Source organism: Cupressus sempervirens, chromosome 7 (genome assembly GCF_028749045.1).
Source record: "Cupressus sempervirens isolate cs-2001-9-10 chromosome 7, ASM2874904v1, whole genome shotgun sequence".
NCBI classification, from domain to species: Eukaryota; Viridiplantae; Streptophyta; class Pinopsida; order Cupressales; family Cupressaceae; genus Cupressus; species Cupressus sempervirens.
This window is the reverse complement of record NC_143124.1, coordinates 78,933,879-79,005,967: the sequence shown is the minus strand read 5'-3', so window position 1 is coordinate 79,005,967 and position 72,089 is coordinate 78,933,879.

The window sequence follows — 72,089 nt, the reverse complement described above, 5'->3', positions numbered from 1 at the left end:
CTTCTTACTCATTCTGCCAATGCAATCATCCTTGTGGTGATCTATCCAAATAGAGTTCTTCAGCATTTCATGCTTTAATTCTTGACCACGGCTCTCTCTCTCACTATTCCCCTATATTCCATTCTCTTCTACACTACTTTCCATTAACTTATGTCTTCTTATATAGAAGTCTAACTTGCCTTTGTTGCTCAATTCTCCCTTTCTAATTTTAGGGTTTCAAGATGGATTAGGTAGGATACAATGTATCTACCCTATAGCTTGTTCTCTTCTAGAAACTTTGCGAGTTGTATCTTAAAAATGTTCTACATGGTGTTCTGTACCACCAGCTCATCGTTCTTATCTTCCTTTTAATTCACAAACTTCTAGATAACAACCTTGTCAGCTTAGATCTGGTGAATCTTTGATTTCCAAAATAATGGAGCAACTTGGCATTATTGAGTTACTGGTGCTCAGCACCTTTGTGTTACTCGACACCTGTACTTGCTTGGCACTTGGTTCAACTCAGCACTTGGTTCTGCTCGACACTTGGTTTTGCTTGGCACTTGGTTTTGCTTGGGACTTGGTTCTGCTCGGCACTTGGTTTTTCTCGGCACTTGGTTCTACTCGGCACTTGGTTTTGCTCGGCACTTGACTAGGAATTTTCTCGGCTCTTACTAACTTGCTCAACACTTTCTTTCTTGCCCATTCTTTGTATCTTATAGTATGTCATCAAATACACTTTTTCATCAATGGCTTAGCTGATCCTTGTACTTCATTACAACATCATAACTTCAGCCTTTCTCTAGGTGTTGTAGTTACATCTTATTGATTGCCTCCACCTTGACAATCAACTAATTGATAGTATTTGGATCATTAAAGCAATTTTCATCCCTGCAAGTAGCAAGTTTGACATTAGTGACAAAATAATGATTGAGGACATTCATTACCAGTTCCATTATTATTCCAACAACTTTTCTTATGATCATTGTAATCATTTCCAACAATCTCCCTCTTTGGCATTGATGGCAAACCAAACTGATCAAGTAATCAATTCAGTTACCACCAAGATTGTATAGTATACGTTAGCTTGCTGCATTTTCACTACTGATCACATATATCTCCCTCTTCCATATATATCTCCCTCTTTCTTTGCATTGATCAGTTTTTTGCATATTTCTCCCTCTTTGACATAAATGCCAAAGATGTAGCATCTTTATCATGCAAAATATAAGCCTTGGCTTCTTGTTGTCTTTCTCCCTCTATCACCATGCTTGTGATTGATTTGGAGTTTCTGTTCCTATTATCATCCTTTGCATCAACCTGTTAATATTTCAATGATTTATTCCTGTTGATGCAAGGCAGCTTCCTTGTTGTCTTAAACTGCTTGATTTAGGGGTATAACCCCCAGCTTGCCTCTAAGATATTCATAGGCATCCTTGGGAAACGGTTTGGTGAAGATATTTGTAGTTTGTTCCTTTGTGTGAATGTATTCCAATTTCACTTGTTTGTCTTCTACCAATTCTCTGACATAATGATACTTGATTGCTATATGCTTGGTTTTTGCATGCATGAATGGATTTTTAGATATATTTATAGCACTTGTATTATCACAATATAATATCACCGGTTTTGTTACTTCTTCTTTCATTCCATTCAATAGATGTGTGAGCCATACAATGTTTGTACAATTGACTACAACTACCACATATTCTGATTCTGCAGTGGATTGAGATATACATGTTTGTTTCTTGCTAGTGCAGGTGACCAACCTTTTGCTTAGAAATAATGCACCTCCACTTGTGTTTTTTCTGTCATCAATGTTTCCTCCCCAGTCTGCATCTGTATATGCATTGAGTTCAAATTTTCCATTCTTTTTGTAGTATAGACCAAAGTCATCAGTCCCTTTGAGATATCTCATTATTCTTTTTACTACTATAAGATGATTTTCTTTAGGATTAGCAGAGAACGTAGCCACTATTCCAACTGCTAATGCTATGTCTGGTCTACTATGTACAACATATTGTAATTTTTCAATCATGGATCTGTACATTGTTTGATTGACTTTAGCTGACTCATCATTTTTGGATAGCTTATTTCCTGTGGCCATTGGTGTACTGACTGGTTTGGATTCCTCCAATCCAAATGTTTTAAGAATTTCTTTGATGTACTTTGATTATGTAAAAAATATTCCATGTTTGAGTTGATATACTTGTAATCCAACAAAAAATTTGATTTTTCCAAACATAGACATTTCAAATTCATATTTCATTTTGTCAGCAAAGCCTTTGCAAAGTACTTCCTTACCTCCAAACACTATGTCATCCACAAAGATTTCAGATATAATAATGTCTTTACCTTCTTCTTCTTTGATGCACATGTTGTTGTTATCATCAGTTCTTTCAAATCCAATTTGCACTAGATACTTGTGAAGTCTCTCATACCATGCTCTAGGTGCTTGTTTCAAACCATAGAGTGCTTTATGTAACTTACACACCATATCCCTATTGTTTTCATCAACAAATCCTTTTGGTTGTTCAATGTAGAATTCTTCTTCTAGTATACCATTTAAGAAGGCATATTTTACATCCATCTGATAGACTTTAAAATCTTTATAGGCAGGATATGCAAGTAAAGTTCTTACTCCTTCCATTCTAGCAACAGGAGCGAATGTTTCTCCATAGTCCATTCCTTCTTCTTGAGCATAACCCTTGCATACTAATCTGGATTTGTTTCTAGTAATCTCACCATTCTCATCTAGTTTTTTTCTGAATACCAATTTGGTGCCAATCACATTCTTGTCAGTTGGTCTAGGAACCAAACTCTAGGTTTTATTTTTTCTTATTTGATCAATTTCTTCTTCCATGGCTTTATATCAGTCGCCATCTTGTAATGCACCATATATTGTCTTGGGTTCAGGTTTGCTAATCAGACATGATTCATGTCTTAGTTTGTTCCTTGCCATTGGTCTTGCATCTTTGTCACCCATTATTTGTTCAGTAGGGTGATGTCTTTTTACATATTTGGATAACCTTGGCTCTGTCCTTGTTTCCATGTTTGATCTTTTGGATTCAAGATTACTATGTACTTCATTTTTAGGTTGTTCATTATGTGTACTATCTTCAAAATCAGATTGTGCATTTTTTTCATTTTGTAACTCGGCTTTTGAATGTAACTCGACATTTACTAGTTGTGAATCAGCTGAAACTGACACTTGTTGATTTTCAATTTGATTGTCATCATCCTCATCAGCAGTCATTCCTTCATAAGAATACACAAAGGTTCTCTATTCTTCCATTTTCTTTGGTTCTTCAGCTTGGACTTTTGTGTGCTCATCAAAATTTACATTTTCACTTTCCACAATTTTGTTAGTGTTAATATTCAAACACTTATATGCCTTACTTTTTGTGGAGTAACCGAGAAATATGCCTTCATCACTTTTTGCATCAAATTTTCCATTTCTAACATTTTTAAGGATAAAACATTTGCAATCAAACACTTTGAAATGTTTTACATTTGGTGAGTAACCATACCATAATTCAAAAGGTGTTGTATTTATACCTTTCTTGACTTGTACTCGGTTCAGTGTATGAACAACTACGCTTACAGCTTCTCTCCAGTATTTTAGAGCAACATTTTTCCATCATTAATGTTTTGGCACAGTCAATTACAGACCTATTTCTTCTTTTAGCAATTCCATTCTGTGCGGGAGTTCTAGGTGTTGATGTCTGTCTTTTGATTTCATTGTCATTACAGAATATCTCGAATTCATTTGAATTAAATTCACCACCTCTATCTAATCTTAGGCATTTTAGGTTTTTTCCAGTTTCCTTTTCAACTCTAGCCACATACCACTTAAACATTTGAAAAGCATCAAATTTTTGTTTTAAGAACATAACAGTCATCATCCTGGAATAGTCATCAACAAATAACATTATGTATTTATCTCCTGTATAGCTTTGTATTTCCATTGGACCACATAAGTCAGTGTGAACTAACTCGAGTATCTCTTTAGATGTATAGTTTTTGCTTTTGAAACTTGATTTTGTCATCTTTCCTAGTTGACATTGCTTGCACATGATATTATCAGGCTTTTTCAGTTTTGGTAAACCTCTGACTTTCTTCATTTTACTGATGTTGACTAGATTGTCAAAGTTGACATGACATAATCTTCTATGCCATAACCATTCATCATCAAATTTTGCAAATAGACAAGAAGCATCATCCATATCAAGGTAAAACAAATTACTCTTTGTTTGATCTCCTTTTCCTATTAGTTTACCATCATTGTCATAGATTTTTGCAGTTTTGTTTTCAAATTCCACTTTACAACCTATATTGCCTAATTGTGAGACACTCAGTAAATTGTAGTTTAATCCTTCAACATAGTATGCATTGTCACATGAAATTTGGTCTGTGAGCTTAATGAAACCTTTTCCTCTAATTTGACATGGAGCATCATTACCAAATCTAACACTATTTCCATCATACTGAGTAAAGTTAACAAACTTACTTTTGTCTCCTGTCATGTGATGTGAGCATCCACTGTCTATGATCCATCTGTCATTCTTGTTTATACATGTCACTAGTGTTGTGGCTTCTTCTTCATCAGATTGGTCCTTCATGGCTACATAAACAACTTCATCATCATTGTCATTAGAATTTTCTTCAACTATATAACACTTCTTACCTTTTTCTTTGTAATCTCTCTTGTCATCATCTCTTCTGTGCTTGTATTTGTTGCCTTTCTTGGAATCCTTTTTCTGTAGACACCTTGCAGCAATATGACCTACTTCATTGCAATTAAAACAAATGATAGGCATCTTACCTTTGAACTTTCCTTTGCCCCTGTGAAATCTTCTAGTGAGCAATGCTTCCAATTGTTCCACATCTTCCTCATCAGTGCTACTATCACTAGATACATACTTCATTTTTCTTCCTTTCCTTGATTTCACCTATTCGGCATCTTTTAGTGATAGCTTGGCCTTAAAAGAAAATTCAATATTTTTAGGTTTGTAGTTGTCAAAGTTAGATAACTCAAATGCAGTGAGTCTACCTATTATACCTTCAAAGCTTAGATTATTTCCCGGTATACATCTTAGCTCTTGTATTGCTGATACTCTAATAGCATAGATAGGGAGCAAGGTTCTTAAGAACTTACTATTAATAGTATCCTCATCCAGTTGACCATTCAAGCAGCTTATTGCACTTACCACTTCCTTTATTCTTGCACCATACTGATCATCATTCTCATTTTCTTCCATTTTCATGTCATCAAATTTTCCTCCGAGACTTTCTCTTTTTGCTCTTTGTACATTCTGATCTCCTCCATAGATGTCTGATAGGGGTTTCCACATTTTGAATGCAGTGTCACACCCTTTGATATCATCAAATTTAGCATAGCTAAGTGTAGAGGCAATTTCCAGCATTGTCTGGTTGTGTTCTTGCTTGTTTTTCATGTCTTCTGCAGTAGGAGCACCTGTTGGATCTACATGTTCAGTGACAATTGAATTTTGGGCATAATCTCCTATGGATCCAAGATGTAGCTTCATCAAACTTTGCCATGCAACAAAGTTGTCTTTGTTGAGCTTGGGAACTTCTCTCTTTGCAATTTTGATCTTTTCTGCTAGTTGTCCCTTTAAACTGAATCAACAGTCAACTTTGATACCAATTGTTAGAATTTTTTAGAATAACTGAGAGGGGGGGGCAGGTGAATTAGTTATTCAAGGTCCATATTAATAACTTTTTACTACTTTTAATAAATCCATATACTTTTCATCCATCCAATACTTAAATCAGTCATATAAGAAAATTACTATAAATCAACATGCAAAGATAAAACATTCAAGATCAACACATGACACAATGATTTACGTGGAAACCCAATTTGGGAAAAACTACTAGTAACATCCTACTTGATTCTCACTCTTCTGAAGTGATGCCCTGTTAAAAGCCTGCCCTGTTAAAGGCATACAACACACTGTTAAATGTGACCTTGTTAGAGGATTTCACCAAACTATTAGGAATGGGCCTGATTAAAGGTCTTTAGAACATTCACTTGGAATGTCACCCTATTAAAGGATTTATCTAATGGTTGTTAAACCAACCTAAGTCCATAGGATTTATCTTACTGTTACAATTGCTAGAAAGTAACTGTAATGGTCTTTTGATCTGACATAAGTTACAACATACTTTGCAAATTTTAGATCACTCTTTTAGTTCAATCCTTATGCTTGGCTTCAATCACTTTAGCTCTGACTTGCTTGTCTCCCTCTCAAGCTTCATCTCCTTGAGTCTTCTTACTCATTCTGCCAATGCAATCATCCTTGTGGTTGTCTATCCAAGTAGAGTTCTTCAACATTTCATGCTTTAATGCTTGACCATGGCTCTCTCTCTCACTGTTCCCCTCTATTCCATTCTCTTCTACACTACTTTCCATTAACTTATGTCTTCTTATATAGAAGTCTAATTTGCCTTTTCCGCTCAATTCTCCCTTTCTAATTTTAGGGTTTCAAGATGGATTAGGTAGGATACAATGTATCTACCCTATAACTTGTTCTCTTCTAGAAACTTCACTAGTTGTATCTTAAAATGTTCTACATGGTGTTCTGTGCCACCAATTCATTGTTCTTATCTTCCTTTTAATTCACAAACTTCTAGATAACAACCTTGTCGGCTTAGATATGGTGAATCTTCAATTTCAAAATTAATGCAGCAACTTAGCATTATTGAGTTACTGGTTCTCAACACCTTTGTGTTACTTGACACCTGTACCTGCTCGGCACTTGGTTCAACTCGGCACTAGGTTTTGCTCGACACTTGGTTTTGCTTGGCACTTGGTTTTTCTTGGGAATTGGTTCTGCTCGGCACTTGGTTCTACTCGACACTTGGTTTTTCTCGGCACTTGGTTCTAGTCGACACTTGGTTTTGCTCAGCACTTGACTAGGAATTTTCTCGGCTCTTACTAACTTGCTCGACACTTTCTTTCTTGCCTATTCTTTGTATCTTATAGTATGTCATCAAATACACTTTTTCATCAATGGCTTAGCTGATCCTTATACTTCATTACAACATCATAACTTCAACCTTTCTCTAGGTGTTCTAGTTACATCTTATTGATTGCCTCCACCTTGACAATCAACTAATTGATAGTATTTGGATCATTAAAGCAATTGTCATCCCTGCAAGTAGCAAGTTTCACATCAATGACAAAATAATGATTGAGGACATTCATTACCAGTTCCATTATTACTCCAACAACTTTTCTTATGATCATTTCAATCATTTCCAACATTCTAGACTTCATTCAGCTTGGTAGAAAGCTTTTGAACTATTACATCCATGAGGGAAGGGGGAAAGTGCATACTGCATTGTGACGATCCATGCTAGCTAATTATGTCCAAGGCATCTACACACTAGAGGCATACTTTGCATACCTAACTGCCTACATACTCATATAAATAGGATCAAGACCCTTGAACTACTCACTCTAATGAATATGTAGTTTTGGTTTCTAATCATTTTTTATGTAGTTGTATTCTTGTAACCACTTCTGAGCTTTAGTCATGTAATACAACTTTTCGCCATCATACACCCACTAGGGAAAATTAGGTGGTTTTCTATAATTACAATCTTGTAATACCCTAGTGCAACCTTTATGTTGTAGTTTATACTTAATGTAAGGTTAACCTATATACATCCTAACTCACTCTTTATATAGTTTTTGATAAGGTAAACAGGTTTTAAGGGGTCCTGAAACCCATAAGTTTAACAACAAGAAAGGCTGAAAATAAGCGAAAAAATGCCCAGCCAAAACATAAGCCTTACAGCTGAAAATAAGCCCAAAGGCCCAGCCCAAAACAACTGCCCACTAAAAAGGCTAGAGAACCAACCAAAAAAACAGAGACCAGACAAAAAGCCAAAGCTAGGAGAAACAAAAACCAAAGGACAGAGACCCAACCTAGCAGACTACTTCTCCATCTCGATCATGGTCTGGGCAGCTTCGGTGCACTCTTGTTGCTCTTCTACCTTATGATCCTGGGCTTTCATCAAATCCTGCTCCATAGTGTTGTCCTTGGCTTTATCCACATCCAGCCTATCTTTGTCTCTATTCTGTTTATCATCTTCCTCCATCTGGTTCCTGTCTTTGAGATTTTCCAAGAGAGAGAGGATGTTGTCATTGATCGAAGCGAGGAGAGAGATCATTTGACTTGCCAGGTTGTGATTGTAGTTCTCAATATTTTTTACTCTCCTCTCCATCAGAGTCTCCCAGCTGTTCCAATTGCCTTGGCTTTCTGCACCTGTCTTGCTCTTGATATTTTCCATTTGGGAAACCCTATCTCTGACATCCTCAAGCTCATGGAAAAGCCATTTAATTGATCTAAAGTTGTCGATCATGCTATTGCGGGTATTGTTCAATAGATTCATGCCCGTTTCTCTTGCATTATCAGAAATAGCCACCATAGCCGGGTCAATTAGCTCATTGAGTCTAGGCTTCTCGAGGTCGTCCACCAGGAATTGGGGGTTCATCGCCTCTCTGTAGATTCCCATAGTGGCCGTTCTCACATTGAAGTTCTTCCAAGCCTTCCTTCTGTTATTAACTTGCACTTCCCCAACAATCTGTCCAGAGTTGTCATTTTCCTCCAAAGGAGGTTGAGGATGTATAGGGGAGAGGGGAATGGGCAGAGAATCCTTTCCCTTACTATTGGAGCGCTCCATGCTCTCTCCCTCCCTCTTCTGTATTTTTCTTAGTTTCTCCTCATCCAGCTCCTCCTTCGAAACCTTGTCAGAATCATCAGTATCCATTTCCTCCTCCACCTCAGCAGAGCCAGTTTTAGCTGGGGTATGACCTCTAGGGCTCTTTCTGCTAGGTAATTTGATAGAGGGGTAATCCTTCTTATGGCTTTTAGTCTTCTTACCTAAATGCTCAAAAACCTCATCAGAGCTGATGCTCTCGACATCGTCGAAATCTGAGGAAAAACTTGAGCTTCTCTTGTCAACATCCGCCCCCTGGATAGGGTTTTTGCTAATGGTTTGAGCATGGAAATTCTCATGAATCAGAAGTAGAAGACCCTCATGCAGTGCCAGGTTGATGGTAGCTTTCTTTTTAAAACTAGAAATGTCCTTGTTCATCGAGTTAAAAAGATAATACGGGAAGGAGATCTTACTACCATGGAAAAAATGATTCAGAATCACAAAATGGTGAGTCCTAACCCTATCAAACCTGGGGTCTAGGGTTATATATTCAATGACAGCATAGAGAACATACCTCCAGAGCTTCTTTATAGTATCCGTTACAAAAAACATCTCTTTCTTGCCCAGCTTGTTCAGCTCTTCAGTGTTTTTCACAAAATCCTTGATTGCATTAGAAGACATCTTCTTGTCTCTGAAGAATTTATGCCCCTCCAATGGAATCCCCGTGACTTCAGCAACCACATCCTCAGTAATTTGAAAGTAGACCCTGTTCACCTTAACCTTACCATTATTCCATGAATTCACCATGCTGTTAGTGATCTCAGGATCCGAGCCATGAAGTTTCTCGAAGAAATTAGTAACCCCACCCTTTTCCAGCTCTCTCCAAACTTTGGCCTTGTTCTTCCACTTCTGAACTTCCCCCACCGGCTCCTTTCTCCTCCTCTCACCCATCATGTTTACCTGATCAACTTCCACAATTCTCATGAACTTTGAACTGTGCAAGTTATTTGCATTCGAAAAAATGGTGATGTTTCTTTTATGATACCCGTGAATATACCCCTTTCTGAAAATAATGGTATCGTCCTTTCGAACATGTCAAAATGTCAGAGGAAACCCCTTTTGCTAGTGAAAATCACAATGCCAATAATGACACTTACCATTTATTAAGCAATCTTTATTATCCATAATTGCATTGGATTTGAGCCATCCTTCCCAAGATTTTATCTTGGTCGATGAGCAACTTTGCCTCCGCCAAAAAGTCTTTTCTGGCATGCTAGGTCAGATTATTGGTGGCGTTAACCCCTTTATTAGCAAACCAATCAGTGACTGGGTTTGCCTCTCTATAAACATGAGTGACGTGGACCTTATCAAACTTTGTGAGAGTGGCGCAAGTCTCAGCAATTATGTTCGCAATCGTCCACGAGGGAGGGGAAATACCATTAATGGTATTAATAATTTTTTTGGAGTCCCCCTCAAGCCAGAGTTTAGTAATCCCGGCTTCAAAAGCCAACTTGACCACCTTACTCATAGCTCTTGCTTCAGCCAAATGAATAGTCTAGATTCCCAGCGGGGAAGCAAAGGTAGCTATTCCCTCCCCATAGCTATTTCTTATGATTCCACTACAACCTGAAGGGCCTGGGTTACCCTTAGAAGCCCCATCAAAGTTGGCTTTTGATCAACCATCTAGGGGGAGAAGCCAGCTAGCATCCTACCTTTTGAGGTTCCTGTCTTTTTCTTTAGCTATCTTTCTATCCCCTTCTTCTTCTTCTTCCTGCTTCAGCACTTGGAGATTTTCCTTTATATTCTTCGAGACCTTCCTGCCAAGGATTATAGCCGGCTCCTCTCTGTCTCTAAATATTCTATTATTCCTTTCCTTCCAAATTCCCCAGTAAAAATGGGGTAAAATCTAGTCTGAGTGATCCTGCCAACCAGCAATCTTACAAAGACCTTTCCACTGATGGAAAAAATCCATGAGATTATCCGGTTTGCACCAGAGGGTTTCATTATCATGTGTGATGACATTCCACACCTCCCTGGCATAGTCACATAAGATGAAAATGTGATTTCCGGTCTCAGCCTGATTCTTACACAAGGGACATCTACTGGGCATAACATGTCCTCGCTTCATGAGATTGTCATGAGTAAGGATTTTGTTCTGAAGAGCCAGCCAGTAAAAAATGTTGATCTTTGGAGTGAGACCCAGAATCCAAGCCTCCGCCCAAGGGGCCTTCTCTTTTAAGCTCCAAAGGGAATTATAGCCTGAGGCAATAGAGTATCTTCCATTGGGATTATCCCTCTAGACCAGCTCATCCCCCAAATTGATAGGAATCATGGAATTGAGCATAAGCATTATAGGAGTCAAGTCCTCAGAGATGAGGGATAGGTCACTCCATTCCTGGCCATTCCAATAATCACAAACTTTGGACCCAATTTGATCAATACAAGCTTGCATCCATCTCTCAAAAATAGGGTTATTGGTAAGTGGATCTTGGGAAAGCCATCTATCTGACCAGAACTGGATGTCCTTCCCATTTCCCAATTTCCATGATATCCTGGCCTTAGCCAGGTCCCTGGCTTTCATGATCCCATTCCAAATGTTCGATCCTTTTGGGATATCTTCATTAAAAAGGGTGAAAAGAAGAGTGGGTCTTCTAAGGTACTTGTTTACCAGGGTGTCCCTCCATTCACCGGTGCTACTGAAGATCCGCCATATTTGTTTAGCTAGGAGAGCCTTATTGAGGTGAGTGATCTTTCTAATGCCCAGACCTCCGTACCTCATAGGGAGGCAAACCTTCTCCCAAGCAACAAGAGGATATCTTTTCTTCCCTTCATTACCATTCCAAAGGAAGTCTCTCTGGATTTTCTCCATTCTTTCAGCTATTTTCCCCGGAATTCCAAAGAGGCTCAGGGCATAGATTGGCAGATTTTGAAGAGAAGATTTGACTAAGAGGCATTTCCCCGCTTGACTAAGAGAGACCCCTTTCCAACCAGCCATCTTCCTATTGAATCTGTCCAAAATACCATTCCAAAAAGACTCCGGGGGTGAGGATCCCAAAGGAAGACCAAGATAGGTAGAGGGGAAAGAGCCTACCCCAAAACCCAGAATCCTGGCGATTTTTCTTTGTCTAAACTCAGAGGTGTTGATGAAAAAGAGCGAGCTTTTGTTCCAATTAATCAGCTGACCCATCCCACTGGAGTAAGTATCAAAAATCTTCTTCAGGTCTCTGGCCTCTTTGACAGAAGCTTCCCCCCCCAAGATAGTATCGTCAACAAATTGTTGATGAGTGAAGGGAATGCAATTAGAGGAGGGAAGGATCCCTTTGATACAAGCCTCACGCTTTCTACAGTCTATAATCCTTCCTAAGCATTCAACTAAAATGATGAACAAAATGGGCGAAAGGGGGTCTCCTTGTCTGAGGCCTCTAGAAGGTTTGAAAAAATTATAAGGGACTCCATTAACCAGAACAACCAAGGAGGAGGTGGACACCAGTTGAGAGATAATTTTGCAAACTTTACTGTCAAAGCCAAAAGTCGAGAGGACCTTCCCAAGGAGAGACCAGTCCACCCTGTCATAAGCTTTAGAAAGATCCAGTTTGAGAAACATACCTTCCCATTTGGATGCCTCAAGAGAGTGGATGACTTCGTGCACCATCTGGACAGAATCCAAAATTTGTCTCCCTGGAACAAAACCCGATTGATGCTGTGAGATTATCATGGGCAAGATCTTGAGCATTCTTAAAGTGAGAACTTTAGAGATGATCTTGTAGAGTGTGTTGCACAGACTAATAGGTCTAAAGTTGTCCAACGAGTCCGCCCCAGGGGATTTAGGAATGAGAACCACAAAAGTCGAGTTTAGCTCCTTGAGAATAGATTTGGCTCCAAAGAATTCCTGGACAGCCTGAACAACCTCTCCCATGATCATCGGCCAGAACCTTTGGAAGAAAAAAGTGGGAAAACCGTCTGGGCCTGAAGCCTTGTCAGCAGGCAGAGAAAAGAGAGCCTCTCTAACTTCTGAAGCATTAGGAATAGCACAGAGCTGTTTATTATGGATAGGTTGAATGAGCTGAGGGATACAGTGTAACAAATCCTCCTGGTCCAAATTGGAAAGCATTGGGTCCTCAGAGAGAAGGCTAGAGAAAAAGGAAACAGCTTCTTCTGAGATGGCAGATTCTTCAGTTAACAGCTCCTGCCCCTTTCTGATACCATAGATCCTATTACTAGCATAGTGCTTGAGGGTGGTTAGGTGAAAAAACTTAGTGTTTCGATCTCCTTCCTTTAGCCAGGTGATCCTCGATCTTTGCCTCCAAAATTTTTCTTCCTTATTAATAATGTTATGAATTTCAGACAGGGTCTTGAGCTCCAAAACCCTATTGGTCTCAGTGTAACCTTCCTTCTGAATGCAATCTTGGATAATAGTTAGATTGTCAAATAACTCTTTCTTTTCATGGAAGATGTGACCAAAATCAGACTTGTTCCAAATTTTAATCATCCTCTTCACATTGCTAAGTTTTCTGGTGACTCTGAACATGGCTGAGCCCTCCACCTCTATCCCCCACCATTTCTTGATATTATCCAGGCGATTAGTGTGAGAGGTCCACATTTTCTCAAACCTGAAAGGATGGTATCTCCTGTGTACTAGAGGGGAAACTAAAAGAGAAATGGAAGAGTGATCCGAACCAATTCTAGGAAGCAGAGATAGTCTGCAGCTGAAGGATTGAAGCCAGTCCGAAGATATAAGAGCTCTATCCAGCCTAACCTGAATGCAATCATGGCCTTTTCTCTTGTTTGACCAGGTAAAGGATCCGCCCTTAAGCTCTACGTCCATAAGGGCCAGATTATTTATGAAGTTAGAAAGATCCTGTTTACTTTCCCAATCCGGGGGCATACCTCCCTTTTTCTCTTTATCTTCTAGCGGTGTGTTAAAGTCTCCCATGATTATACCTTTCTTAATGTCACAATCTTGCACCATATTACCAACTTTGGTCCAGAAGTTTTTTCTATCTCTCTTATTATTGGGGGCGTAAATATTCACTAAAAACCAGGAATTATTGGTGTGTAAATGTTGAACTCTGCAGAAAATAATGTTATCTTCATCATACTCAGCTACTATATTGAAATAATTATCATTGAAAAGTAACAGCAGTCCTCCAGACGCTCCTTCAGAGTTAGAGGCTATGCCCTTCATGCTATTGTTGAACTTAATATTTTCCATCCTTTCCTTCTTCATTTTAGTTTCCTAGATTAGAAACACATCAGGCCTTTGGTCCCTTATCATATTTCTAATAACTTCTTGCTTGTGGATTCCATTGAGTCCACGAATATTCCAAGATAAGATCTTCATGATTTAACTACTGAACATGCTTCCTGGATGGTGCGCTGCGTACCATCCTTAATGTTTCTTCTGGCTTCCTCTTTCTTGATTTCATTCTTGTTTTTCCTTCCCACTAGGTTAGATTTGTGTCCGAGATCAGCCTTGGCCATGCTTCTAGTAGAAGGGGGAGATACCGAAGAAGGGTCCCTGCTATTCTTCTTCTTTCTACTCCTGACTTCTGTCCAGGGATTCTCTTCTCCCTCTAGTCCTTTGTCCAGCCAAGCATCAATTCTCGCCAAATCTCCCATTGTCGATGCAGACAGCCTCTCTATGATTCTATTTACTATTGAAGGGGGGGAACAACACACCGGGTTAGGGTTCTGGGACATGGGTTCCCCCTCCTTTAGTTCTTCCATGGAATTTGGGACAAAGGATAGTTTCAAGTCATCCTCCTGAGAATCTAGAGAGGGAAGAGTCATATTTTCACCTGTCTCGTCAGGTTTCTTCTCAGATTCCTTCACATTGGGGAGAGGTGTTGAATCATCTTTCACTCCTTTCTCTTCTCCCCCTCCTACGTTTCCAGTCGCCCGAGGAGGCCCTGATTCCTCTTGGGGCGCATTAGGAGCAGTATTTGTTTTTCCTTCTGCCTCTCCATTTGCCTTGACTTGCGATGCTTTTTTCCTCCATTCTTTTTTGGGATCTAGAGAATCTTTTATCCCCCCTTATGGACGAGCCTTTCCCACCGTACTCTTCCCTTTGAAAAGTGGGCATGATCCAGCCTTGTGGCCAGCCTTCTTACAATGGAAACAAGCAAAAGGCACACTTTCATAGTCAATCTTTTGAGATCTGTTTCCCAGACGAGATTGTAGTTCTAAAACTTGAGGCATGTCCTGGCCTTCGATGATTCCTACACAGATTCTTGCATAGTTCAATCTTTTCTTAGCTGCTGTGACAGGGTCAATGGAGAGGAGCTCTCCAAAGGTCCTGGCTATGCCATCAAAGACATCCTCATGCCAATATTCCAAAGGAAGTTTCGGAAGTCTTAACCAAATTGGAACCTGAGATTGGAAATCATTGTTCAAATCCAAGTTGGATGTCCATTTTTGCAATATTAGGTTGGATATGCCCAAAGACCAGTTCCCAGCACATAGTATACGAGAAAAATCTTCCGAGCAAGAGAACTCAAAAGACATGAAGCCTTTGGCCATAGCAGTCACATCTACATGCCCTTTAAGGTCCCATTTTCTCCTGGTAAATGTCCTCACTACATCAATATTAGGTCTTGGCCCTACAAATTTTCCTACCAGAGTGTTCGCCATGCTTAGGATATTGTGGTCAATAATTTCCCTAGGGATTTCCAGAGCAAAAATACCTTTCTCCTTATCAGATTTGTCAATGACTTTTGGGAAAGATGATTTACCTGATGGTTTTATCCCAAATAGATTCGACCAACATCCCCATGCCCCAGACAACCCACTGCCCACATGGAGGGGAGGGGGAATCTTGTCACCTGGATGGGGCAACATAACCCGTGGGTCCCCATCCTTTGAGGCATAGCTGATTGTTCATTTTATTGTACCTAATCTGATGATAGCTTGACATGAATTTGTAATCAACCTAGCCAATCAACAACTAGACCAATTGACTTATATACATCCCAACTCATTCCTTATATCTAGTTATGTTTAAAATCTTGTGGCCATGCTACCTATTTAGTGGGTTTTATTTTTTATATACATACACACACACACACACACACGCGCGTGCACACACACACACACACACACACACACGTATACATCGATCAAAAGGGCATGATAATGAAATCCTAGATCTTGGTGTAGGGGCCCTAGGTCCTAAATAAGGTGGTCAAACACTAGGTAGGATGGTATAGAAGGTGATCAACAAGTGTCTAAGTTGACACAAGATAGTTTAGATAGTCTCAAACATGCATTTAGGCAAGTTGTTTACATTTTGTAATAAGGTTATAGGCAAGTCAAAGGTTGGTCAATGACTAGTCAAACATTGTGAGTTGACCAAAAATCTCCCTTTTATGTTTTATAATATTTTTGTGTATTGTGGTATAGTTTTGAAGGCATGTGGAGTCTTTTAATTGAAGTTTGTGTAAAAGTTGTAAAAATTGCAAAAAATGCAATAAAAGTTGTCATGCAACTTTTCGCAATTTTTTTACAATCTCCAAGTGTAATAGCCAGATCATTATTTTGACCAAACATGGAAGGATGGAGTTGTAAGGTTAAGAGTTGTGACCTATAATTTGATTATCTTCAAGCTAGTCTAGGGTTGGAATAGTACTGTATGGATTTGGAATGAAATATCAATCCTTTTGGTGGGAAAATCCTCACTCTTGTTGATTTGGTCTTCATCCCACCATAACATATACATACATACATATATACATAAATAGAGGAAAGTCAAATCGGGAAGAAAATGAATGTTGGGAGGCATAGATGTTAATGATAGGAAGCACCAACCATCATGAACAACTATTGAATTTGATGGTTCTTGCTTTGTAATTTCTATGTTCATGATAGAAATTAGTAGTTACCTTCACACTATCGTTCATGATTTGAGAAACTATATACAGTCTACTATTATTTCTAATTGTTTGTTATCGAAGGAGATATATGATTACCTTTTATCTAAATGAAAAACATGATTGCAATTTTGGTCTGAATGTTATGAATGTGCAATAAGGAATCTATTGAGTCAAAGCAATAATGGAGGGAAGTGATATGAGAAACTTGGGAAGAGACTATTCATCTTCCACAATGAGTGGGAAGATACATTCACTAGGTTTCATATGATTCAATGGAATAATCTAAGGCAAGATGTAGCCCTAGTTTTTATTTTCAAAATTCAGGTCCTCCATTTATGATGTTGGAAAGTTGAAAATGGGCAATCATTGAAGTCACTTGATCTCATAAAGAAATATTGTCTAGAATCTTGAGAAAGATTATGGAGTTTTGGAACAATTCTTTGAAAAATAACATATAAATTCATTATTACTGGTGAGCCTAGTGTTGGAAAAATTTTAATTGTTGAAGGACTTGCTTAATGTATTATACAAGGAGTTATTCCTAAACTACTTGTAAACCAGAAATTTATCTCAGTAAATATGAATGCACTTATTGTTGGAACTAAATTCGATAGAGATTTTGAAATGATTGAAAATACTGTAAAAAAAATTTATAGCACTGAATGATCACATTTTTGCTTCTATTGCAGAGACTATCAAACCAATGGCCAAGTTTCTTAGTGAGAAGCAACATTTCAAATGGGATGAGCCAACATCTAAAGCATTCAAAGAGGTAAAAGAGGCTATTGCTAAAGCTCTAATGCTTTTTTTCCCTAATTTCAAAAAAGATTTTATAATGTACTACTATGCATCAAAACATACCATGTCAGGAATATTGCTTCAAAAGAATGACAAAGGAGAATAGATGCCTATCACTTTTATGAGTGTCCCATTGAAGAAACATGAGCTGAATTACTCATTGTCTGAAAAACAAGCCTTTCCTATTGTGAAAGTAGTGAAATACTTTGGGTACTATATTTTGCATTCACATTCTTTAGTTTATGTACCATCCACTATATTCAAGAGTATCTTCAAATAGTAGGATGTACCAATCAATAATCGAGCAACTTGGGTAGCAATAGTGCAAGAATTTGACCTAGATATGTAGCCAACTAAATTGGTTCAAGGGAAAGGACAGTGTAAACTTATTGCAAAAGTAGAAAAAGAAGAACCATATCCTAATTATTTTTTTGCTGGCTTGAAAGATGAATGGTTTTCTGACATAGCTGATTTCTTGACATATGGGAGATGCCTTGATCGTTTAAAAGGAAAGGACCAAAGGAGTCTTCAACTTAGAGTAGCCAAATTTGTGATTATTGATGATATCTTGCACAAAAAGGGCTTAGATTGTATGTTTTTGAGATGTTTTGATGCTGACCAATAGGAGAAAGTAATGAAAACCTTCCACTATAGGGCTTGTGGAGGACATTTTTCATTAATAGTGACAACCTTCAAAATCCTAAGAAGCAGATACTATTGGCTAGGCATGTTTAGGGCTGGCTACCATTGGGTGAGAAATTGTGAGAAATGTGAATTGTTTACTAGGAAACCACAATTAGCTGCTCTTCCTCTAAAACTTGTGATTATAGAAGAACCCTTTCAACATTGGGGATTGGATTTTATAGGGCCTAGTAATCCAAATTCAAGTCCAGGACATACACACATCCTTACTGCTACTGATTACTTTACTAAATGAGTTGAGGCAGTTCTTGTTAAAGCAACAACATCACAGGTAGTGTGTAAATTCTAGATAGAAAATATTTTGACCCATTTTGGTAGACCTAACAAAATAGTGACTGATAATGCACAAAAGCTTTCATCCTAAGAAATTGAATTGTATTGTTGTGATCATGGTATCTAGCTATCTCATGCTTTAGATTATTTCCCTCAAGGAAACAGATCGACAAACTCCACGAATAAAAATTTGGTGAATATTATGAAGAAGCTAGTAAATGAAAAGGGGAAAGACTAGCATAAGAAGTTATATGAAGTAGTTTGGGCTGATAGAAATTCTCCCAAAAGAGCCATTAGCATGACACCTTTTGAACTAGTGTATGGAGTTGATGCACAATTTTCCTTGCCTTTGGAACTGATTACCTTAAATTTACAAAAAACAATTGAAGATGAAGTATTTTAGTCCTGCATTGAAAAAAGAATACTCTATCTCTAGAAAATATAAGAAGAAAGAAGGGAATTGGTAGATCATATCACCAATCATCAAGCAAGGTCAAAATAATTTTTGATCAAAAAGAAAGGCTAAGAACATTCATGAAAGAAGATTAGGTACTACTATGGGAGAAGAGGAAGAAACCTAAAGGAGCTCACACCAAATTTGAAAGCTTATGGAAAGGCCCATTTGTAAAATCTAAGGAATTGGGTTCAAATGCCTTCAAGCTACAATATCTTAATGGAGATGATCTTCCCCTATCTTATAATAGGTAGGACCTCAAGTTATACCAATTTTGAGTCTGTTCTCTATCTCATTGTAAATACCATCTTTTTAGGTTTTGTTTTTTCCTTGTTCTGTTCTTTTATTTTTGTCTTTTTGAGTTGGTCTATAAAGCCAAAGATCCGGAGTTCATCTATGATCCTTCCAGTCTCATTCCCCAATTGGAGCCAATTGTTACCACATATATTTTTCTTATGTCCTAGGATGGTTCAGCCATGAGTCCTTTCTTAATCATGAAGTTGAACTTGAAGTTTCAATTAACTTCAAGTTCAAGTTCAAGCTCCCATCTATCTCTCATATGTTGAAGTTCACTTTCTTTCCCCAAGTCAGTCTTGGTGAAGTCAAAGTTGAAGTTGAAGCCTGATCAACCCAAACATCAACTTCAACTTCGATGTTGATTTTGTATACTAACACTATGTTTTCATGTAGGCTTTCAATCTTTGAATTAAAAAATACAATTGGTCCCAATAAAGACACTTCCCAAGGCATGTGATATAATGAACAAGAAAATTAATGTGGCACATGTTCTGATACAGTGAGATTTGGAAAAAAGGAAACTTTGTCATTTCATGATGACATGGAGCATTAATAGGCATGCAAATTTGATGGGCATTTATAACAAATTACTCAGATGGTCTCGTCTAATGTGTGACACATGAATAGTAATTATTAAATTTACTTGCCAAATATGTACTATGATTTCCTTTGTAAGTCATCCATTAAATGCATTCATTTTGTAATTTCATTACACATTCTAGCATTCATAAAATAAATTCTAGTGTCATTTGATAGGGAGAAGGAGTCGTAGGATATAGCTCTGTCAAAATATAAGTGCACCGCCATTACCCTTTACAATTTTATTTGTGCTTACTTTTGTTTTGTAATATTTCCATTTGTATATTTTAGACCCTATTACTCCATAGCAAGCCATGACGTTATTTTGTCCCAAGATGCCCAAATTTGCAAAGCCATATCTACTTAGCTCTTTGCCTAAAACTTGTGACACATTTTTGGTTAATAAGAATATAACCAATGTCATTGAAAGATCCAGAAACACCCAGTCAAGCCCCATTTATCAAAGGCTAGCTAATAGTGGGTTGCTTGTAGTCACCCCCATTCCTGCAACAATCACATGCCTAGAGCTAGTTATTGGGTGTGCAAACAATTATGACCCTAGAACAATTTGTATCAAGAAAATTTTAAGGGATGTAATAGTTAAGATTAATAGAACTAGTGTTTATTCAGCCCTTAGGATTCCTCACAAAGAACCCTATGAACCATGGATGTTTGAGGAAGCAAAACACCTATATGCTGAAAGAAAAAGTAGTTATGATAATAAAGTAGCTTAGTCTTGGCTTCTAAAACCAATAGAGGGAAATTCAAGGTTTCCAAAACCTTTAAGCATTGATCATTTCATAAAGGAAATTATAGACATTGTACTTCTATTGAAGAGAATTAAGGGAAATGAACATGCATTTCATTGAGAGTCTTGGATGTATTTCTTCATCCAAAAGATGGCTAAAGGAAATAAGTTCATTGATTGGGCTGACTTGATTGCTAAGAATTTGAATAAGGGTTTGGTGATTGTCAACAAATTTGGTCCATTTTTCTTGTCCTCCTATTTGATTTATATCTTAGCAACATCTAAAGAGTGGGAAAATCTCTCACATTCACCTTGGATAGATGAAATGCCCATTTACCAGTATTACAATGATCTTTAGGAAGCTGCTTTGTGTAATGAGTTCAGAAGGGTAAATGATGTATCTCTAGGAAGGTTGGTCTTTGAACTTCAAGGCCATAAAAATCTTAGACTGTCTGAAGAAGCCATTCAAACTATAAAAATCTATGACTAATTTTACATTCAATTCCCCAAATTCACATACCTTAGGATGGGTGGTTTCTTTGGTGAACCATTGAAGTTGCCTCGTTACTACTTTGACTCTATAGTTTTATCTAAAATGTGCAGACAATTTGTCTCTATGGTAGAGACTTTTTAAATTTCTAAGAGGTTTTCTTTTGTATTCTTTCCTATTGAAATTGGATATTATAGATTTCCTAGTCTAAAGTAAGCTATGTTAACAAAAGCATCATTAACTCATCTATGCTTTAAATACTTCTCCCCTTGGGAAGATTTTAATTATACAAGTTTTGTCAGGAATAATGTTAAGAATGAAGTTTCTCTTGTTCATATTCCATAGTTAGAAGACTACTGGGCAAATTGCCCTAATGAATTTGAAGTAAGGAAAAGACTATGGTCATGGCTAACTATTAAACAAATCAATATGTCGAATGTGGATCTTGAACATGTGGGCTAAAAGAGGAGGATTTTGAAGAGGTGCTTGACCCATTGTACATTGACTAGATTGAGTGCACGACTATTCTTGAAATTGATTGGGGAAGGAGAGAAAAAAAAGATGTATTCTCTCGCACTAAGGATGTGCTAAATAGGACTGCAAGTTGGATAAAATCAAAAACTATTGCCACCCCTAACTCGACTGGGAAGTTTTCAAAAACTAAAAGTAAAAAGGCTCCCTAAAAGATAAGAGTGAACACTAATCAAGATATTCATGATCCTATTGCAGGTCTAGTTGAAGTTGAAGCTCAAGTAGTTCCAGAACCACTTTGAAATTTCCCTTTACTGATTTTGCATGATATTTCCAGCCTCAAATCAGACCTTTAAAATCAAACAACCAATATTACAAAGATTTGCCAATTTCCCAATAAAACCCAAATCGGGTATGTCCAAATTAGTGCCAAAAACTTCACAACTTCACAATTTTTTAATAAATCTGAGAATGGACATTTTTATAGAAATTTCAGCAGCATAACAGCCTAAAAAATGAAATTTCCTAATTTGTATAGCCTTTACACAACAGCTCACATATGTAGGACAAAACTATGCTCAATCGGGCTCCCAAAATTAACACAAAAATGCTCGGAAACAACACAAAAACACTCATAAACTATCTCAGAAGTTTAATCACAACCCAATACATATATTCAGCTCTATTTTAACATCATAAAGTCTGAAATACAGTAGAAAACCAAACTGATATGAAAAACTCAACTGAAAACACCAAACTCAAACCAAAAACAACCCCAAAAACCCACAAATCGGCACTATTCAGCACAAAGGCAAACTCTGTATGAGCATGCACATGGAATGGATTCAAACTCCCATCCTTAGCCTTCCTAGAAACTTGAAAACTCCTGTTCTTGGGTCTCCTTCTCCACAGGTTTGGCAGCCTCTGAAGAACAACAAGAAAATTAGCAAGAATCAAGTTCTAGAATGAGCCCAAAATGCCTCCAAACCCCCTTAAAAGAGGGCATAACCCTAACTCACGTCCAAGAGGGGTTAATAAAATATAATTTAATATTAATTTTTATTTATTAGTCCATTGGTTTCCAAATATTAGCCCTTTTTTCCGAACTTCATCTTTTTGGAGCCTGCCTACCTTAGGAAAGTTTATTATTTTTTAATTATTTGAAAAGGGGACATGACAAGTCCTCCCCTCCAAAATATTGCTTGTCCTCAAGCAATGAAGGTTGGAATTCTCAAGAATATGTGCTCCTTCCCAAGTTGCATCCTCTAGTGGTAATCCTTTCCATTTGACCAAATGCTCTATGACGCTCCTATTACTCAACATTTTCTCTCTTGTATCCAAAATCTCTTCTGGTATCAAAACTAATTTCCCTTCATCATCAAGAGGTCGTAATTCTGTAGATACTATAGTTTTTTTGCCTAGAACCTTCTTCAAGCAAGATACTTGAAAAATATTATGTATTTTTCTGTTTGGTGGGAGCTCCAATTCATAAGCTACCTCTCCTACCTTCTTGATGATTTTATAAGACCCATAGAACCTTGGCTTGAGTTTCTCTGCCCCACTCTTCTTCAAGGTTCTTTGCTTATACGGTTGCAACCTAACAAAAACCAAATCTCCCACCTCAAAAGATCTTTCAATCCTTTTCCTGTCAGCATATATCTTTTGTTGGTTCTGTGCATGTTGTAGATTATCCTTGAGGGAACTTATTATGTCTTGGCTTTGCTTGATGAAATCACTTGCTGCAGGTACTCTGCTATCAGAAAGTATTAGATCAACAAAGGAAAGGGCATCATAACCATAAAGAGCATGAAAAGGAGGCATACCAATAGACATGTGATGAGATGTATTGTAACAATACTCCCCTAGGTGTAACCATTTCACCCAAGCATGTTGGTGATTTGAAACATAGTTCCTCAAATATCCCTCTATCCATTTATTAACTATCTCTGTTTGTCCATCTGTTTGAGGGTGATAGCTAGTACTGGGAGTGAGTTTAGTTCCTGCCAAATGAAAGAGCTCCTTCCAAAAGGAGCTGAGGAATCTACTGTCCCGGTCACTAACAATGTTTCTAGGAAAACAATGTAATCTAAAAATTTCCTTGAAGAACAATTCGGCCACTTGTGATGCCTTGAAATCAGATGTGATAGGAAAGAAATGTGCATACTTAGTTAGTCTATCTACCACCACATATATGCAATCCTTACCTTGAACCTTGGGCAACCCAGTGATGAAATCCATGGAAATACTTTCACATTTTTGTTTGGGAATAGGAAGTGGCTGCAACAACCCTACAGGAAAATTTTGCTCACTCTTGCTTTATTGGCATACCATACATTCCTTAATGTGTTTAAGGACATCCTCCTTCATACCCTTCCATGAAAACCGCTCTCAAATTTGTCTGTATGTCTTGAAGTATCCTTGATGATCAGCCAAAGGTGTGTCATGAAAGGCCCTCAATATCCTCTCCTTAGTTTTTGACCCTGTCACTAAGAAGATCATGTCCTTGTAATAAATCAATTCATCAACAACCTTGTACCTATTATCATCCACTAACTTATCCAAAATCTTGGTGGAAAATGAATCTTTAGCATACTCTAAAATTATGAAGACTTTCCAATTAGCAAAGATAGATGATAAGGAACACAAAGTGGGCTTTCTTGAGAGAGCATCAGCAACCACATTATTCTTTCCTTTCATGTATTCAATATCAAAATCATAAGCTTGCAATTTTCTTACCCATTTTTGTTGACGATCATTCAAATCCCTTTGGTTCAAGAAGAACCTGAGGCTATTATGGTCTGTCTTTACAATGAATCTCCCACATACCAAATATTGTCTAAACTTATGAAGTGCATGCATGATTGCCAACATTTCCTTATCATAGATGGAGTAACCTTTCTCTGATTGATTTAATTTTCTACTCTCAAATGCTATTGGATGTCCCCTTTGAGTTAGGATAGCCCCTATACCTTCTCCAAAAGCATCACATTCAACAACAAAAGGTAAAGAAAAATTTGGAATTGCAAGCACAGGGCATGAACTCATTACCTCCTTAAGCTTATCAAATGTTTTTTGTGCCTCTTCTATCCAAACAAAAGATCCTTTCTTTGTCAAATCAGTCAAGGGGGCGGCAAGCTGAGAAAATCCCTTGTCAAATCTCCTATAGTAGCTACACAACCCGAAGAAACCTCTCAACTGTTTAAGATTAGTGGGTGGAGGCCAATCCAAAATTGCCTGGATTTTTTGTTGATCAACCTGTACTCCTTTAGAACTTATAATATGTCCCAAATATAGGATCTCTGTCAAACCAAACTTACATTTAGATAGCTTAGCATAGAAGGATTGCTGCTCCAAGATTCCCAAAACAATGTCTATGTGCTTTAGATGCTCTTCCCATGTTTTACTGTATATCAAGATATCATCGAAAAATACCAAAACAAATTTTCGAAGATGCTGACTGAATACCTTATTCATACAAGATTGAAATGTTGCAGGTGCACTAGTGAGTCTGAATGGCATAACAAGAAATTCAAAGTGCCCATAGTGACATCTGAAAGCAGTCTTTTCCACATCTTCACTCCTCATTCGAATTTGATGGTACCCTGATCTTAAGTCAATTTTTGAGAAGTATATAGCACCATGTAACTCATCAATGAGTTCATCTATGCGTGGTATGGGATACCTATTTTTTATGGTCTTCTTGTTTAGAGCCCTGTAGTCTATACACATTCTCATTGTACCATCCTTTTTCTTGACAAGTACCATAGATGATGCAAATGGACTAGAGCTAGGCCTTATGAATCCCATGTCTAGGAGTTCTTTAATAGTTTTTGCAATTTATTCCTTATAACCTCTTGGATGGTGGTATGGGGTTCTTATAACTGGTTTGGCACCCTGTTCTAACTCTATAACATGCTCAAAAGCTCTATCTGGTGTTAATCCTGGAGGCAAATCATTGAAAACTATACTATGCTTATCAAGAATATTTTGAATTTCAAAATGGAAATTACCTTGATTCTTTGGAGAGCTTGTTGGTTGGATTATGACTCCTGCTACCCATGTTACTTGTCCTCTTCAAAAAGTCCTTTCCATCCTCTTTGCAGAGACTGCCTTAGGTGCTCCATTCGATAACCCTCTTAATATGACTTCTTTCCCATTGGAATGAAATTTAAACTCCATAGTTTGATGGTTCATGTAATAGCCTCCGATAGAGTGCAACCATTGAACACCCAATACAAGATCTGTCTCCCCAATACCAACCACATAGAAGTCATCACATAACTCATAATATCCTAAGGTCATCTTGAGTTGTTTCACCACCCGTGTGCAAGGCATAGTGAATCCATCAGCTACAGTAACATTGAATCCCTCAAAATCTTCTACTTTAAGCCCTCTTTTCATGACAAATCCCTCATCAATAAAATTGTGAGTTGCCCCACTGTCAAGAAGAACGGTCAACCTTTTCCCTGTTAGTACCCCTCAAATTTGGAAGGGATGGTATCTTGGAACTCCTAATAATGCTGCTAAAGTGCCCTCCTTGCTGGTTTCTTTTACTTTCTCTTCTTATACCTCCTCCTTAGTATGATGAAATTCATCATGCTCATCTAAATCAGATTCTGAAGCAACTTCAATATAGTGCACTTGACCTTTTCCCAAACATCTGTGTCCTGGAACCCATGGTTCTCTACAAGTAATACAAAGCTTTTTCCTTCGTAATTCACTCCTAGTCTCTTCATCTACCTTTTTTTTGCCACATTTGTCACATCTTTTGGTGGTAGTGTTGGGAAAGTCTTTTTCTGAAAATTTCTCTTATGTTGCCAAAGATTTGGGGGTTTTTGATTAGTGATTGATTTCATAGGCACACAAGTTTCAAGTTGCAAGCTTCTTTTGATAGCTTCCTGTAAGGTTGAGGGTGAGAAAGCCTTAACCAAACCCTTAACAAAATCTTCTAAACCATCAAGAAAAAGATAAACAATCCTCTTTTCACTCATATCAGGTACCATAATAGCCACTTTTTGAAATTTTTCTATATACTCATTAACTGATTTGGTTTGCTTCAACTTTGACAATTCTTTAAAGTACTCTTCATCATCCTTGAGGTCAAATCTATCTATCACTCTTTGACTGAAATCATCAAATGTAGTTACCTGATCATGACCTTGAGTAGTCATTCCATGATACCACCAATCATAGGCTGCATCTTCCAAGTGTAGACTTGCAAATTGAACAACATCACTCTCTTTCATGGGGTTAAGTGCGAAGAAAGTTTGTAATTTTTGTAGCCATGCTCTAGCTGAAATTTTATTTGTTCCATCAAAAGTAGGTGCTGTAAACTTGCTTATTTTATTTTTGAGCTCTCTTCCACTTGTGTCATGCTCCCTCCTATTCTCTTTCTTGGGCATCAAAGTGTTCATCATATCCACATATTCTCTAAAAGGAACTGAACTATGAAAGTCATCATCTAAGCCATTGTAAGTAGCCCTTAATGTAATCAAGTTACCTGTAACCTCTTCCACAGGATTAATGGCTAGATTTGGTACTGGTGGCTCATCTGCAAGCAAGAAAATAGTTTTGGTTGATTTAGATGGTGTGGATCTCCCATTTCTTGGCTCCTTTGAAGTGCTCCCTTTCTCATTAATAGATGCAACTCCTTGTAATTTTCCTGTCAATATTCGCAAAGCCTCTCTAGTTTCTGCCAAACCATCCACTGTTTGCTTTTGAGTATTTTGGATATCTTGGAAGAATTTCTTTGCCATCTCATCTGGATCAGCCATACCTTTTTCTTCCTTGGATTTTGTACTTTTGCTTTCAGCTGGGGGTTTGATCAAAATTTCTTTATTCTTTTCTCACTGCAAATATCTTTTTTCTCTTTCACTTAGTTGCATGCAATCATAAATTTTGACATGCAACTAATTAGAAGCAATATGCAATCATAAAATATGACATGCAAGATCTGGGTAGTTGTCAAAACTGACATGCAAGATCTGGGTAGTTGTTAAAACTGACATGCCACTTCTACAAACCCTCAGGCTGGCAAGATCATGGCTCTGATACCACTGAAATGTCCCTTTACTAATTTTGCATGATATTTCCAGCCTCAAATCAGACCTTTAAAATCGAACAACCAATATTACAAAGATTTGCCAATTTCTCAATAAAACCCAAATCGGGTATGTCCAAATTAGTGCCAAAAACTTCACAACTTCACAATTTTTTAATAAATGTGAGAATGGAAATTTTTATAGAAATTTCAGCAGCATAACAGCCTAAAAAATGAAATTTCTATATTTTTATAGCCTTTACACAACAGCTCACAAATGTAGGACAAAACTATGCTCAATCGGGCTCTCGAAATTAACACAAAAATGCCCGAAAACACCACAAAAACACTCATAAACTATCTCAAAAATTTAATCATGACCCAATAGATATATTCAGCTCTATTTTAACATAATAAAGTCTGAAATACAGCAACAACCCAAACTGATATGAAACACTCAACTGAAAAAACAACCCCGAAAACCCACAAATCGGCACTATTCAGCACAAAGGAAAACTCTGTATGAGCATGAACATGGAATGGCTTCAAACTCCCATCCTTAGCCTTCTTGGAAACCTGAAAACTCCCATTCTTGGGTCTCCTTCTCCACAAGTTTGGCAGCCTCTGAAGAACAACAAGAAAATTAGCAAGAATCAAGTTCTAGAATGAGCCCAAAATGCCTCCAAACCCCCTTAAAAGAGGGCGTAACCCTAAATCACATCCAAGAGGGGTTAATAAAATATAATTTAATAATAATTTTTATTTATTAGTCCATTGGTTTCCAAATATTAGCCCCTTTTTCCGAACTTCACCTTTTTGGAGCCTGCCTGCCTTAGCAAAGTTTATTATTTTTTTATTATTTGAAAAGGGGACATGACACACTTCAACTTCAAGTTCAAGAAAGGACTCCTAAAACTAAAAGGGTGACCCATTCAAGCACAAGGGAGGCATCAACAACCAAAAGAAAGGGTATAGTAATAGTTGATCTTGAGGTTGTAGAAGAACTACCCATGGCAGATAGTGTACCTAAACCTCAAAAGTCACTTGTAAATATTGAAGGCCAAGAGAGTAATCTTGCCTTGGCCAAGTTTTCCTCTACCACTAACAAAGAAGTAGTCACACCTAAATGATTGGAGACTTCATTTGAGGAGAAGCAAAGCATGGTTCCTATTTCCATGCTGATTGATGATTTAGTTAGTAAATGTTTGGGAAAAATACCTAAGGTGAAGAAAGCAAGGACTGAATCAAGGATCAATTTTGAAAATAATTTAGGGCATTGGTTGGCTGAAATAGCCATGCCACCAGATGGAAGTTCATGAAAATCCATGGCTCCTTAGGACTACCAGATAACAATAGTTCATCTAGGAAAACAAAACCATGAGGTGGATATGGAATTCTTTGAAGCCTCAAAAAAGAAGATTGCATATAGGGTATGGAAGAATGGATAGGACAAACAAGACATGAAGGACACAATAAAGAGTATGACATAATATATCAATGTCATCCTTCATCTTGAGGCAAAAATAATCAGTGAGATGTTAGTGATCATTGATGTGTCCTCCGCAACCAACCATCAATTTCTTGAGAACCTGGAAAAATGCAAAGTAGTTGCAAAGACAACAGGGGAAAGGGTGCAAGGTATACTAGATGACACCGTGAAACATATAGGTGTCCTAGATAAGGCTTTGATAGAAATATCAACCATAGAAGGAGAGAAACAATTGGGCAAAGGCAGTAATATGTCTAGAAGATATCTAAGAGTTTGGATTATAGAAGTTCTAGGCTGAATGTCCTATGGTAGGTTTAGATGATAAAGCCTTGTATGTGATCAAAGATTATATTGAATGGAGGAATGAAGCATTAATATAGGGCATGACTGAAATCATGGAAACACAGTAGGAACTTAAGGTCATGCATCAAATAATTCAAGGAGACCTTAAGTGGTTTGTCAAGCAGCTCATAGGTAAAGAGGAGGACTTCATTGCCCAATCTAAGGAAGTAATCAAGGAGGCTCAAAAGAAGTTTCATGAACTTTAAAACAAGAAAGAACCAACTAAGAAAGATTTTTCAAATGTAGCACACATTGAAGCAATACCAATAATTAATCTGAAACACTTGGAAATGCACAAAAAATGATAATAGAATTGAAGAAAGAAAAAGAAATCTGGAAGTAATAGCTTGCCTACATTAGTCTACCACATCAGTCCATTATTTAAATATTCTCAATTTCCTAAAAAGCATGAAAAGTAGCAAGAAACATGGCCAATGGGGATGGTGCTACCTGATTAAAAGAAATAGTTACACATAGTCGCTTAGGGGTTCTTTTTTTGTTAATGTACTTTTCTTGCATTTTGGTTAGCACAATTTTGTTAGCCAAAAGACTATTCTACTCTTGGTGGGGTAGTTTTGGCAACTATCCAGCCCCATGCCTTATAAATATGTAATAATTAGTATGGCATAGGGTTAATCTCCAACAGACTGATAGACAAAACTATTTTTTTTTGTGGTTTAACCTTAAGTTTTAGAAGTAGCATTTTAAAATTCTACATATACAAAGAAAACTTTGCAGTTTGATTTTGTTAAGAGCTTTGGAAGTAGATACTACTATCTACTTGTTTGAATCATTATTTTTGAAGATACTATTTATATAAAAGGTCCTTGCTATGTTTGTTATTGTTTCTGATGTTGTCAATTCAAAATTTAGTAAGCTATGAGAAGTGAGTTTTATTGAATTTGCCTACTCAATTCCTTAATTTAAATTATGTGGATAATATTGATAATAAAAATCAAGTGGTTCTTTAGCATAAAAAAATATTTTATATTGATGAGATAGAATAAATTGATTCAACATTGTCAGCAAATTGTATTTTGAAAAGATCTTTCTATTGAGTTACAAGATCAAAATCCTTTATTTGCAATAAAGTTAGCTGCACCTATTTTATTGAAGAAACTTTAAGTAGAGAATTCCTTAGTCCTATATAGGAATTCATTTGTTGGTATACATTTTTCTCTATTTTGTATATAAAATCATTTGAGAAAAACTATTTACTAACAAGCCAAGTAAGTAGAAAGAGTTTAGTCACTCAAGTGACAAGAAAATAGTATGTATCAAGTTATTTTGATGTTGCATGATCAGTGGATGCTGAGTTATTCAAAGGCCAAGTTATAACATTGAAGTTCTAGTTGATGTCGAGCATGAGGGACTTCAAGTGTCAAGTTACACAATTTAGTCATAGTTGCATACAAATGCACAAACTTCTATGTAAATCATTTTTGGATTGACTGAAGGATGGTTTTACAATCTTTGATGATAAGGAAGAATTTTAATTGTGAATCCCTATGCATTACATGCATCCATTCAGAAAAAGGGAAGGATTAAGAGACAATATAGGTGAATCACAATCATTGATTCATACCTAACCCTAAGTCACCTATGTCTTCTTAAGGAGGAAGAACTATTAAATTTTCAATTAATGCTTAAGGAAAATTAAAGAGAGTTTTCATGTGCAAATAGATAATTCATGGTGACTAAGGTGTTATAATTTGAGTTACATTGTAGATCCATTAGAGGAGAATAAAGGAAAGGAATCAAAAGACAATAAATATACGTCTGATAAAAAAGGATCAAGTACACATTAGTAAAGAGGTGATCTAACATCAAGCAATAGAGTGCTAACTATAGGATCATTACTGGGACATTTTAACACACGAATTAGTTAAATCTCTTATTAGAGTAGTCTTAATAGGTTTTTTTAAATCCTTTAACAAGGTGCTTACTTAACTGTAAGTTAAATTCCTCTTACTAGGCACACTTCTAACAAGGTGTTGAAATTCTTTAACAGGGTGCTTACTTCATTGTAAGTTAAAGTCCTCTTACTAGGAACACTTCTAACAAGGTGTTGAAATCCTTTAACAGGGTAAGATCTAACAATCTTGTAAGCCTTTAATAGGGTAGACTTTTCATAGGGTAGATCAAACATTGTAACCTTCATTGGATACACTTTATTACTGCAGTAGCAAAAATTTGTGGGTGTCATCCCTACCCTAGTTTTACCTTCTCTTTGGAAAATTTCTAGGTAACAAAATATCTTGTGTCATACATGTGTTGAATATTTTACTTTCATGCTATGGATGTATGTTCCTAATTTGATATTTCAATTTATATGCATAGATTGTGAGATGGATGTGTGGTGAATGATTTTGAGGTTAAAAATTTTAAGTATTGATTTAGGCCCCCTCCCTCTTAGAGTTTATTTCCCTATTGTATTTCCAACAAAGGCAACTAGAGATAACTCAAATTCAAAATTCTAATTTTAAATAAGTTAACTATAATTTCTCTCACAATATTAGATATTCATAACTAGATGATTATAAAGCTAACTCAACTATAACTCTTCTTAAAGTATAGCTACATCACAAATACATATTTATTAACTTATAACTCCACTTGTATTAATAAATATATAACAATATATAACCCACTTAGAGTTTTAAAAAAACTAATTTAATATTGAAAACTCATTTATGAGAAAATAAGTCGTGCTTATTTAATTATTTTTTAAAATGAAATAAATAATATACTATTTTTTATAATTATTATTTTAATAATTTTTTTTAATTTCTAAAACTAGTAATTAATCCAAAAATATTGTTTTTTTATTTTTTAATTTTATTTTTAAGTAATTAATTAATTTGATTTCTAAGTAAATAAATTCAAAAATTAAAATATAATTTTATAAAATAAAAATAAGCATTCAATTAGTATTTCCACATGCATTTGATCTCTCCAATCATGCAACTATAATATACTTTGTTTTCTATATTTAGTATAATTGTTTGCACATGCATGTATAAGTTTAGCTACAACATTCTTTCCTCTCAATTAATTAATTATTATTTTTCTAATAAATTTTGCAATTAAATTATTTTAGATATAAGAAGAATACTTATCTTTATTTAGAAAACTCATGATAATCACATGAAAAATTTAAAGTTCAAACCTTAGTTGTTCAATTTGTTATTTTCTTCCAATTTTCTATAATCAAATTAGAAAGGGTTTCAATGTTCATACACTCATAATAAATTTTTTTTTAAAGTTTACATTTTTCCTTAGTCAGGTTTTCTTCATTAATAAGTTTTCCATTTCAAACTAGACAACATAATTCTTTATCAAAAGATTAATACAATAAATTATTAAGCATTACACAAGAACCCTTGAAGATGCAAAGTAGACAAATCTTTCAATTAAATTCTACAATGGGTTTTAAAACCCGACCTAAAAATAGCAGCTAAAATCTGAGACAACCTGCAAATGCATGCAAATCCAAACCCTTTAAAACTTTCAACAATTCTTTTTCTCCAATTCCAAATTTTGCTCCCCAAAGCTTGTGTGTGGAGAAATGAGCTCTAATCACCTAATAAAGAATTTCTCAACCTAGGGTTTGGTTTTTCAAACATGTAAAAGTCTTCTCTTTTATTATTTTAATTTATTTAATTCTTTTTTCATACTTTTTACTTTTTAATTAGAATAAAGTAGTGTTGCCAAGTTTTAGTCTTACCCTTTTAAAGTTTGAGGTTGTTGATTAAAGTGAGTATGTTCTAAAGAGAGAAGTGTCTAAGTATGTTTTAGGTCACTTACTTCTTAAGTTTCCTAATGTACTCTACTTCCATCCATTTTCTAGATCTACCTTCCATTTACTTCACCTAATTTTTCTAAGTAGGTTTCCTATTTTACTAGTGTGCATGGGGATTAGGTGATTTAGGCATGGTTGGGGTGTCATATTACGTCCTCTTTATGAGAAGTGTTCTACATTTTATTATCTATAATCTTTCTCTAACATTCATATCCTCCATATTCTGAGATTATTTTCCCCTTGCATGAACTATGTATCAAAATACAAATTTGGTGGATGAAGCCACAACAGTAAGTAACAAACTAAGAATATGATTTTTTCTACACCCAAAGGCCTACAAAGTTGTGAATAGATGCCATGGTTAGTCTTATTTAGATATGTGGAGAGAAGATAAAATGATGCAAGGGAATACAAGTTTATGGTTTTACTAGTGCATATTGTGGCTTTGTCATGCTTCTAAGGCTGTATGAATTGGAGCCAAATCTCAATTCAAATGATCAATTGATATGAGAATAACATTAAAAGATCATTTAAAGGCTCATAACCAGTAAGGCATGCATGAGATTTAACTTCAAGGCCATAAGATTCAAGAATAAGGTTGAATGCTATTTACTGTGCTTTAGCCCAAGAAATGTTGATGAGGAAGGAGTTTTCTACCCCAAGGCAAGAAAAGGGGCTACTTTTTAGGGGCTTTGAAAATACAAAAGTCAAATTACCCTAAAATGAGAATATCTTTTGGAGATTCCCAAAAGTTACTTTCAAAAAAATACTGGAGATCTGAACCCATTAGGAAGGAAAAGTAGTGTTAAAAGCCTTAGGCAAAAAGTAGAAGAACAAAGTGTGTGAGCTAGCAAAAGGAATACTCCCTGTGCTATGATTCTAAATAAAAGGAAAATAGGTTTGTGAGAAAGCTAAGCATTTCTTTCTCTCCCACATATGTTAATATTGTTAAAGAATATCTATATTCTAGACTCTGAAGCTAAGTGAGGCACTTCCCACAAAGCTTACTATTTGTGTTGTTTAATGAATTTTAGTCATATCACTTTACTTTAAGTAAAGTGAAAGTACTTTTGGGAACTTAGTAGTTTGTTTGAAAATAAACAAAAAGTTTAAGTAGTCACTACTCATGGAATTAAATGCAAATTATGTCGTTATAATCATTGGCCAAACTTAATTTCATTTGTGTGGTGCCAATGTTCTAATCCCTAAAGCTATTTCATCAGAATTGGATGTAATTGAGTTCCTCAAATATATCTAAATGGCTATTTATTAAGAAATGAATCATGTGCAATCATAGAAAATGACAATTAGAGCTGTTGGATATGATAAGTTGATTGGCTTAGAGAGTGATTTAAAAGAGATTATTGATACATCCTTCAAGTTCTATAATCTAGGTGATCTTTATAAAATATTTAACTCTCAACCCATACACCCAATCACTTAAAAGCTTCAGGAGAGTAGATTTATAGAAGTAGTTGGGTTTCCAATGATAGTTCATGCACCTGAATTAGTGAATGAATGTATAGAGAGATAGAACCCAGAAACAAAGAAAAATTTGTTTCTAGATCGTCCCATTCTCATATTAATTAACAAGGCACTAATGCACTCAACATTCAGTATTCCTGAGAAAAAGCAATATTGTGATGTCAATTTTGGGTCCTCCACATCCATGTTCAATGAGAAGAAGACCCTTTGATGGGAAGACATGTGGAGGACCTTTTTCCAAACTACCTACTTGAAGATGAGAAAAAGTTGAAAACTCTAGTTGGCACAGATGTAAAGCAAGAGATTATGAATATCCTCACACTCCTTATACTAAAAGGACAAGAGGAGATTTTAGAATTCACTAACCACCACATTTTCCTAGTATAATCAATCTATGTTGAGGATATGTAGATTGATTAGACATAGATCATCTATGATGAGCTTTCTTCATGGTTAAATTCTACCAGAGGATTGAACTAGTTCTACATGTCTCCTTATTTGATTTATGATTTGGAAACACACCATTTGTGGCATGGTATCCCTTTCATCCCAAATTAGGAGACATGTGGAACAAAGGAGCTATGAGGAGTACATAGATTTCAATGATGCCTTTACAATGAGGTTGTGCCAAGAATTATAAGGATGCCCTAAAAGGATCTTCTCACTAGAGGAAATTTTGGCTATAAGTTAGTTCATATGCTCATTCATCTAGTTTTTGAGTTTCTCCTATTTGCAAATAGGAACCTATAATGGATTTCCCAAGAGGTTGCTGAGATATCTAGAGGACAAGGTAGTTCTAGTTGAGTTGTGTTAACAAATCCTAGAAGTGAACACCCTATGTTCCAATGTGAAGAAGATTTTTGAAATTCCATTTCCTATAGTAGTAGGCTCATATTCATGTGCCCCCAAATCAGATGCTCAAAACTTGGTAAAGAGTGTTTAAAGAAAGATCAAGTTGTTAGACAATGAGGTTCTTAGGCCTAAATATGATCTAGTTAACTTTGCAAGGGATCATCTAAAGTTGGAATATGCCTATAGGAATGTCCTAGATATTGAATATTTTTGGTCTAGGTGTCTTGGGGAGTACCAAATTAGAGACAAATTTTTGTCATAGCCAACTATTGAGTAAATAATTATATAATGATTCTATAGATGTTTTTGACCTTGTAAATGATGGAACTTACATGCACCCCACATCTTATGAGAAGATTAAGGACACAATAATCCTATCTACCCCACTTGCTCATCCAATCATTGACACAATGGAGGTTCTCGTGTAATGAATAATCAAAAGAATAGATTAATGGGTGGAGTAGATTCAAGTGGGGATGAAGAGGACTAGAACCACCAATCAATAGATGGAGTATTAGCTGGAGCCACCCACTCAACTACAATAACAATGATGACAACCACAACATCAACATCTACAAGGCTATCAAAATGCATTGGCCAAGGAGGAGACCAACCTCCAAAAAAGAATGTGCCACTCACTCCTACTAATGGTTCTAGCACTCTTCCAAATATAGGAAAGATAGGGGAAAAGGAAGATGAAAAGGATACAGGGAAGGAACAAAAAAAAATTGTGGCTAAGATATCCTCCCCTATTGAAATCATCAATTTTGATGGTGATACTAAACCCATGGATGGCCAAGAATAGGAAGCATCTTAGCAAGGGGACACTCTGTCCCTTTAAGTAACCAAGGTAGTTGCCTTCCCTATTGCTTCCTAGAACAAGCAAACTCCATTAATCCTAAGGAAGTTGTTTAATCCCTCTATATTAAAATCTTCTATTAATGTGCTCTCTACAGAGTTGACTCAAAGAGACCACTAATAAGAAGAAGAGGAGATATGAGGATGCAACCCCATCAGAGGACTTAATCAAACAAGTCACCTCCTCCTAGCCATTAAAGAAGACAAAGAAGAAAAAGACAATTGCTACATTGGCTCTAGATATAGAAATTGGCCATATGCTAGTCAAGATTATAGAGCCCCAAAACTTCATGAGCTCTCATAGGATGATTTCAAAATTAGAACATTGGATCTTGGCATTATAGCCCTTGACTCCATGGTGAACATGCAGAAGTCAACTAATGACACACTTGAAGACATGCTAGAAGAACTTAGAGTAGAGAAGGAGATATTGAAGGCTTCAAATAGAGAGCTAGTAGAGTACACAAAGTCTACACTTGGGAGCACTTCTTCCATTAAATTTGACCCAAATGTAGGGGAGAACAAGAACTTACTCCTCAAGATGCAACAACAAAGAAAATTTAGGAATGTAGGTTAGGCATGGGTAGATGAAATCAAGGCTCAAGGTCCCCCATTAGTTGAAAACTTGGGAAGCCTAGTCATGGACACTCACAAGATTAGAGAGGAATCTTTAGATCATCAAACAACCATAGAGAAGGTAGAAAACAAGCTAATAGAACTATTGGCCCTTCTATAGGAAGTGATAGACATCGAGACTAATGTAGCCATTTCTCATGGGATTCTAAAGACTAGAAAAGAGTCACTATTCCATTGGAAGAAATTCTTGGAGTTTGTCATAGAAAACTGAGTGATATCTATAAATGAACTCAAGCCTAGACAAGACCTAGTGCAAAAGAAAATTGAAATTTTTTTTGAATATTTTAAGATCTTGCACACAAAATCCATCATGCCAACTAATGGCAAGCTTGTGGACATTGAGAGAATGAAGTCCAAGCTCTTATCATTTTTTGAAAAGGTTATTAACCACCTCAATTTCCAAGTGTTCAAGATCCAAGAACTCTCAACAATAGATACAATCATAAGGAAAGAAATGGAGAAGTCCTAATCAATGGTGATCATAATTGATGAACGAAGAAAAATGCATGACTACTAAATGATTTGAGCTAACAATATCCTCATTCTAGGTGCCAAAGATGTTGGTCTTAGATTGGTTTTGACAATTGAATATCAACACACTTAAGCTACTTAGTTCATGCCAAATAAATAGTACATGCCAAGCACAATATGTATATATCAAAACATGTCGAGTCATAGTGAGTGTTGAGCCACTCATGTGTCGAGTCACTCAAGTGCCAAGAAAGTAGTGTATGCTATGTGATTCAAGTGCTAGGTAAATAGTGGATGTTGACCATTATAGATGTTGAGTCACAATATAATGATTAGTGCATGTTGAGCATGAAAAAAATTCAAATGCTGACTGAAATAGTTTTGACATATTTTTTTGTAAAGGCACAAACAAGTATGTAAACCATTTTTGAGCTGACTTAATATTGAATTTTGATATTTTGGAGATAAGGAAAAATCTCTAGTTGGATTCCCTATGTAATTACATGTAGCCAATTAGAAAATTGGAAGGATTAAGCAGCAAAATAGATGAATCTCAAACATAGATTCATACCTAACTGTAGGTCACCAAAGTCTTCTTAAGGAGGACAAACTCTAAAATTTTTATTGGTGTTGAAGGAGTGAAGAGAATATTTTGCATGGACAAATAGAGAATTCATGGTGAGTTAGAAGTTAAAAAGTGGAATTGTATTGTAGAATCAATTAAAGCAGAATAGAGGAAAGAAAAGGATAAAACAAAGAGACATATGATCAAGAAGGAATGGAAATACATTAGTTTGGAGGTGATATATTTTTAGGAAATCAAGTGCTAACTATTGGACCAATGTTAAGACATTTTAACAAGTGATTTCTTTCAAAATCTCTTATCATAGTAGTCCTAACAGGCTATATGAAATCCTCTAGCAAGTGCTTACTTAGTTGTGAGTTAAAGTCTTTTAACTAGGCACACTTCTAATACAGTATTGAAATCCTCTAAGAAGGTTAGATCTAACAGTCTTTGTAAGCCTTTAATAGGGTATACCTTTCATAGGATATATCATATTTCATGGTCAAAACATTGTAACCTTCATTGGATATAGTTTATTGTTACACTAGTGAAGATTTGTGGCTGTCATCTCCACTGCAATTTTACCTTCTCATTAGAGGGTTTCTAGGTAATCATATCTAGTGTCATATGTGTGTGATTTCTTATATGTTTTCATACTTTATATGTACATGCTTTACATGTTATTTCAATTTATTCATTGAATGTATGGGATGGATGTGTGGTGAAAGTTTTATGGGTCCTAGTGTAAACTACTAATTAATCCCTTGCCCCACTCAAAAGTTTACCTTTCCTATTATAATTCAAACATTTGGTATCAAAGCCTTGTTCTCTGAAAAAGAATCTTTTTAACTTTGAGCAAAGATATTGAAATGTAAGTCTACAAGTTGGGAAATATTATTGAGAATCAAGGAATCGAGATATAACTCATTCTACATCAACTAGATGAAGCAAGAGAAGAACTAAAGAAGTCTTTGAAGAGAAGGAAATAAATTGTTATTGTAGAGAATGACACACAATACAAAGAGATTGGCACTACCAAGCTATTTTTAGATGGAGACTCAAATGAATTTGATGTAGAAGTTGTAGATCTAAAGGAAAAGAATAGAGTCCAAGCTGGGGAAAATGAAAATTTCAAGTTAGAGCAAGAATCACAAGCCATACTACTATGTGAGATGATTGAACAGAAGAATAAATCTATGGAAGAAAAAGCCATGATTGAAGAAGACAAAAGAACTCTAAGAAATAGACTGGAAGAGAACTCAGCAGAGCTAACCAAGAATTCTAACATGCAATTGGATACTTTAAGTCAAATGATGAATGCCAACTATGAACTGGATGTCAAGGACATTAAGATAAATACATTAGAGTAATAGAATGAGAAATTGTAGAGTGGCCTAAAAAGGGAAAATAAATCTATTGAAAGTTTCAACAAGACAAATGAAGCCATCAAATACTTTGAGTAATTATTGAGATCTCCTAGATCACAATAATAATACATCTGGACTAGGATTCAGAAAGACTGAAGAAGGAGAACCGTGCAAAAGTGCAGAAGAAAATAACAACAAAGGTAAGAACTCCAAACCTACTTTTCATAATTATGGTAAGAAATGACATACTTCTAATTGTATATGTATAATGTGGCCTCAAAGTTCACACACACACTTCAACATAGTCCTTGTATGTAGATTCATCTTGAAATGAACATGAGATTGTTCACCCAAGAGGAGTCTTACAAGATGACCTATTGCCTTCTATCTAGAAGGATTTGTCTATTTATGCTCTTAGATTTTGAGGTGTAGGCAACCAGACCATTCTAGAATGAAGGGTTTTGAATGCAACCATATGATTATGCAAATTAATCTATATGTTATGCAAGCATTAATCTAAGAAGTAATAAAAGAAATTAAGATATATGCATGCATTGTTTAATCTAAATGACACTAAGATGTTAAAAAAAAGTACATGTAAAGCTATGAAAGTGGGTATTCAATCCAACAACAATTCAATAGCATAAAAATTCCACCTCTTTAATGAAGAATTTTGAGTCTCTTAAATAGAACTCCAAGAATCCATCAACAGGCAGGATTAATTTAGATGAACGATTGAGATCAAGAGGAGATTTAGTTAGAATGGAAACTTCCTTAAGAAAGGGGAGTTAACTAAGTTTTCCATGAGTGAAATAAGGAATTAATGGATTTCATTCCTTTTCTGATTTTTGTTAACTAAAGAATTTACCTATTCAAACTAAAGAGAAGATTTTGCAGATATTATTTAATATAATAGGTGAGATTTGACCTCAAAAATACATTGTTTATTTAATTGAATAATCTAATTCAATTAATTTAAGCAGGCATAATATTAAATTAAATATTTTAATTCCCTATTACATTATTCTTAGGATATGATTTAATTAAATTAAAGTGTAAACACTTTAATATAAAATAAAATATTAATTAGATAGGTTCAATGTGACTAATCTAAGTCAATACTTTTAGGAATTAAATAAATAACATGATTAATGTAGATTTAGGGTTTTCTACATTTGACAATTAAGTCAAGTAGCGAGTTAGTAGAATAAGAATTTCCTAATGAAATAAGACTTAGGATTGATTAAAATAGAGTAGAATTGGTGATCATTGCAATGGACCAATTTTGGGGTATTACATTTTGCCCCTCTTTGAATGGATGTTCGTGCAACATGTTTGATTCAAAGAAAATCAGAAAGCATGATGCAAAGAAATATAAGTAAGATTGGTTTCGAAGTTGATATCACGAAGACCAATTGTTAAGCTTTTAAGGACCATCTCTAGATTAGAGCTTAATCCCAAGGAATCCATGTAGAACACCTAGATACCTGAATCAATAAGCATTTAGAATGTTTTCTTCAGAACAAAGCTTAACCTTTAAGGATCTAGATAGAACATCTAGAAACTTGAAATTGATAGAATTTAAAAGATTATCTCTAGAATGGAGCTTGACCTTTAAGGATCTAGATAGAACATATAGATACCTAAAATTGATAGCATTTAAAAGATTATCTCTAGAATGGAGCTTAACCTTTAATGATCCAAATAGAACATCTAGATACCTAAGAATTGATAGCATTTAAAAGATTATCTCTAGAATGGAGCCTAACCTTTAAGGATCCAAATAAAACATCTAGATACCTAAAATTGATAGAATTTCAAAAATTATATCTAGAACAAAGCTTAACCTTTAAGGATCTAGATAGAACATCTAGATACCTTAGATTTGATAGCATTTAAAAGATTATCTCTAGAACTGAGCTTAACATTTAAGGATGTAGATTGAACACCTAGATACTTAAAATTGATAGCATTTAAAAGATTATCTCCAAAATGGAGTGTTACCTTTAAGGATCCAGATAGAACATCTAGATACTTGAGATTGATAGCATATAAAAGATTATCTCCAAAATAGAGCTTAACCTTTAAGGATCTACATAGAACATCTAGATACCTGAGATTTAATAGCATTTAAAAGACTATCTCCAGAATAGAGCTTAACCTTTAAGGATCCAGATAGAACATCTAGATACCTGAAATTGATAGCATTTAAAAGATTATCTCCAAAATGGAGCGTAACCTTTAAGGATCTAGATAGAACACCTAGATACTTGAGATTGATAGCATTTAAAAGATTATCTCCAGAGCAAAGCTTAACCTTTAAGGATCTAGATAGAACATATAGATACCTAAGAGTTAATAGCATTTAAAATATTATCTCCAAAATGGAGCCTAACCTTTAAGGGTCTAGACAGAACATCTAGATACTTGAAATTGATAGCATTTAAAAGATTATCTCTGGAATAGAGCTAAACCTTTAAGGATCCAGATTGAACATCTAGATACCTGAGATTTGATAAAAGATAGTAGGATCTAATAATGAGTCATAGAATCATCCCTAGAACAAGGCTTGATCCTCAGGAGTTGAGGTTTAGATTGTCTTGATACCTGTCCAATACTGATATTGATGACAAGATTAAATAGCAATGTGTAAATGTTGCCACTATTTAACACACTGACTTTAACATGGTCCTTGTATACAGATTCATCTTGGAATGAACACAAAATTGTTCACCCAAGAAGATTCTTGCAAGATGACATGTTGCCTTCTATCTAGGTAGATTTTACCTACTTATACTCTTAGATTCGAGGTAGAGGCAATCAGACCATTCTAGAATGAAGGTTTTAAAAATGATTAATGCATATGAATATGCAAGTAGTCTAAATGATTATGCAATTAATCTAAGAACATATAAATAGAATTAATTAAATGAATTCATATTAATTCTAAATGATATTAATCTAAGAAGATGAGAGCTTTATGAAAGTATTAGCCTTAAATGAGTACGCAATTCAACAGTGATTTGATAGCAATTCAATTCAACCTCTATAATCAAGAATTGTGAGCCTCTTAAATAGAATTCCTAGAATCCATCAATGGTTTAAGATCAACTTGGATTGATGGTCAAGATTGAAGCAAAGATCCAGTCAAAAACTAGAAGATTCTCATATAGATTCAATTAACTATTTCAAATCCCGAGTGTCAGAAATAGTTAAATCAATTTACTTTAGTGTGAGAGTGAGTAATTTGACTCACTTCTAATTTGTGGAGTAGTTAAATAAGAACTTCCATTTTGAATTGAGGAGTAGAATTTAGGAAAGATATTTAATTTAATAAAATGAGATATGATCTCATAAATACCCTTTTTATTTATTTGAATAATTACATTCAATTAACTAAAATAAGCATAATTATTAAACTTAATAAATTTAATCCCTTAGCACATTAGTCTTAGGAGATAATTTAATTTAATTAAAGTATAAATACTTTAAATTAAATTAAATCTTATTCAATAGATTTAATGTGACTAATACAAATTGATACTTTACGAATTAAATAAATAGCATGATTAATTTAGATTAGGGTTTTTTGCATTTGACAATTAAGTCAAGTAGCGAATATCAGAACAAGAATCACCTAATGAGATAGGACTTTAGGATTGATCATAATAGACCAAAATTGGTGATTATGGCAATGAGCCAATTTTGGGGTATTACATTTTGCCCCTCTTTGAATGAATGTGTGAGAAACATGTTTGATTTCAAGAAAATCAAAAAGCATTATGTCAAGATCAAGAGATAAGATTGGTTCTAAAGTTGATGATATTGAGACCAATTCATAGCTTTTAAGGACCATGTCCAGAACAAATTTTAATCCCAAGGAATCCAAGTAGAACACCTGGATACCTAAAATGATAAGCATTCTAAAGGTTTCCATCAAAATGAAGTTTAACCTTTAATGATCTAGATAGAACATCTAGATACGTGGGATTGATAATAATTTAAAATATTATCTCTAGAATGAAGCTTAATATTTAAGGATCTAGACAAGATACTTGAGATTGATAAGTATTTAAAAGATTTTCTCTAGAATGGAGCTTAATCTTTAAGGATCTAGATAGAACATCTAGATACTTGAGATTGATAAGCATTTAAAAGATTATCTCTAGAACAAAACTTAATCTTTAAGGATCTAGATAGAACATCTATATACCTGGGATTGATAAGCATTTAAAAGATTATCACTAGAACGAAGCTTAATCTTTAAGAATCCAGACAAAACATCTAGATACCTAATATTGATAGCAGATGGAAAGATCAAATTATGAGTCATAGAATCATTCCCAGAATGAGGCTTGATCCTTAGGAGTCAAGGTTTAGATTGTCCTAATACCTATCCAATACCGATACTGATGACAAGATTAAATAGATGACAAAGATGTCAGACAAAGGGGAACAAGATGCCCCTAGCAATGAGATGCCCCAAGTGATAAGGACATAAGATGGGAACAAGATGCCCTGAGCAATAAAGATTCAAATTGTTTTGAATTCCAAGTTCAATGATGTAACCATCTTGCCCCCTCGGGAGTGAAGTCAAAAAAGACACACCAAAAATATGATTTAAAGTAGTATGTGGAGAGATATAGAGGAAAGACAAGATTTAGAAAAATTTAGAAGGGATTAGAACAATCAATAGAAGATTCAAAGTCAAATCAATGTGATTTGAAGGTCCAAAAGACCAAATTTGACTAAGAGTTGACCAAAATTGACCATAGTTGACTTTTTTCAAAATAAATTTTGAAAACTTGAAAAATTTTAACTTGAAAGGATTCCAAGAATCACAAAGTATTAGAAAAAATTGGACTGCACAAGCATTCTATCGCATCAGTCCCAAAATTTTAAAATGCGTCTTTTTTCACCACTTAAGTGTGTTAGATTTCAAATTCGATCCCAAAAAATATGGGTCTAGAGTAGCCAAAGTAGCCAAGAGGGTGACTAATTAATAATTTGTGTAGTTTTGAAGAACATGGTGCTTTGAACAAGCTATTAAATCCTCATTATAGAAGATGAAAGTAGATTTGCAACTGAATCATATGTCGAACCAAGTAATGCAATCCTATGCAATATGCAACCCTAAACTAGATGCACAACCCTAGGTCTGGTTACCTAGTCTCAACAATTTATCATCACTAAGCATAGAACAAAAATCCTATATGTCCTAAAACCCCCACTGATGGTGCAATCATGGGAATATGAATAGGGCATAGGTTATATGTTTGTCGGGATTAAATGTAAGCATTTGAGTCACAAGAAGCTACAATGACCTGAACATTTGTTCCTTTTATTGTAGCAAGTTAACATAAACATAAAAACATAACTATTAGGATGACTAGAATTTTTCTTGCATGGTAGACACATCAGACACATGAGAGATCCATCTTATGCTAAGTATTTAGTAAGTATTCTATCTACAATGACCCTTGCATTCATAACCGGAGACAAAAGTGTGCTAGGTATACTCGCAGTAACCCATACATTCACTTAATAGGATGAGTATCAGTATCTACTATAGCATGAAGAATTCACTCCAATAGATAAGAAGAAAAACCAATGTTATTGATGCATTTGTATAAACGGAGTTGAGGTACACTCGGCCATCCAATACAAGATGGAGGCTCTTATAGTGGACACCCTCTTATAGGAATATGTTAGCTAATTGGAACTAAACTATAAACAAAAAGAAAAGAAAAGATCATGCCGCTAGTTATTAGTTCTCTAGTCAGAAATGACACCATCAAATTTCTCGAGGAGACATGATAAATCAAAAATAAAGAAAACAAAGAAAATGCTCAATATATCCAAATTAGTATGTCATTTTGAGTTCAATGTTTGTCATGGGATTGATGTCAAGTGCTAGTGTCTAGAGCATGGATGAAAGAAATCTCTTTAGTAGGGTGACAACAGTAGGTAGACGCAGTCAGAGCGATTGGTGACTGAGGTCAAAAGAGAAATCTTCAAGATGAAGAACGTAAAGAGGACTAAGCAATAGTAGACAGACATAGCCAAAAGGACTGGTGACTAATGCTAGAGGTATTTTCCACAAATAAATCTAAAAGCATGACCCAAGCAATAGTAGGTAGATGTAGTTGAAACAACTGGTGACTATTGCAAAATAGATTCTATGATGAGAATCTTGACAAGAAGTGACACTAGTGATAGTAGGTAGATGTAGTGAGGACCACTGGTGACTATTGCACAAGAGATTTTGTGAGGAGAATCTCAAATAGGAATGACACTAGCAACAATAGGTAGACATAGTGAGGACCATTGGTGACTATTGTGCAAGAGATTATGTGAGGAGAATCTCGAAAAGAGTGACACTAATAATAGTAGATAGACATAGAGAGGACCACTAATGACTTTCATGCAAGAGATTCTATTAGGAGAATCTTGAAAAGGGTGAAACTAAAGGGGAATGCCCCCGAGCTATGAAAAGACTCAATCCATGGATACATGAGTGAAAAGTAGGAAAACCAAGAAAGTAACTATACAAGAAGCCAAAAGATGCACTGCAAGATGGAGCATGAGGAAAAAGAGGTGCTTATTTACCAGGTTTTCACCTTCTTGGTAGGGCTTTTATTTTATTGCTACCATGGTGCCTATTTCCAGGTTTTCACCAATGGGACTTTCTTTTGTTTTAATTTTTTTTTGTATTTTTTTGTTTTTAATTTTTTTGTATTTTGTTTGGATTTTTGATTTTTTTGGTATTACCAAGGTGCTTGTTGCTAGGTTTTCACTAGGGTAACAATTTTTTTTAGGACTTTTTCTAATTTTTAGGATTTTTTTAGGGTATTTTCAAAATTTTAGAACTTTTTTAGAGATTACTAGCTCTCAAGAAGGATTATCCTAATTTTGTTCTAGTGTCTAGCAAGGTGTAGGATGAAATGTAGTAGCAAGCTGGTGGGCAAGTGGAGATGGATAGGCAAGGAATTTGAAGTGGTGAATGTTACCCTCAAGGAAAGGCTTCAAAAGATTACCCAAGCTAGGGAAAAATATATAACAATATAGGCTTATGGTGTAATGAAGGGTGTCATGTAAGTAATCCAAGAAAATGACCATGTCAAGAGATTACTAAGGCCTAAGTTTTCTTCTTTCTTTTATTGATCAAGACCAAAGAGTTTACTGAATAGGATAGCAAAATTTGTTATGGAGGTTATGAGTGAATGAATTTGGGAATGAGGACATCTGAAGCATAAGAAATATCATGATAGGATGTCATGGATGGAAGAATTATGCATGACACTTTTTTACTAGGTTTTCATCATGTTACTTGTCCAAGGTGCTACAAGAATTGGTTTTCACCATAAGATGGATTTATTTTTCTTTACTTTTGCTACCAAGGCACCTATTTCTAGGTTTTCACTAAGGCACTTTTTCTTTTTTAAGGATTTTTTTAATAATTTATTTTATTTAGAAAATTGGAAAAACTATCTTTTGTATTGTTGTTGCAAACTTTTGCATGAAATCATGCACAAAATCGTGTGAAGAAATGGTGTGCACCACATGAAATCATGCACAAACCTGCACGAAGAAATGGTGTGCACCACATGAAATCATGTTGTGCACCACATGAAATCATGCACAGATCTGCATAAAGTCTTTCACTGACCTGCACAAGAAAATAATGTGTCATAGAAAGACTTGCACAATCGGGCACTTTTTCTCATGAGAAAGTTTTCAAACATGTGCAAAATGTTAAAGTAAATAATTAATTATTAATTATTTATTCTATTACTTAAGCTTAATTAGGTAAATGCATTTATTTAATATTTATTATTTAATGCATGTAGTGCTTAGTTGATGACAACACGGGAGTTTGTTCCCTTCTAGCATATTCCACCTTTTGTGGATATGTGTTGAGTTGTCATTCCTTATCTTCTACCACCTTCTAGCTTGTTCTACAAGCTTCCATGAGCTCTTTATATTCGGGCTCCCTCATTGTATCACAACATCACATTGTGTATATTGTAAATACATTTTATTTTATGTTTGCATATGTGGTCTCTCATGTCCGTTTAGGGTTTTTCCCTTGTTCCATGCTCTTCCTCTCCTTGGCTTCTCTTTGACAGGTTTTCGCATGTAGGTGATCTTGGGTGTCTTCGGAGTTGTCTTTCCTCAATTCCAACATGGTATCAAAGCCTTCCTACTGCAGCTTCGTTGAAGAAATTTTGAAGCCATGATTTGGAGTCACAAACCCTAGTTTGTTTGTGCATTTTTTCTTCAAATCAGGGGATCAGCATTTTTTTGGAGCACATTTGGCCCAAACGGACATCACCATTAGATTTGAAAGGCCATTTGTAGTCAGGATTAATATAAAGCTTTTCAATTTTGGAGACAGAGCTCCGAGAGGCCATTTTTTTTCATGCTAGGGCTTTTTCGTACGGATCATACGGACGCAGTGTGAAAAAAATTCAAAAAATATATAAAAAGTGCACCACTGTAGTAGTGTCTAAGCGCCACCCGATGACCGCTCGAACTCTGCCTATGCTCAGTCTTCCACCGGCAGTTCTACCTGAGCACCTCCTCTGGTGGCACCTTCCCTGTCTCCACCGACGCTCCGCCGACAGGTCTGCTTCTGCTCAGCACCACTTTGCTCAGCACATCAGTTTTCACCATTTATAGCCACCTCTACTGACATTTTTTCCCCGGTGCACTGCCTCTGCCTCCGCCAGTCTCCTTTACCAGCTCTACAACCTGTTGTTAGTGACACATCGTACTATTCAGCACAGTCAGCACCAGTCAGCGACTGACACATGGCAGGTCTGCCACATGGCACATTGCCATGTGGCCCTTGCCACATCATCCACTTTGCCACATGGTGTCCATGTGGCATTGCCACATGGCATCCATGTGACACTGCCACGTGGTAGCCACGTTGCCTTCTTTTTTGCCGCGATGGCCTAAAAACCATCAATTTTAATGCTGCAATTTGCTGACATTAGCATGACATCAACATGATGCCATTAGACCTTGCATGCACCTCTCTTGATTTTTTTTTGGACCTACTTGTATTTTTTGGCCATAACTTTTGCATACGGAGGTATTTTTCTGATCTGAAAGAACCACCAAAAAGCTGGTTCCGAGACAGAGATATTGGTGCAGGTATTTTTAGGTTTTGATACATTTTTATTGCCTATTTTTTTAGTTAAATTCTAAAGTTCTATTTTTTACTCTGACAAGCATATCTTTCGTGTCTTTATATTTTTGGAAAGCTAGTTCTATCACCTTTTTAGAAATGTGGTCCTTTTCTTGAGTTTTTGGGCTATGCTCTTTCTATCATAGTTTTGGCATTTTTGCTATATGGTGGATATTTTGAGTGTTTTAGGCCTGAGGATCATTTTCATGGCATGGTTCCCTTTCTTTTAGGTTGTACTTTCTCTTGTATCAGCTTTTTTTCAATTTTTATCATTGTAGCTATCATTTTGAAGCACTTTTTTGTATCACAATGAGATAAAGTGCCACTTTTGCATTCCGGAGATCATGAATGTTTTTTTGAGTCAGTTGTATATGCACTATTTTCATAAGGCACCATAGGGGGATTGTTGTTTTCCATTTTAGGCATTCTCCCTTTGTCAAGTGAGTGTCCCTTCCACAACATTAGCCCCATGTAGAGTCAATTTGACCGTGTCTTTATAGGTGTCTATACCTCTTTTCCTCTCTCTTCATTCTTGGTTCATCTACAGGAGACTTTGGCCCACCTTCTTAGTTGCATGTCATCACACGTCATTTGCATTAAGGGGGGGTTATGCTGTTGTTCTAATGCATTCATGGTTCGATGGTTTGATAGTGTGAACTATGTATTCAGTGGTTGATCCTATATACAAGGTGATTGCAGTGGTTGGCTACCTTTGTATTTCGATGAGATGGATCATCTACCATATAGACATGCTCGGTTTGTGCCTTCTTCTTCCATGGAGGTTCTTTAGATTAGTAGTTTGGTAGATTTTGCGGCTCTTTATGCTTTAGTGATGCTCTTTCATGATCACTTCTTGTTCCTCTTTTAGGGGACATTTCCCTAGTTGGAGGGTTCTTCAGTTCTTCACTAGGTTTACCTATTTTTGGGGGAGAGTTTTTGCCATGTGGTTTTCTCTCTTCCCCTATTTTACAGAGGTTGCATTGTACTTGGGTATCTAAAATGGCCTTGTTGTCGAGACCCATTCTGCATTCATCTTAGTTTTGTGAGCTTAATACATTTCCCTAAGTTGCACTTAAGGGGGGTGTTAGAGTAAATAATTAATTATTAATTATTTATTCTATTACTTAAGCTTACTTAGGTAAATGCATTTATCTAATATTTAGTATTTAATGCATGTAGTGGTTAGTTGATGACAACACGGGAGTTTGTTCCCTTCTAGCATGTTCCAGCTTTTGTGGATATGTGTTGAGTTGTCATCCTTATCTTCTACCACCTTCTAGCTTGTTCTACAAGATTCCATGAGCTCTTTATATTTGGGCTCCCTCATTGTATCAGAACATCACATTGTGTATATTGTAAATACATTTTCTCTTGTGTTTGCATATGTGGTCTCTCATCTCCATTTAGGGTTTTTCCCTTGCTCCATGCTCTTCCTCTCCTTGGCTTCTCTTTGACAGATTTTCACATGCAGGTGATCTTGGGCGTCTTTGGAGTTGGCTTTCCTCAACTCCAACATGAAACCCTTTAAATCTTCACGTGAAAATGAAATTTCTCATGCAAAAATTCAAGAATATTTATAGAATAGTATATACAAAATAATAAAAATGATAGAAAATGAAATAAATGAGGCCAAGAAACTATTTTTCTTGGCCCCATGGTGGGCACTAGAAATGTATATGCTAAATGTGGCCTCAGAGTTCACACACACACTTCAACAAGATCCTTGTATGTGAATTCATCCTGGAATGAACATGAGATTCTTCACCCAAGAAGAGTCTTGCAAGATGACCTATTTCCTTCTATCTAGAAGGATTTGCTTGTTTATGCTCTTGAATTTTGAGGTGTAGGCAACTAGACCAATCTAGAATGAAGGGTTTTGAATGCAACTATTTGATTATGCAAATTAATCTATATGTTATTTAAACATAAATCTAAGAATTAATAAAATAAATTAAGATATATTCATACATTATTTAATCTAAATGATACTAAGATATTAAGAAAAAGCACATGTAAAGCTATGAAAGTGGGTATTCAATCTGACCGCAATTCAATAGCATAAAAATTCCACCTCTTTAATGAAGAATTTTGATTATCTTAAATAGAATTCTTGGAATCCATCAATAGGTAGGATCAATTCAAATGAATAGTTGAGATCAAGAGGAGATTAAATAGAATTCTTGGAAACTTCCTTAAGAAAGGGGAGTTAACTGACCTTTCCATGAGTGAAATAAGGAATTAATGGATATCAATTCCTTTTCTAATTTTTGTTAACTAAAGAGTTTCCCTTTTCAAACTGAAGAGAAGATTTTGAAGATATTATTTAATTTAATAGGTGAGATATGACTTCACAAATACCATTTTTATTTAATTGAATGATCTAATTCAATTAATTAAAGTGGGCATAATATTAAACTAAATATTTTAATTCCCTAGTACATTAGCCTTAGGACATGATTTAATTTAATTAAAATGTAAAAACTTTAATATTAAATTAAATATTAATCAGATAGGTTCAATGTGACTAATCTGAGTCATACTTTTAGGAATTAAATAAATAGCATGATTAATGTAGAATTAGGGTTTTCTATATTTGACAATTAAGTCAAGTAGCAAGTTAGCAGAATAAGAATTGCCTAATGAAATATGACTTAGGATTGATTAAAATAGACAGTAATTGGTGATAATGGCAATAAGCCAACTTTTGGGTATTACACTAATGTATGTAGAAGCAAGACTACAAATTAGAATATCGAGCTTAAGCACATGGTTCATTGCCATAAGTACAAAAGTCAAGGTCATCAAGCATATGAATCTAGAACAAAGACCATGCATACACAAAGATTTGAAGGATATTGCTACAACTTTCAAAAGTATGGACATAGAGATTTTGAGTGCATATCCAAACCCATGTGTTCATCAAATAGGAAAACGAAGGTAAGGAACAATGACAACTCTTATAATTGGGATTATAACACAAGATATAGCTGTCATTATTGTCAAGAATATGGACATGTTCCTAAGAATTTTATTAGGATACACTTCAATGTTAACTACCAAAGGTGGTTAAGCCAAACCACATGTTTCTACCATTTGAAGAATTATCACATTAGTAGATATTGTCCAACAAGGTCAAAGGCAAGGAATATGTTGAACACATTAGAGATGAGATGAATAAGATATGGGAAAAGAAAGATGATTACAACCCATCAAATGGTGAAGGGATCACTTTGCCCAATGGGTTAGGTGATCAGACCTCATTGAACTAGGTGATCAAGAGGTATGTGGAATTGATATTCAAATGTTATATCATACATCAGTTCCAAAATGATGTAGTACTAAAAGGATTACATTAGCATGAACAAAGATGCAAGATATTGTTAAAAATCTAAGATAAATCTTTAAGTTTTTCATGATACTACCGAGTATGAAAAGTTTCCTATATGTGCTGAGTGGAATACTAGAAGACGTTGAGCTAATAGAGTGGAAAAATTGATACCAAGCTCGTAGTGGTTGCCAAGTGATGGAAATATTAATAGTTACTAAGAGAGCTTGAAACTAGTTTATGCTAAGCTTACAATTGTGTAAGCTCTCAACATTAATTGTGAGGTTTTCAAAGGGCATTTGATCAATTTTAGCCCATTTTTCATTATTTAAAAATTGAGATAGAGTGAGAAAAGAAAAAGGCAATTTGGAAATGCATCCAAAGTAGTTGCAAAAGATTTAAGTAGTAATTCAACATCATTTGATGAGATTTCATAAGGTATTTATCAAGAGCCAAGCTTTGTAGTTTAAAATTTTGTAAACCTTAGTTTCTGATTATGGCATCGAGTTCAAAGAATGTAGAAGGAAAGGAAGTTTTGAATGTTCAATTAGTAAGTAACGAATTCAAACAAGCCATTTTTAAAGCTATTCTTGATATTGCTTATAAGAAAGACCCTTATGGTGCATTGTCAATGATTCTACTAAACATTTTAATGGTACAAGATGTAAGAAAATGATACAATTGTAAGAGAGGAAGCATTGGTGATACAGAGATTAGGGAAGCATATAATAGACTCTATGATAATTGTGTTTTGACAGAGGAATTCAAAATCATTGAAAGTAAGGTATTAACACAAGCCCTAGATTTTTTGAATGTATTCAAGACAAAACGGATTAGGATAGTGCTGAGCTGAATTCATGATGATTCATTATGGCTAAACTGTTGGAAAATGAAGATGGGGTAACTGAGAGGGGAGGGGTGAATCAGTTACCACAAAAACAAATTCAACAGTCCCAAAGATGCCTTAAACTTAGTTGCTACTGCTACTTGGTAAACACATAAATTACTGTTTAAAACTTGATAGATGATTAGTTCATTTATTAAGCATTTACTGAAATAAGCGACCATGCAAAAGAAAGTAATCATGAACACAGTAGACACCAGATTTACGTGGAAACCCAATATGGGAAAAACCACCAGCAACTAGTCACCAATTTTCACTCTTCTGAAGTGAGCCCTATTAGGAGCCAACCCTGTTAAAGGTTACAAAACACACTGTTAGGTGTGACCCTGTTAGAGGATTTAATCACCCTGTTAGGAGTGGCCTTGTAAGAGGTCTTTAGAATAATTCAACTAAATTTCCACCTTGTTAAAGGATTTATGGAATGGCTGTTAAACAAACTCTATTAGGAGATTTTGGAATCACTGTTACAATGGTTAGAAAGCAACAATGAATGATCTAAAAATACATGCAACTTATCTTGCTGAATACAGATCTCAGTTTAGCTCCACAAGATCCTTACTGATTAAATATATCTTTGCAGCTCCAAGATTTCCCTCTGCTCAACTCTGCTTAGGCACACACAAGTCTCTTCCTTGCACTTCCTTGCACTATCCGTATACACTCTCTATTCCACACTTTTTCGCATTTTGAGCACCTCTTTATATACTATACATAATACCAGGTTGGCCCAACCAACTTGACAAAACATATTCCAAAGTCGGCTTGAACTAACAATCAAAACAAAATTCTTCACTGGCCGACACTGCTCTAAAAAAAAAATTGCTTCCTGTGTTAACCGGCAGAACTCGGTAAAAACTATAGTTACCGGGGAATTCGGTAAACGTGCCACTTCCTTTGGAAATTGACTAGACTCAGTAAAAGCTGTCCTCGACTACCGAGTGAGCTCGGTGAAAACTAAGCTTTCTTTAGCTTACTGTGCGAACTCGGTTAACACTAACCGTTCGCTATAATATCCTTTGATACCCGAGTGATCTCGGTAAGAACTAAACTTTTCTTAGCTTACCATGCAAACTCGGTTAACACTAACTCACCGTGTGACATACAGGAACGCTCAGTATACACTGCAAAAGGCTTTACTGACCGACTGAGCTCGGTAGACTCTGTAAACTATTTTCCTGACCGACAGAACTCTGTAGACTCTGTCTGATAACTGATATGGCATTTGTGTAACATCAAAGACAATACACAATTACTTAATTGTATCCAACAATCTTCATTGCAATGTGCTTAGTCTTAGAATGCATTACTGGATTCTTAGATATGTTGATTGCACTTGTATTATCACAAAACATGACAACTGGTTCCTTGATTTCCATCTTCATGCCTTGTAGCAATTGCTTGAACCAAACAATATTAGAACAATTTACTGCTGCAGCAACATACTCTGCCTCTGCTGTTGATTGAGATGTAAAATTTTCCTTTTTGCTTGTCCAAGAAACCAACCTCTTTCCAAGAAAGAATGCACCTCCACTTGTGCTTTTTCTGTCGTCAAGGTTTCCTGACCAATCAGCATTAGTAAACACTTTTAAGTCTAGGTTTGCTCCAAATTTATACCATAATCCATAATCTTCAGTTCCTTTCAGATATCTCATTATCCTCTTGATTGCCATCATGTGATTTTCTCTTGGTTTGGCTGAAAATCTTGCCACAATTCCAACTGCAAGAGCAATATCTGGCCTAGTATGAACTACATATTGCAACTTTCCAATCATAGATCTGTACAATGTCTGATCTATTTCCTTTGAATCATCTTCTTTGTTAAGTTTTAGTCTAGTACACATGGGAGTTTCAACTAGTTTACAGTCTTCCATACCAAACTTTTTCAATATCTCTTTGATGTATTTTGCTTGAGTGATGTAGATGCCATTCTTGTTCTGCTGAATTTGAAGTCCAACAAAGAATTTGATTTCACTAAACATTGACATTTCAAATTCCTTGCTCATTTGTTCTAAAAATTCTTTGCAAAGATCATCATTCCCTATGAAAACAGTATCATCTACAAATATTTCTGCTAGGACAATCTTATTTTTTGGTCGTTCCTTGATATACAAACAACTGTTATCATTATTTCTTTGAAATCCAATTTGAATAAGATAGCTATGCAATCTTTCATACCATGCTCTAGGGGCTTGTTTCAGACCATACAGTGCCTTATGCAATTTGCAAACCATGTTCTTTTTATCTGGATCTATAAAACCTTCAGGTTGTTCAATGTAGACCTCTTCATCCAGTATACCATTTAGAAATGCTGACTTGACATCCATCTGATAAACTTTAAATCCTTTTTAAGCAGCATATGCTAATAAGGTTCTAACACCTTCCAATCTAGCAATGGGAGAAAAATTTTCTCCATAATCTATGCCTTCCTCTTGAGAATATCCTTTGCACACTAATCTAGCTTTGTTTCTTGATACTTTACCATTTTCATCCAACTTATTTCTGAAAACCCACTTTGTACCGATTACATTTTTGTCTTTAGGCCTGGGTAAAAGAGTCCATGTCTTGTTTTTCTCTATCTGCTCTATTTCTTCATTCATTGCTTCAATCCAATTATTATTTTCTAATGCATCTTTGACAGTTCTAGGTTCAAAATCAGCAAGTAAACAAGTACCTTTCAACTTACTTCTTGTGATGGTTCCTTCAGATTTATTTCCAATGATCTAATCTGCTGAATGATGTCTCCTGACATACTTGGCTAGAATAGGTTCTTTTCCTTTTGGATGAATCTTGTCGTTATCTTCTTGCATTTCTCCTTCATGCTCGGTTTGGTCTGGCTCGGTATCAACTGGCTCGGTATGCACATGTTCGGTTACCTCTGGCTTGATAATCTCTAACTCGATATTCTCTGACTCGATAGACGTTGGCTCGGTAGATGTTGGCTCGGTAGATGTTTCCTACAACTCGGTTAGTGATGACTCGGTAGAAGAAGGTTTCTAATTTTCAGATGCAGTTGATATTATATCCAGTTCACTGAAGATGAATCTTTTGTAATCTTCTGGTTCTCTTCTGCTTTCTTCTTCAGTCTTTTCTGCAAACTCATCAACTTTCACATGTATACTTTCTATGACTTTGTGAGTAGATAAGTTCAAGCATCTATATGCTTTACTCTTGCATGAGTATCCAACAAATATACCTTCATCACCTTTTACATCAAATTTACCTTTTCTAGATTCTTTCAAGGTATAACATTTGCTTCCAAATACTTTCAGATAACTTACATTGGGTTTATAGCCATACCATAATTCATAGGGAGTTTTGAATGAGTCTTTTTTTAACTGTACTCGGTTTAAGGTATGAACTGTAGTACTGATAGCCTCTTTCCAGTATTTGATAGCAACATTCTTTTCTATCATCAAGGTTCTTGCACAATCCATGATGGATCTGTTCCTTCTTTCAGCTATGCCATTTTGTTCAGGAGTACCTGGTGTTGAAACCTGTCTTTTGATTCCTCTTTCAATACAAAAGTTATTGAATTCATGTGAAATAAATTCACCACCTCTGTCTAACCTTAGGCATTTCAATCTTTTCCCTGTTTCTTTTTCTACTCTTGCCAAATACCATTTGAACTTTTCAAATGCTTCTGATTTGTTCCTTAGGTACATGACGGTCATCATTCTTGAATAATCATCAACAAAAAGAATAAAATATTTTTCATCAGTATAGCTTTCAGTTCCAATAGGTCCACATAAGTCAGTATGCACAATTTCTAATAAATCTTCAGACTGATAATTTTTTCTTTTGAAACTAGACTTACCCATCTTTCCAATTTGACAATTCTTGCATAAACCGACCTCTGGTTTCTTTAAATCAAGAATGCCTCTCACTTTCTTGAATTTGCTTATCTTTACCAAATTGTCAAAATTCACATGACATAACCTTTTATGCCATAACCAAATCTCTTCTACTTAAGCAATAAAACATGAATGTTCACCAAGTTCAAGATAGAACAAGTTACCTTTAGTTTGAGTACCAGATCCAATCAGCTTTCCTTTACCGTTCAGCAGTCTTGCTTTGCCTTGGATGAATTCTACTTTGAGTCCATTGTTGAGTAACTGTGCCACACTCAAAAAATTGTGCTTTAGGCCTTCTACCCAATAAGCATTATCACATACAAGTTCTTGGGTTAGAGTGATTCTTCCTTTTCCTTTGATGCAACAAGGTTCATTGTTTCCAAATCTTACACTGCCACCATCATACTCTTCAAATTGATCAAACTTTGTTTTATCTCCAGTCATATGATGTGAGAATCCACTATCAATGATCCATGTATCATTCTTGCTTATGTGAGAGATGAGTGCCATTTCTTCATTGTTAGATTCATCTTTTACAGCAATGTAAACAATCTCATCATCTTCTTCATCATTAGAATCATTAGAATCTTTAGCAATAAAACATGATTTCTTACTTTTATCCTTAAATGATTTGAGATCTTTCTTATTGTTCCATTTATTATCTTTCTTTTCATCTTTATCTTTCTTGTTTGGACACCTTGCAGCAATATGACCGACTTCTTCACATGAAAAATAGATTAGGGGTACTTTACCTTTGTATTTACCTCTTTCTCTTGAATATTTCCTTGCAAGTAGAGCTTCAATTACTTCAAGATCACTGTCAGAACTCTGATCTGATTGATCTTCACTCTCTGACTGAGATTCCTTCTTCTTCTTGCCTTTGTCCTTGAGTGAAAGCTTGGCTTCAAATGCAGACTCAATGTTCTTTGCAGCTGGAACATAATTATCAAAATTATCTAGTTTAAATGCTGTCAATCTTCCAACTATGGCCTCTAGGTTTATCTTGTGATTGGCCTCACACCTTCTTTCTTGAATGGCTGATACCCTGATGGCATAAACTGGAAGTAGAGCTCTAAGAACTTTACTTATGACTGTCTCTTCACTAATACTTCCTCCAGAAGCTTTGATAGCACTGACACATACTTTAATTCTTTCAACATATTTGGCAATGTTTTCATCTTCTTTCATTTTCATCTGATTGAACTGTCCTCTCAGACTGTCAGCTTTGGCTCTTCTGACATTGTCATCTCCACCGTAGATCTCTTTCTGTATTTTCCACATTTCATAGGCAGTAGTGCAGTCCTTGACATCATCAAACTCTTCATAACTTAAGGCAGATGCAATATCAATCATCATAATGTTATGAGTCTTCTTTATAGCAATGTCATTCACTGATAATGTACCTGATGGTTCTACATATTTCTCATCAAGATATTTCAGACCAGTGTCACCAATGGAAGCTAGATGAAGTCTCATTAATCCCTGCCATTCTGAGAAGTTGTTTCGGTTAAGCCTTGGGATTTCCCTCTTGTAAGACATCTTGATCTTTGGCTTGGATCTTTGAAATCTCCTCCTGCAAGCACCAAAAGATCTGATACCAATTGTTGGAAAATGAAGATGGGGTAACTGAGAGGGGAGGGGTGAATCAGTTACCACAAAAACAAATTCAACAGTCCCAAAGATGCCTTAAACTTAGTTGCTGCTGCTACTTGGTAAACACATAAATTACTGCTTAAAACTTGATAGATGTTTAGTTAATTTATTAAGCATTTACTGAAATAAGTGACCATGCAAAAGAAAGTAATCATGAACACAGTAGACACCAGATTTATGTGGAAACCCAATATGGGAAAAACCACCAGCAACTAGTCACCAATTTTCACTCTTCTGAAGTGAGCCCTGTTAGGAGCCAACCCTGTTAAAGGTTACAAAACACACTGTTAGGTGTGACCCTGTTAGAGGATTTAATCACCCTGTTAGGAGTGGCCTTGTAAGAGGTCTTTAGAACAATTCAACTGAATTGCCACCCTATTAAAGGATTTATGGAATGGCTATTAAACCAACTCTGATAGGAGATTTTGGAATCACTATTACAATGGTTAGAAAGCAACAATGAATGATCTAAAAATACATGCAACTTATCTTGCTGAATACAGATCTTAGTTTAGCTCCACAAGATCCTTACTGATTAAATATATCTTTGCAGCTCCAAGATTTCCCTTTGCTCAACTCTGCTTAGGCACACACAAGTCTCTTCCTTACACTTCCTTGCACTATCCGTATACACTCTCTATTCCACACTTTTCCGCATCTTGAGCACCTCTTTATATACTATACATAATACCAGGTCAGCCCAACCAACTTGAAAATACATATTAAAAAGTCGGCTTGAACTAACAATCAAAACAAAATTCTTCACTGGCCGACGCTGCTCTAAAAAAAAAATTGCTTCCTGTGTTAACCGGCAGAACTCGGTAAAAACTATAGTTATCGAAGAATTCGGTAAACTTGCCACTTCCTTTGGAAACTGACTAGACTCAGTAAAAGCTGTCTTCGACTACAGAGTGAGCTCGGTGAAAACTAAGCTTTTCTTAGCTTACCGTGCGAACTCGGTTAACACTAACCGTCCGCTATAAAATCTTTTGATACCCGAGTGATCTCAGTAAGAACTAAACTTTCCTTAGCTTACCGTGCGAACTTGGTTAACACTAACTCACCGTGTGACATACAGGAACACTCGGTATACACTGCAAAAGGCTTTACTGACTGACTGAGCTCGGTAGACTCTGTAAACTATTTTCCTGACCGACAGAACTCTGTAGACTCTGTTTGATAACTGATATGGCATTTGTGTAACATCAAAGATAATACACAATTACTTAATTTTATCCAACATAAACAATGGACCTATAAAAATTACTAAGAGAATAATTCATAGGGTTACTAGTTATCCAACCCTAGATCAGCCTGAGATACTAAGAAGTGACTCAAAGGAGGTAATTGAGAAAAATATTGGAGCTATCTAGAACAAGAGAGGCATGATAATTGACACAATCACTAATCCTCTAATAGATTTTGTTGTAAGGGTTATATCACTCAAGTTCTATAAATGTAGTAGATTAAATAGTGTGCTCTGTATGGCTGTGGATGTTGGATACAATATTGTTAAGAAATATCATACATATGATCTAGTAGAGCTACAATTGCAACAATTGATGGAGAACCTTGGAGCAATTAGAAAGACAAATAGTGCACAATGAAAATTTGGTTCCGTATTAATATTCATATTATTTTATGTGAAAAACACCTTTCCAAAATTTGGAATAGTTGCTTGGAAAACAAATAGATCAGTAGTAGTGTAGATTGGTGAATACATTAAACAATTAGGTAAGAAATTTGAATCTATAATGACTAGCTACTTTAAAGATTTGAAACATTCAATGAAGAAAAGGTCTAGAAAAGTAGTGTCACTAGTAGAGAAACACTATGATAATGTATGTTTTCTTGTGGATGCTAACTATTATTTTGTACAAGATGCTACACTAAGGGTGAGTTGGTTGAGACACTTAGGTTATCAAATAAAAGTGGATAAATGTAGCCATCACTTCTTTATTATCAAATAAGTTAGATAAAAGTGAAAAGATATTTGGAAATTATGAAATAGCTAAGTCAAAAATCACAATGGAATTAAAGACTACCTCTACCATGAAGAAAAAGGAGAAGATAGTGAAGAAGTTAAAAGCTAAATTTTGAGAGGGTGTCAAAGAGGAAGAACAAGAAGAAGAAGAGGATGAAGAGGAAGAGGAAATCTAAGCACACGAACCTCTTGCATTAACATAGGGTATGGGTGAAGATCAGCTAGAAGAGGAGGGGACTAAAATAACTAAAGATGTCAAGGGAGAAGAAGTTGAGGAAGCACCTACTCTTTTTGAGCCAAAGAAGAGGAAGGCTTAGGTACAACCAGTAACTAAAGCTAAAAGGGTAGCTAAGCTAAGTTAGCCCAAGCCCACTACACCTACTACAAGGGTTCGTATATATGCAACAACTCAAAAGGCTAAAGAAAAGACCAAACCAGCAAAACAAGGAGGTCAATTGCCAAAAAGGCCAAGAAGAAAATATGTTGCACAAGCCAAGTCTGATAAAAAGAAAAGAAAATCAAATGACATTAGCCAATTTAAGTTGGTGAGTCATAATCCTCTTTTAGACCTTGAAAATTTATGTGAAAATGTTAAGAATAGTGCAGACTTTTTAGGATTTAGACATGTTGATTTTGATAATTTGGGTAAAGTGGAGAAAAATCAAGTGGAAGAATCCATATATGCTATGATGGAAAAATTGAAGACAACTCCACTAGAGATTTCCAACTCAATGCCAAAGATTTTTTATGACCACACTGGCCCAAGTGATGCCTAAACTAACTAAGGCACAAATTGCAAAGGCTATAAAGAAGTATGCAGTTAGGTTCACACCCAAATATAGAGCCTTTGGCATTTTGAAAAATAATATTGAGGATATAGTGAAGAAGTTGACCCAGATATGGAGACTCACTTATGCTTTGACTATAGTGAAGGAAGAAGAACCTAAACCCATTGAAGTGAAGGATGATGATCATAATGACATTATTGAGGGAGGAATAGAAATGAACATAGATGACAAAGAAACAATAGAGCCAAAGTAGTAGCAAGAAGAATAGAGTGTGCAAGACACACAATTGCCATGTGTCACTCCTAAACATGACACAAATGAAACTACTAAGACAATTATAGTTAAGGATGTTTATGATGTTACAACTTAGAACATCAATCCTCTCAAAGAGGAAGACCTTAAGAATATACTTGATCAAACTACATTGCTGACACAATTATGTACTAATCCTATTTTGGTAAGTATGGATGAACTATAGAAGACAATGATTGATACTACAAGGGAAAAGGTGAATCCACAATAACCACATTTTATCATCCCTCCAATTACTAATATACAACCTTTGTTCCAAACACTAGAAGATATAATTTCCAAGGTTAATAAAGTAGAGATGAGCACAGTGGAAATGCAAGTTTCTACTATAGAACAACAATAAATTGGTTAGATAGACTTATCTGCACCTATAACACAAAAGCAAGGTGCAAGTAAGGTCATTGGGATAGAATAGGGTAACCCTAAAGAGATAGAGAAAACACCTAGAATGAAGGAGAAAACAACCATCCAAGCCTTGGTAACCTTACCAACATCTGGCACTCCTTCCACAGAAACTCTTTAGAAGTTGAGCATAGATGCAACTCCATTACAGATCTTAGTACCAAGCCCAACTTTGTCAAAGGCAAAAGAAGTCATATAGTATGGAGATGTGAGCCTTGATGAAGAAATCATTTTTCACAAATATGACTATGATATAATAACCATGGAATAGATGGGCATATTGCAGCAATACCTAGCAATAAAAAAGCATCAAGAAATGCTTAGAAGGGAGCACAAGCAGAAGCATTCATTGCAAGATACTAAAGACATCTTTTTAGATGCATTTAGTCTACCTACTCCTAATGAGACCAAGCCATTAATAGAAAAACTAATAGATATAGTGGAAAAGGTTAGTAATGAAGACCTAGATACAAATGTCAAATTAGTTGAATGGTCAGAAAAGAAGTTTCAAAGAAAATTCAATGAAAAGATATAAGGTGATATAGCACTAACACAAGTTGCATTAGCAACTAAGGTTGAGGATGTGAAGAAGGTGCTTGAGAAAATATTCTCATTATACACAAAATTTTTCAATACTTCACTCTTCACCCAAGAGACCATAAATCACATCTTGAGCTTGGAAAGTCCAATTACTTCATCAAGTGCCAAACAACCTATGAATCTAGCTGAGAGTGAGAAGTATTTTAGGACATTCCTTCAAACCTAGAGTTAGTTAGTTGTATTGATAGTAGATGAGGATAACATAACAGCCAAATTGATTTTCATATAGGCAACTCTCACCCCATATGGAAATTTTGTACAAGGAAATGGGCTATATTGAAATCCTAATGAATAAAGACCCAAATCTTTCTATACTAGATGGTCTAGTTCACCTTGCTACTCAGCTAGCAATCCAAATCAAGTCATTAGATGTAGTATGTGAGAATTGGGATGAAACTCTCAAGATGATATTAGATGTCCATAAATATTTTTTGGAAAAACAAACTATAAGTGTATAGCCCATTGACATAAGTGTTAAAAAGGAGGAGAATAAGACAAAGGGGGAGAAATATTATGGGGGTGAATAAGAATATTGGAGATGTTTTTTAGATTTTTTGAAGATTAATAAGGAGAATGAAATGGGAGAGTAAGAAAATTGGGAAGATAGAAGTAAGACAAAGGACAGAGTAACGAAGGAAAAAACTAAGAGAAGAGTAAGTTTATTCAGCTTGAAGTCGAAGAGTATTAAATTTAATTAGCAAGAGTACCAAATTTTGGACACAGTATAGATGTATCAACTTAGGAGGAATTATAAAATTTTGAGGTATACAAGTTATTACAAAATTTTGACACTTTGAAGTTGTATATATAAGCCAAGTTAAAATATGTTGTGCTCATGAAATCAAGGATGTTAATATATACTCATGTATTTTTGACACTCATGTCAAAAGGGGAGATTGTGTTGGGGTTGACAAAATCCAACTCCGAAGATGCCCAAGATCACTTGCATGCAAAAACTTGTCAAAGGGAAGAAAAGGAGAGAAGAGCGTGGAGCAAGGGAAAAACCCTAAATAGACATGAGAGAGAAAATATGCAAAACAATGAAATTGTATTTACAATGAGAATGAGTTTTGAGTTGTATGAAATACAATGAGGGAGAGACCGCTTATAAAGGCCTCAAGGAATCTCCCAGAACAAGATAGACGATTATAGGAGATAAGTTTGAAAACTAAGAATACATCCACATGAGGTGGAAAGTCCTCGAACAAGGTGAGAGGATAAGTATGAGTTAGGAGAGAACAAACTCATGTATTGTCAACAACTTCAAACAAACTCCTAGGCTACAAATAATAAATGAAATGCATTTACCTAAGTAAGCTTAAGTAAATAGAATAAATAATAATTAATTATTTATTTACTCTAACACCCCCCTTAAGTGCAACTTAGGGAAACACCTTAAGCTCACAAAACTAAGAAATGCAGAATGGGTCTCAACAACAAGGCCATGTTAGGTACCCATGTACAAATGCAAAACATGCAACCTCTAAAAATAGGGAAAGAGAGAAAACCACATGGGAAAAACCCTCCCCCCAAAAGAGGTAAGAACCTAGTGAAGAACTAAAAAGGCCTCCAACTAGGAAAATGTCCCCTAAAATAGGAACAAGGTGTGATCATGAAGAGCATCACTAAAGCATGAAGAAGTCGCAAAAATTCTATCATCAAGAAAAAAAATTGCTAATCTGAAGAACCTCCATGGAAGAAGAAGGCACGAACCAAGCGTGTCTATATGGTAGATGATCCACCTCACCGAAATGCATAGGTAGCCAGCCACTGCAATCACCTTGTATATAGGATCAACCACTAAATACATAGTTCACACTATTGAACTATCAAACCACAGATGCTTTAGAACAATAGAATAACCCCCCCTTAATGCAAATGGGATGAGATGATAGGCAACTGAGAAGGTGGGCCAAAGTCTTCTGCAGACAAACCAAGAATGATGAGAGAGGAAGACGTACAAACACCTATAAAGACACGGTCATACTGACACTACATGGGGTTAATATCATTGAGGAGACACTCACTTGACAAAGGGAGAATCCCTAAAATAGTAAAAAAATATCCCCCCATGGTGCTTTATAAAAATAGTGCAAGTACAACTGACTCAAAATAATGTTCATGAACTTGAAATGCAAAAGTGACACTTTATCTTAGTGCATATATAAAAGTGCCTACAAATGATGTCCATAATGATCAGAACAAGGAAAAAGCTGACAAAAAAGAAAGTATAGCCCAAAACAAAATAAATCATGTCAGGTAAATAATCCTCAAACCTAAAATGCCCAAAATATCCACCATAGAGAAAAAAATGTCAAAAACATGACAGAAAGAGCATGGGAAAAAATCTAAGAAAAAGGACTACATTTCTGAAAAGATGATAAAACCAACTTTCCAAAAATATAATGTGCTCAAAAAATTGACATGGGATGGAAAAGATATGCATGTCGGAGCCAAAAACACAACTACGGACTTCAACTAAAAAAATGGGAAATAAAAATGCATCAAAACCTAAAAATACCTACACTAATGTCTCCATCTTGGAACCAACTTTTCAATGCTTCTTTCGAATCAAAAAAATACCTTCGTATGCTCAAGTTATGGCAAAAAAATTGAAGGTAGGCCCAAAATGACCTAAGAGAGGTGCAAGAAGCATGATGATGTAGGATGATGTGATGCTAATGTCAGAAAATCATGCCATTAAAATTGACTACTTTGAGACCATCATAGCAAAAAAGAAGCCACATGGTAGGTCCACATGGTAGGCACATGGTATATGGTTGATGTGGCAAGGGTGATGTGGTGGGTCCATGTGGCAAGGTGCCACATGGCACCCAAGCCACGTGTCACTCTTGCACTAGCTGACCACAATTGACTTGGCATGTGAGTTTCTACAGAAACCTAGGGGTGCCAGAACCCAAGGCAGAGCAGCAAGTTCTACTGGCTTCGTAACTAAGGGACCTGAATAGAGTGGTGCTGGAGTAGAGGCGATAAGATCAGGTAGTGGAGCACAGGTTGTGCATGAGTGACCCACAGTGGCCACTAGGCAAAGCCACAGTGGCATGCTCTGCACAAAACTTTTTAAATTTTTTTTGTTCTAAAAAAATTCATGTAGTCTGTATGACTACCTGTGGGGCTAAAAATTTTTTGCCTCCCAGAGCCCTATCTCCAAAAATGACAAATTTTATATTAATCCTGATTGCAAATGGCTTTTTGGATCTAATGGTAGCATCCATTTGGGCTTAATGTTCTCTAAAAATTTGTTGTTCCCTTGATTTGAAGAAAAATGCACAAACAAACTAGGGTTTGTGACTGTAAATCATGGCTTAAAAAATACTTCAACGAAGCAGCAGTAGAAAGGCTCTGATACCATGGTGGGGTTGACAAAATCCAACTCTAAAGATGCCCAAGATCACCTACATGCAAAAACCTATCAAAGGGAAGCCAAGGAGAGAAGAGCGTGGAGCAAGGGAAAAACCCTAATGAGAGAGAAAATATGGAAAACAATGAAATTGTATTTACAATGACAATGAGTTATGGGTTGTATGAAATACAATGAGGGAGAGATCGCTTATAAAGGCTTCAAGGAATCTCCTAGAACAAGCTAGAAGATGCTAAGAGATAAGTGTGACAACTAAGCATACATCCACATGAGGTGGAAAGTACTCAAACAAGGTGAGAGGATAAATATGACTTAGGAGAAAACAAACTCCTGTATTGTCAACAACATATAACAAACTCATAGACTACAAATAATAAATAAAATGCATTTACCTAAGTAAGCTTAAGTAAATAGAATAAATAATTAATAATTAATAATTTACTTGAATAGATTGTTGATCTTTGATTGATTTTGACAAGTGAGTGTTAACACACTTAAGCTACTTAGTTCATGCCAAACAAGTAGTATATACCAAGCACAATATGTATATATCAGAACATACCAAGTTATAGTGAGTGTCAAGCCACTCGTGTGCCAAGTCAATCAAGTGCTAAGTAAATAGTGTATGCTAAGTGATTCAGGTGCCAAGTAAATAGTGGATACCAAGCATTACAGATGTTGACTTATAGTATAAATATTAGTTCATGCCAAGCATTAGAAAATTTAGATGCCGAGTGAAATAATTTTGACATTTTTTTTGTAAAGGCACAAACAACTATGTAAACCATTTTTGAGCTGACTTAGGATTGAATTTCAATATTTTGGAGATAAAGACAAATCTTTAGTTGGATTCCCTATGCAATCACATGCAACCAATACAAAAATAGGAAGGATTAAGTAGCAAAATGGATGAATCTTAGCCATAGATTCATACCTAAACCTGGGTCACAAATTCTTCTTAAGGAGGAAAAATTGTAAAATTTTTATGAGTGTTGAAGGAGTGAAGAGAATAGTTTGCATGAACAAATAGAGCATTCATGGTGCTTCGAAGTTAAAAAGTGATATTATATTGTAGAATAAGTTAAAAAAGGATAGAGGAAAGAAAATTATACAACAAAGAGACATCTAATAAAAAAGGATCAAAGATACATCAATTTAGAGGTGATCTATTATTAGGGAATCAAGTGCTAACCATAGGATCAATGCTAAGATATTTTAATAGGTGATTTCAGTCAAAAATATCTCAGCAAAGTAGTCCTAATAGGCTATATGAAATCCTTTAACATGGTTCTCATTTAGTTGCAAGTTAAAGTCCTTTAACTAGGCACACTTCTAATAGAGTGTTGAGATCCTCTAACAAGGTGAGACCTAATAGTTTTTGTAAGCCTTTAATAGGGAAGACCTTTCATAGGGTAGATCATATTTCATGGTTAAAATATTGTAACCTTCATTGGATATACTTTATTACTATAGCAGTAAAGATTTGTGGGAGTCATCTCCACCTCAGTTTTACCTTCTCATTGGAGGGTTTCTACATAATAATATTTAGTATTCTATGTGTGTGATTGCTTATATGTTTACATGCTTTAGATGTACATTCTTTACATGTTATTTCAATTTATTCATTGAATGTATGAGATGGATGTGTGGTGAAAGTTTCATGGTTCCTAGTGTAAAGTATTGATTCACCCTTCCATTAGAAGTTTAACTTTCCTATTGTAATTCCAATACAAGATTTGGATAAAGTAAGTAAAGCCATGAAAGCTTATAGAGCTAACTTATTTACTTCTAAGAAGTCATTATGTTTTGATGCTTTTCTAGACATATATCTTTCTACTTCTTCTCTTTTCTAATTTTAGCCATTCTTGGCATTTTGGTAATCTCTATAACTAGCAATAATTCACGTTTGTCCAAAATTTAGTCTTTCTATTCAGAGATACTCTATAGAGGAAATCATGCAATGTAACCAGCCATTTTGAGAAGGCCTATCAATGTAATCATTAATGAAGCTAATAAGATAAAAAAATCTACTTTGGGAAACCCCTTTAGCTGGGACTATTGTGTGTGATTCTTAGTTCATTTTGAGTTATTTTGTTCCTTTAGTATAGAGTGGAGTGTATTGAATGTATGTGTTAATGTTGAAAGTTTAATGAATGTGAATGAACTTGTCTTTATTTCCTTCACTCAATAGATTGTATGTCTTATTCTCTTCAGGATATGCATGCCTTCTATTCTCTTCGCTCTTCATCATTGCTTGTGTATTTAGTTTAGTTCATTAAATAAAATAGCTAGAAACTAATGTATGGAATAGTTGAAGGATAGACAATCTGGATATTGTCAAAACATTAGCTAACTATATAATCTAGAAATTACTTGTTTCATCATCTCCTCCTCTCTTGTTGAGTTTGGTTTGCATGTTTCCATTTCTTTACATTGTGAGTCTAAGTAGATTGAATTTTGTGAGTTAATCTCCCTTCTTCCTAGGTTATTCAAACTATTGAACAACTTGGTTTTTACCTCTTCTTCTCTTTAGTTATAAGGATACTCTTGAAAGCCAAAATATAAATTCATTGCATATCTTGTACCCATAAAGAGTTGTACCTTTCAATTCATAGGTCTTTGATATATTAATGCATTGATTGATTCTATTTTAAACTTCTTTGTTTTCCATAAGCCATTGGGAAAGTCAAGAGTCAAGGTATAAACCAATATATCAAGGGAGACAAACTGTTAACCAATAGTTTTTGGTGACTCTACAAGGGACGATGCTAATACTTCCTAAGTTTTTTTAAGTAAGTATGTTTGGGTCTATACTGTGAAACATAGAGATTATCTCTATGGCACTCAAATACTTGAGTCATGTATGACAACTCTTAAGGAGAAATGGTGTTGCCTCATGAGGGAAGAATCTAAGTAGTGCAGCCTAACCGCAATTTCTAGGATGAATAGGAGGATATCATAAATCAATTGAATACCCTCATATAGAAAATCCAAAATTCCCTTGACCAACATAGAAGAGTAAGCTTTAACCCTTGAAAGAGAGGAAGCCAATGTTGAATATTGGGAGGGAGTATTATAGGAAAGAAGATTAAGAGAACTATGCCTATTGTGAGCTAAGATAGTTCACCCTAGATTCTACATATATCAACAATGCTCATGGTAAAGGGAAATTTGACATTGTATTTGAAGAATTGAAAAAAGTTGACTTCCCTTTATTGTAAGATCCTATAGAAAGAGGGAGAAAACATTCTTAGGGTCTAGCATATCAAGGTATCTATGGTGCTCTTTTTCCACCACCTTGCCCTATTTCCTAGATACATAGCCATGCATCTTCACCTCCTATTTTATGTACTGAAATCTCATCTTTGTCCAATGCCCTCACACTTCACAAAGTAGTTGCCTCTACTAGTGTTACTTTTTTAGCCAATTCTAGTAATCCTCCCTACCTCAATGGCTATTCCATATGGTAATTCTATTGGCCATGTATGCCTCATTTCCAACAATAATCTCCCTAAAGCTTCTAGAAGGAATTTCCATAAATTCAATGGTGATGGGAAGATTTCTATTGATGAGCACATCATGACATTATTTGTTGCATGTAGTGTCATTTGTACTCAACATGAAGATGTAGAAGTGAGGATTTTTTTGGAAACCTTGGTTGATAATGCTGCTAACTAGTTTTAGCACCTCCTAGTGGGATGTATTATGACTTAGGATCACATGAAAACTTGGATTAAAGCACAATATAAGAGTACAGGGGATGAGCATAATCTCTTGAATCAACTTACCCAAATCAAGAAGGAGCTAGGCATTCCCATGAGATATTTTATTCCTAATATTAATAAGTTGGTCAATAGGATCCTTGTTGCAAGTAGGCCTATTGTTGATAACCAAAAGATGTTCTTCATTATCTTCATGCCCCTTGGCACAAGCTTTCAAATTAGGCATCCACATGTGGCTAATTTGTTGGCTTATTAGAACTTGGTAATTGAGCTAGAGGATGATCTGATAGTGGCCAAGAAATGGAAAAGAGAGATTCAGAGTGGAGCATCTACAAGCTCCACCACTGGTGTGAATAAATGCTTCAAAAATTCTCCAATGAAATGATTTCCATGAAGAGAAAAATGGGAAAACCTGACTCTTCATTCTAATAACCATATCGAGATATTCCTCAAAGGCAACATGAAGGTAGACCATTGTAATTATTGCTTTCTTAGCAGAAGATTTCTATTGAGACACCCCCAAGAAAAAAAACATGTTTTTTTTGCATCAAAAAGCTTATCATGATGGCAATTCTTTCTCGGTAATGAAATAATATAAGAAGATCACTACTTCTAATGAGCTAACCATTCAGTATCTTGAAATTGAAGATGATTCTATTTCACATGGCAATCCTAGAGCATTATTTTTGGAGTATGAATTAGATTTGAAGGTTGAAGGTAAGTTCCTTACCACCTTAGACATAACTTAGATGATTGTGGCTACAAGAAGCCAAAGAGAGAAGAATCTAGTGAACTTTGTTCCTTCCTAGAACACTATCATTGGCCCTTCACCAATTGTAGCTAGAGTATTCACTTCGTCATCCTAGAGGAAAGAGAAATCAAAGTTTGAATCAAGTGGCAAGCCTCATTCCTCATTTGATATTATACAATATTTTAAGAATTCTCATATTTATCGTCTCCCCTTAATTATCTAAAAACTTATCCTACACAGTTACAAAAGCTAGTAGACTATTGTAAAAGTAATGTTAATGATAGAACTCAACCTAATGTTAATGTTGTCACAAAAGCTTTCATCCTTATCCAAAGTTGTTACATAAGGACAACCTTGTGAAACATGGAAACAACCTCCAAGCTATGGGACTTGAACTATGAGATTGAGTCTTTAAATAAGGTTAGCTTCCTCTACTATTAGGATTCACTTAAACTATTCTTGAAGAGAAAGGGGAGAAGGAATACGTGAAAGGTGTTACCTAATCTATTCTAAAGAGGTCATGCACCAAAATAGGATGTTCAGACCAATCTCTACTCGTACATGCACACTACTATTGTTATGATAGCTCAAAGATATATGGATTTAGAATTTCTTTAATCTATTAGCTACATATAGATCAAAAAACTGCATGAGTGACACAAGAAAAAAAATGTTTCACTTCTTATCATTCATAGGCCAATAGAGATACATAAATATATATTATAGATATCAATAGAACATTGAAGAGAGGTAGACAAATCTTGCACAATACATCAATGGCTGAAGGAGATAAGACAAGATGTCATATAATTCAGAGGTAAAGATGGAATTTATAGTAGCATGCTAAGGAAATACTAGAGAAAACAAAGAAGATCCAACCCTAAGAAATTGTATAACATCTACTTTTATAGTGTAAGCATAACTAAGATAGCTTCCACCCTAAGATAGAATGCAACTACTACAATCAAATTTATAGAGAATAATTATTGTAAAACTAGAAAGCATTTGATTACAACACAAATCTAGATGTGAGAAGATTACTTATCCACAAAACAATCTCTAAGAGGAAAATAATGATGACCATTAAGCATCTAACTAAGTAGATGGATCAACCGATGGTGATGGAGTGTTCTGTTGCATTTGTCAGGCCTAGAGAATGATGAAAGTGGTTGTAGGAGATCTAAAAGATCAAATCTATCATCAAAGATTTATTTCCTTTATTATCAACCTACCTAACTAGGTCGAAAGAAAAGATCAACCATATTCGATAGTCACTTTGTACCATTCTTGCTACCTGATTTGTTGTGAGTTCCTCTTCATCCAACTTGGTGGGTGAAATTATTATATGTTTGTGTCAACACTAAACTCACAATCCTATGAATGTCAGTTGTGGTTAAAATTCTTTATATCACCTTTTTTCATTACCCTAACTTGTACGATCTTTTAATTTCCAATTCCTCATAGTATCAAGCCCATCCTTCATTCTCACTATGATCCTTCGATAGCAAAAAGATCATATGATCTCATGATAGAATGGAATCCCTTAACACCCCTAGCATAAGATTGTATTACCATTATCCTTTCCTTGTGATGTCATGGCATGGTTGATTTCACCTTTAAGATCTTATGATCACAGTCCATCATGATATCAGTGGCGATTGTAATAAACCTTGTGATCCTACAATCATGGTTTGACTATCCTTTGTTGTGAGCTTGAAAGGTGTCCTTACTTGTGTCTACAATCTTACAACTTTATGACCATACAATCAACCTTCCCCTTCATAGTATCGATAACCTAGGAAGTCAACCCGGTGATCCTATGATCATTGACGCTCATGGCATCAAAACATATACTCATGGCACTTACAATCTTATGATTGATTACTATTGTAACATCAAGCAAGAACTTGCTTTGGCTTATGATCTCTTAACCATTTATGATGTCATGAAAACCTAACCACT